The 72,089-nt window shown below is 37.0% G+C and overlaps 3 protein-coding genes and 2 non-coding genes across 7 annotated transcripts; 3 read left to right on the forward strand and 2 right to left on the reverse strand.

Moving 5' to 3' along the window:
- The first annotated feature begins 8,503 nt into the window (after positions 1 to 8,503).
- On the forward strand, positions 8,504 to 8,577 carry TRNAE-UUC. Its single transcript has one exon. It is a non-coding gene; the product is annotated as a tRNA-Glu (tRNA).
- Positions 8,578 to 19,955: 11,378 nt separating this feature from the next.
- Positions 19,956 to 20,029, forward strand: TRNAE-UUC. The gene has a single exon. It is a non-coding gene; the product is annotated as a tRNA-Glu (tRNA).
- An 11,551-nt stretch (positions 20,030 to 31,580) lies between these two features.
- Positions 31,581 to 32,452, reverse strand: LOC122040284 (pathogen-related protein-like). The gene is made up of 2 exons (XM_042599611.1): positions 32,280 to 32,452; positions 31,581 to 32,203 (listed from the first exon to the last, which is right to left on the reverse strand). Exons 1-2 carry the CDS (start codon positions 32,406 to 32,408, stop codon positions 31,646 to 31,648), a joined length of 687 nt encoding a protein of 228 aa, XP_042455545.1. The 5' UTR covers positions 32,409 to 32,452; the 3' UTR covers positions 31,581 to 31,645.
- Positions 32,453 to 44,154: 11,702 nt separating this feature from the next.
- On the forward strand, positions 44,155 to 46,680 carry LOC122043287 (reticulon-like protein B2). Its single transcript, XM_042603836.1, has 5 exons — positions 44,155 to 44,432; positions 45,542 to 45,722; positions 45,806 to 45,947; positions 46,029 to 46,098; positions 46,191 to 46,680. Exons 1-5 carry the CDS (start codon positions 44,243 to 44,245, stop codon positions 46,358 to 46,360), a joined length of 753 nt encoding a protein of 250 aa, XP_042459770.1. The 5' UTR covers positions 44,155 to 44,242; the 3' UTR covers positions 46,361 to 46,680.
- Positions 46,681 to 47,151: 471 nt separating this feature from the next.
- On the reverse strand, positions 47,152 to 56,342 carry LOC122043288. Of its 3 annotated transcripts, none has more exons than XM_042603838.1 (16): positions 55,997 to 56,342; positions 53,327 to 53,448; positions 53,134 to 53,222; positions 53,022 to 53,063; positions 52,486 to 52,582; positions 51,462 to 51,501; positions 51,282 to 51,376; positions 50,770 to 50,834; positions 50,115 to 50,611; positions 49,952 to 50,036; positions 49,748 to 49,867; positions 48,406 to 48,974; positions 48,173 to 48,308; positions 48,002 to 48,070; positions 47,704 to 47,835; positions 47,152 to 47,554 (listed from the first exon to the last, which is right to left on the reverse strand). In XM_042603838.1, exons 1-16 carry the CDS (start codon positions 56,212 to 56,214, stop codon positions 47,441 to 47,443), a joined length of 2,490 nt encoding a protein of 829 aa, XP_042459772.1. In that variant the 5' UTR covers positions 56,215 to 56,342; the 3' UTR covers positions 47,152 to 47,440. The 3 variants fall into 3 exon arrangements, with proteins under 3 accessions (XP_042459772.1, XP_042459771.1, XP_042459773.1); XM_042603837.1 differs by having other exon boundaries at positions 51,282 to 51,379; XM_042603839.1 differs by lacking the exon at positions 55,997 to 56,342 and having other exon boundaries at positions 51,282 to 51,379; positions 53,134 to 53,208; positions 53,327 to 53,445.
- Between the last annotated feature and the right edge of the window lie 15,747 nt (positions 56,343 to 72,089).

Genomic DNA, 72,089 nt, shown 5'->3' on the forward strand with positions numbered 1-72,089 from the left:
CATAAAGTAAGTTAACTTCTCTAAGTAAATAATTATTCATTCTTAAATATCTTTCTTGGTATTCCAACATTTATATAATTATCTTTTTTCCCATCTTGTACAAACAACAACTATATATACAAAATCCATCAATTGTTGCAAGTGAGGTAGCAGCAAAGTTAGAGACCGAATTTGCACTATGGTTTCAAATATATGTAAGTTACAAAATTTATAATATTTTTCTTCAATCCTATTAATAGGTGTCCTAATTTATATGTGGACTATATTTTATAGATGAAAGACCGTAGAATATCAAATGTGCAAGATGATAGGATAATGAATATTGCATCAGGCTCGCTCCATAAAATTAAGGTGTACTCTGGTTACTATGTTAATGGCCTTAAATTTCACGTGGCACAAAGAGATTCACAGAGATTAACTTATAATTCTGGTGTTTGCGTCAAAGGATCTATGGACAACAACAATACTGAGTTTGATTACTATGGTAGACTTGAGGAGATCATAGAGATTGAATATCCTGCATTACCGATAAAGAGGTGTGTGTTGTTCAAGTGTTCATGGTATGATCTGACATCAAGAATAGGTACTAGAATTCATCCAAATTATAATTAATTTAGTTGAAGTTAATGCAAACAAAAGATTCAACAAATTTGAGCCTTTCATTTTTGGGATACAAGCGGGTCAGGTTTTCTATCTTGAATACCCTACAAAGAGAAGAAGATCTAGTGAATGGTTGTTTGTTTGTCAAATCAAGTCTCGCTCAACCATAGAGATGTCGAACATGTACAGTCACTCCTCAAAATCATGATGCATTTTAGAATGATGAAGTGGAGAGACATTTAGTTAATTTACAACTCCAATCTACTTCTCAATTACTTGTAGATGTTAATGTCACTTACGAAGATATTGATGATGGAGAGATGCCCAACAGTGAGTATGAAGTTGAACTAAGCTCACTAGCGAAGAGGACATAGAAACTGTACAGAGTTGATTAGTTAGATGGTAACGGTGATTAAGTATTAAAATTAGTAATCATCAAGTAAGTTATGCTTTCATATTAATTTGTAATTTTATTATCATGTTTCCATCACCTTATTATTATGTGTTGCAATGTTGTTTTACAGATATCATTATGGCAGAGCAGCAGCTTGTAACACCACGTGGCTACAAGGTCCTTAAAGTCGTCGGGGACTCATACGTATTTTTTCTTATATTAATTCAAGTTAATTCGAATTGTTCCTGAGAAAATGTAATACAATTAGAGATGAGCATATTATAATTAATATCAAAATGGAATAAATATATTTTGCATGTTTTATAAGTGATAAACAAAAAAGGTAAGTTATAGTTGCACAAATCTAATTAGAATCCCGTGAGTCTTGAGTCTCTTGTAGAAGAAGAAATAAGATGGGCCCCGCCTCTAGGATCTTCAGATGATTTAGAAGTCTTGAAATTGATGAGCTTATTATAGTTAGTTATAAGCTGACGTTATCCTCTGGAACAATTTTAGATTCAAAAGCTATTAGATTCTTCCGATGGAAGAAGGATAAGGTAAAGATATTCTTATTGTTGAATAAGTCCTTTGCTATCACATTTGTAAAATTTGTTGCATATTCAATGTTGTACCTTTTTCTCTTCGTTCCACCTGCATCTCTTTGTAAAAATATCTTTACCTTATCCTTCTTCCATCGGAAGAATCTGATAACTTTTGAATCTAAAATTGTTCCAGACGATAGTGTCAGCTTATAACTGATTATATTGGAAACTACATATTACATAATTTCAACCTCTATTTTCATGGTACTATTGAAACTTGATAATACCTAAAGAATATTAAGATGTGCAGTTTGTTAGATAATCAATATTAACAATCAAGAAATAAAATCTCAAACATCAAAAGAATAATCTCATAAAATTAGACATATATTTATACTCACTAAATTGTAGTATCCTCACTCTTCCATCGACATCAGGCATATTTCTAGCAAAGCCACAAACCACTTGATGACAGTTAACACAGCCGTCGGCCAACACAGCTGCTGGCTAGCACAGTCGCGCGGTCACTTGCTAGCGGTCGGCACAGGCGACGGCTATCGCTTGCTTGCAGCTGGCGGGCACAGCTGGCGGCCGCTTGCTAGTAGCCTGCGTCCAGCGGCCAACGACCGACCGCTTGCTAGTGGCTGACACAGTCACTAGCATGCGGCTAGCGGCCAACAGAACCACCAGCATGCGGCTACCAGCCAGCAAAGGCTTCAGTCGTTTGCTAGTGACCGGCGGAGAGGAGAAAAACAGAGAGGAGAGGAGAGGAGAGAACTTACCTAAAGATCATCAGAGAGGAGAGATCACGCCAGAATCGTCGGAGAGGAGAGAACGCGCCGGAATCGCCGGAAAGGAGAGATCGCGTCGGAATCACAAGATAGGAGAAAACCGAGTGCGTGACAGGAGAGGAGAAGGGTCAGTGCCCTAATTTTATTTTCGGGGTCACTGACAGAATCGAATTTATGTCGGTAATTACCAACGGAATTAAATTTCCGTCGGAGATTACCGATTGAATATAATTTCCGTCGGTAATCCTGATATTTTGTATTTGGGGATTATCGACGGAATCTAATTTCAGTCGGTAATCTCTGACAGAAATTTGATTTTGTCGGTAGTTCTGATATTTTTTGTAATATAAATTTATTTCAGGATTACTATCGGAATTTAATTTCTGTCGGTAATTTTCGACGGAATATAATTTCCAATATCGGTAATCCTATTTTTTCCCGATAATAAATAGTTTCTATTATTTTATCGACGAAAATTTAATTCCGTGAGAAAATATTATTGACTGAATTAAATCTCCGTCGGTAATATTCTGATTTTACCGACGGAAATTTAATTCAATCGGTAATATTTTCTGACGGAATTAAATTTCCGTCGATAAAAATGGTTGAAACTATTAAAATAACAGGATTACTGACAGAATCTAATTTTCGTCAGAGATTATCGACGAAAATTATATTCCGTCTGAGTTTACTGACGAAATAATATTACATCGGTATATTCTGTCGATAAACTTGATTATTTTTATAATGGAAATCTTTGGCTATCAAGATAAATTAGAAATACTAATAGTAATAGAAAGTACTAATAGTTGGTGATATATCAATCCAGGTTCTTAAATTAATCATTTATTAAAATTGATTTATGCTATTTACTACTTTATACTTTATTGTCAATTAAATAAAAAGAAAAGATAGCATCGACTATAAATGAGGAGGAACAATAAAGGAATATGCAAAATTGAGAGGGAAGAGGAAGAGAAAGGGTAAGGAAAGGGATAGTATAGAGGAGGTATCAACTACAATTTAAAGTGAAAAAGGAGGAAAGGGAGATGATAAAATAAAAAAATAATAATTAATTGGGTTAGGTAATGTCGAGTCTAGTAATAATATAGTTAGGATTAGATTTTACTGAGCTAGCTCAGTGTAGCGCAGTAACCATGATTATATATTGACATCAAATCCAAGACCCTAGTAATTTTTAGGCTTCCAGCCTAGTTCGGGATAATACAGTAAGACGGTCAAACGCTTAGTGTGAATCGGCAGAAAGCAGAGGAGAGCGAAGAGCTTGTTTGATCCGAAGGGACAAGTACTACACTCAGTCATCGCAAGGAAGATTAACTGAGGCTGACAGAGCGTAGGAGTCCCGGCTTAGCGGCTACCCGGCTCGGCTAAATAGTGGAGCTATTGTTAAATCTCTCGATATCCTTTTGGGAGATAATGTCGCTGATACGAGGTATGGGCAACAGATGGATCGTACAACGGAATCTTCTACTGTCTTGTCAGGGATATGCGTGCCCTGTTAAGGTATGGTATCAGAAACACTTTCCTGACAAATCCTTTCATAAGACACATTGGAAAAACATGTTCATGCCTCGAGGAGCGTGCACGTCATCCATCAGAGCTCTATATAAAGGAGAATCTAAGTACCGACGGAGGTGTAGGACCGATGCGGCCGGGTAGAAGGGGGGGTTGAATAGCCCTGAAAAATCAAACACAACCCTTTCTCGTACGATTAAGCTAATACATAAAAAATAGATTAAACAGAAAATAAAGCATAAAAACGAGGCATCGAATTTGACTTGGTTACAACCGGGGAGGTTGTTAATCCAAGGATGAAGATCGCACTAAGAGCTCCTTTAGGCGGAGAAGCCTCGTTTACAGCAGTGTAAGCACAGAAAGACAGAAGCTAATCTAAACAGTGGAAGCACATAAGTGTTGTTTACAATTTCTGAACTAATGAAGAGCTTCTGGACAAAGGCTATATTTATAGCCTTGGTCGGGGCGCCTGGAAGGGTTCCAGGCGCCTAGAGTGGGATAAAAAGTTATCCCTGACGTAACGGTCAAAGTCCACGTCATTGTGGATAAAAACAGGGTTCCGGGCGCCCTGAACTGTTCTAGGCGCCCTGAATGAAAAAGTCAACATTTGTTGACTTTTTCTCCGGGCCTCCATCTTCAGCTCCGCTCGCTTCGGTACGAGTCTTTCGCTCTGGCTGCGCTCACTTGGGTGATCTCGGCCATCCGGAATAGGGCTCATCCGAACCCAACTTCTGGCCTTCTCAAGCAGGCTTCCGCTCCGGCTTCTCGTCCCTTGGAATCATAGCGTGCTTCCTTCTCGTTCACCAATGTACTCATCCGCAGCTCTTCGTCCCTTCCCTGAGTAATCTTCCGCTCCGGCTTTCGTACCTCGGAACCATCGCGTGCACTTCCTTCTCGTCCGCCGGTGTACTCTTCCGCAGCGCCTCGTCCCTCGGACGCACCACGTGCCGTCCTTCTCGCTAGCTGCGTCTTCCGCTCGAGTACCTGTGCTCCTAAGCTCCTGCACACTTAGACACAAGGTTAGAAAACAACAGAACCTAACTTAACTTGTTGATCACACCAAAACCAACCTTGGGGTTCCAACAATCTCCCTCTTTTTGGTGTGATCAACCCAAGTTAAGCTAGGGTTAACTAGACAAAAAATAAACTAACTAAATTTACAATTTAGTGCACAAAGATAGAAAAAAAAAATAGTTTTAGGCTACCTCCCCCTAGACTTATACTTATCCTTCTCCCCCTTTGATCACAAAAAAAATGGGGTTCCAAAAAATCTAAGGGTTAAAGACTTAGAAAATTTTGAAAAGCTACCAAAAAAAATTCTAAGTCAAAAGATTCTAAGTTAGAAAAAGAATTTTGCAATCAATAAAACTTAATTAAATATTTTGAAAAATATTTTTAAATCAATAAAAGCAGAAAAAAACTCTAAGTAAAATTTTAATCTTAGGAAAAAATAGTTTTTGAAAATTTTTCTAAACACTCTAAGTAAAAATTATTTTTGAAAATAGAATTTTAAAAAAATTAATTATTTAAAAAAAATTATGTCAAAATTTTGAAACATGTTTGAATAATTTTTTAAAGCATTAAATAATTCTAGTATTAATGCTTTATTAATTAAACATTTATTTCAATATTTGGCTTTCAGGCAGTGGCGAGGCACTAGGCCTTCTTGGTTATTGGAGCAACAACCACTTTCTAGTCAAAGCCCATAAAGAAATTTTTGTTTAATTTTCTCACTTAAAGCGCTAACTTTGATTTTAAATTTACACTAAGCAAGATTTAGGAACCCAATAAAGGTTCCAACCTACTGGATTAACTAAAAATTTCTTAGGGACATATTTTCTAGAGATATTTTTAATTTGTCCCTGGTGATATCTATAATACCAATTCAAATTATTGAACCTTCTAAAATTGGTTTTAGATGAGCAAGCAGAGTTTTTCAAGTTTTCTACTTGAATTTTTAAATTTTGAATTTCTAATTTTAATTTTTCATTTTCTAAATTTGATTTATCTAGCATTTTTAACGGACAAGATGTAACTAATATTGCTTTTAAATCTTTATTTTCATTTTCTAATTTGCAGCAATCTTTAGTTAAAATTTTAATGAATTTAAACATTTTATCATGAGGAAGAGTTCGTACCTCACTTACCTTGTCGATCTCGTTGTCGGTTTCTCCCCCTGAATTGCTTCTTCTGACGTGGCTCCCCTTCATCGATGCTTTCGATGCTCATTTCGGAAGAGCTTGACTCGCAGCGTCGCCTTGATGACTCGCCATTAACGCGAGCCCGGAGAACTCCTCGATTCGACGACATATCGTCCCACGCCGCTTTTAGGGCCTTGCGCTTTTGATAGGCTTCTTACCCTTGTCCTTCCCTTTGTTCTTCGTTTAGGCAATTGTCTTTGACGTGCCCTTCTTCATCGCAATGGTAGCAGTGGATGATTCTTTTCTTTCTTCCTGCGGATGGTTAGATTTTCTAGATTTACAAATATTTTAAATCGTCTTACCATCATTACCATTTCCTCGCCGTCGAAAGAAGATTCGACTCATCGTCTTCGAAGCTTTAAGAGCGACATTATTCTTGGGCTCCTTCGGACCTGCACATCTTGACTCATGCACTTCAAAAGTTGAAAAGAATTCGTCTAATGAAATTTTTTCTAGATCTTTTGAAATGTAAAAGGCATCTACTAGTGATGCCCATTTTGAGTTTCTAGGAAAGGAATTTAGGGCATACCTTAGCGAATCTCGGTTACTTACCTCTTCTCCGAGATTCGTAAGTCTAGTGATGAGTTCCTGAATCCTCAAGTGTAGATGTGCAATTGTTTCACCTTCTTCAAATCGGAGGTTTGTAAGCTGGTTACGAAGTAAATCCCGTCTTGCAAGTTTGGCTTCGGATGTTCCTTCGTGTAACTCAAGGAATTTCTCCCAAAGCTCCTTTGCCGAGTTGTAGGTACCGACTCGATTGACTTCTTGTGTTGGAAGTACACTTAGCAGATGAAATTCTGCTTTCTTGTTTGCCACGTGGTCAGCCTGCTCCTTCTTTGACCATTGATTTCTTGCTTTGCCCTCTGGTGCTTCATAGCCAAATTCCATTGTTAGTAATAAATCATAATCTGTTTCAAGAAATACCTCCATTCGATTTTTCCAGCTAGCGAAGTCCCCTTCGAATTTTGGTGCGTGGATGTTGGATCCGGCCATCTTGTTGCTTCGTTCGGCGGTTAGTCCTCCTCGGCTCTGATACCACTTGTTGGACCGATGCGGCCGGGTAGAAGGGGGGGTTGAATAGCCCTGAAAAATCAAAGACAACCCTTTCCCGTACGTTTAAGCTAACACGTAAAAAATAGATTAAGCATAAAATAAAGCATAAAAACGAGGCACCGAATTTGACTTGGTTACAACCGGGGAGGTTGTTAATCCAAGGATGAAGATCGCACTAAGAGCTCCTTCAAGCGGAGAAGCCTCGTTTACAAAAAGACAGAAGCTAATTTAAACAGTGGAAGCACACAAGTGTTGTTTACAATTTCTGAACTAATGAAGAGCTTCTGGACCAAGGCTATATTTATAGCCTTGGTCGGGGCGCCTGGAAGGGTTCCGGGCACCCTGGGGGGATAAAGTTTTATCCCCCAACATTCAGATCACGTAAATCGCAATCTTGGTCAAAATCAGGGTCCGGGCGCCCGGAAGCATTCCGGGCGCCCCGGACAACTCCGAGCGCCCGGATTGGTTCCGGACGCCCCGGAGCAAAAAGTCAACTACGATTGACTTTTTGTCCGGGACCACTTCTCCGTTAAGTCCCCGTCTCGGTCCGGGTCTTCTGCTCCGGATCCGCTTGATTGGGTGATCTCTGACATCCGGAATAGGGCTCACCCGAACCCATCTTCCGGTCTTCTCGAGCGTGCTTCCCTCCGGCTTCTCGTCCACCAGCGTGTCCTTCTCGTCCACCAGCGTACTCATCCACAGACTTCGTCCCTCGATCGCACCCCGTGCCGACCTTCGCGCTAGCTGCGTCTCTTGCTCCCCGAGCAATCTTCCGCTCCGGCTTTCGTACCTCGGAACCATCGCGCGCACTTCCTTCTCGTCCGCCGGTGTACTCTTCCGCAGCGCCTCGTCCCTCGAACGCACCGCGTGCCGTCCTTCTCGCTAGCTGCGTCTTCCGCTCGAGTACCTGTGCTCCTAAGCTCCTGCACACTTAGACACAAGGTTAGAAAACAACAGAACCTAACTTAACTTGTTGATCACACCAAAACCAACCTTGGGGTTCCAACAGGAGGTACGTGTTATTCACTCTTTGCACTTGCATTACTATTGCTCTGCTTTCCTCTATAGTTCCAGTAACTGACTTGCGCGTCAGAGGGTCAACGCCGGAGACCCCTCCCTAGCTCAACATTGACATTGCTTGTTTTACGAAGAGGAGCGCGGTCTATAGCTCGTCAGCGCAACAGTCACATCCTCAGCTAGCCAAGTTCATGTTTTCGGATCGGATTAATATATATAATAGGATTTATATTGTTTTATAATAATTTTACAGTAATACGAGTGACATGATGTACCTACCAAATGTAGCATAAGTAATGAAACTGGGATAAAAAGGTTAAAGAAAATAATAACATATAAATAAAAATAATTGAGAAAAAGTAATATCTTTCCATTGTCGTCTAGTCCGGTTAGGATATCTGGCTTTCACCCAGGCGACCCGGGTTCAAATCCCGGCAATGGAATAACTTTTTAGTAAGAAATTATAGGATGAGAATACCGAATGAGTTTTTTTTTAAGTTTTATCTTTGGCTTTGTGATACCTACCCTATAACATATAAAAATAAATTAATTTAACTTATTAAAAATATTATATATAGAATTTTTTAATAGTTATGATGTTATTCAATATTTTTGGTATAAAAAATACGATAAGTCAGTTTCTTTAATTATTTTCTAAAATTATAGATGCAAATTAGCATCGTATGGATGATAGTTATAATATCTATCATCCCATTAGAAGTATGAGATTTAGGTGGCGTTTGATTTAGAGGTTTGGGAATGAAGAAATGGATTTATTCCTAAACCTTGTGTTTGGTTGATAGGAATAGAATCAAGATTTTGGAATGAAATCCAAAAATTTGGGTATGGATGAAGCCCACTTCCTCACTTGGGTTTTGATGGAATGAGAATAAGAATTAAATTTTGAACGAAAATATCCTTAGTATATTTGTTCAATTTTTCTTTCATTTCACTATCTCTACTTATTCTCTCTCATCATACATTCCTCTCCTCATTCTATCATCACATTTTCTCTCTCAACATACTTTCTCTCTCCTTATTCTCTCTCATCACACATTCTCTACTATTTTCTCTCTATATTCTCTCTCAACAGACACACTCTCTCTCATTATTTTCGCTCTCTTCATTCTCTCCTCATTTTTTCATCACACTTTCTCTCTCATCATATTTTCTCTCTCCTCAATCTCTCTTATCATACTCTTTCTCCATATTTCATCTCATCAGACTCACACTCTCTCTCCTCATTCTCTCTCATTACACACTCTCTCTCATTATTTTCTCTCTATCATTCTTTCCTATTTTTTCATCATACTTTCTCTCTCATCATATTTTCTCTCTCTTCAATCTCTCTTACCATACCCTCTCTCCATATTTTCTTTCATCATACTTTCTCTCTCTTCATTATCTTCCATCATACTCTCTCTCCTCATTTTCTCTCATCACCCTTTCTCACTCTTCATTTTTTCTCATCACACTTTTTCTCTCATCATATTTTCTTATCATACTTTCTCTCCTCAATCTCTCATTTTCTCTCATCGCACTTTCTCTCTCTTCATGTTTTGCCATCCTTTTTTCTCTCTCAACACACTTTTCTCTCTCATCGTACTTTTTTCTCTTCTCAATCTCTCTTATCACGCTCTCTCTCCTCATTTTTCTCTCATAACACTTTCCCTCTTTTTATTTTTTCCCATCACACTTTCTCTCTCATCATATGTTTCTCTCACATTCAACCTTATCTTCCATTTAATGTTTTCTCTTATTTTCCTTTAAGGATAAAAAAGGAAATTTAAGTTTATTCCGATTGAAAATATTCAACTAACCAAACATTATTTTTAGGAATGATACCCAAGCTTATACTCATTCCCATTCCACAATACTATGATACACATTCCGATTCCGATTCCGATTCCTAGGAGAGAACGAAACGTCACCTTAAATATCACATATATATTATATTTGTAGGATGGGAAGTATTATGGTAAATAGTACTAGTGACTTTTTTACTTTTTCGTTAAAATCTATCGGAGTAAACGCAACAGAAATAAAGACGTAAAGGAAGAATAACAAAAACCAAGCTGACACTTTTTGTTTTACTTGGTTCGAAGTCTATGACAACTCCTACTCCAAGGACCATGATCGACAATCACTTTCGTTAGACAATTCACTAGCAATTCGATAATTACAAGTACAAAGAGATAATAACTTAAGTGTCACGCCCCGGGAAAGTCACTGTCCGAAGAAATTTCGACAGCACCTCCCTTGTACGGCGGACAATCTGAAACTTTCTACATACACAATATACATCAGCCACAGGCTGCTGGAATATACACACAACCACGCAGTTATATATTTATCATCAGCCCACTCGGCTGGAACAAAATATAAAACATAGCAGAAAAACGATAGAAATCCAAAATACATGACTGCTAGCCGGCTAGGCTTACACCACACAACAACACAATACTCTGGAAACAAAACCGGAACACAAAGTCAAATACACACATACCATATACCACGATAAAATAACAAAAAGGCGGAGATATGTCTTCTGATGTGACGTGGGGACCAGCAGACAGGATGCTCCAAGCGACACCATAAATAACTTGGTACTTGAAAAAAATAGTGTCAACGGGGGTGAGTTCAACAACTCAGCGAATACCAATGGACATGAGTAGTAAGATATATCTAACAACAATAAACATGGAATACAGCTTCCGAATAATATATAGGAAATATACAAAACTGATAAGTAACCAAGGAAGTTGTACTCACCAGGAACTCCTATCCTGATCTAAAGGGTCATCAAACCGATACGCAGTATGTCTCCTGTATGCATGTCAAACAAATGCATCCACCAAAATGCAGCATATAAGTGCAGCAAACACAAACAAATAAAGGCAATCAATGCATGTGATGACCGTGCACTCTAACATCACTGCTCCTGAACAGTGACCGAGTGGACGGAATGCTATCGGAGTACTCCTGTCCTGTGACCCCAAATCATAAATGGGGGAGCTCAATGCTCTCATCTCCCGGTACACGATGACGGGGAGGAAATATCTGCCGGCTACCACGCTGAGTCACCTGACCAACGGAGCCAAACAGAGTCCACCATCTGCCGGCTACCACGCTGCTACACTAAATGCCAGCGGAGCCAAACAGAGCGGAACTGACTGCCGGCTACCACGCTGAGTCATATGACCAACGGAGCCAAACAGCAGAACCGCCACACACCTGCCTGATATACCACTAAACCATGAGTGGGGGTGTGTGCAGTACATGTAACTGGCGATGGGCTCAACCATAATGGAGCCTACAATCGCACAGCATGCAATCATGATGCATGTCACTATGCATAGGAAAAACTTATCAACATAACCATATCCATATATACAAAATGGGTTCTGTAAAAGCGATGGTCACATACCAAAATCTAGAGTACACAGGTCAGATAGAATATCAAAACATATGTCCCGAACATAACAAGTATGGTATATCCTGATCAGCATAGAAAAATCCATATATATATAATATGGGTACCACAGTATCAGTAGATCAAATTCACGGATCCAGGACATACAGGTCCTCTCTGGTATAACAACCTAGATCCTAAACATATCCCCTTCCATAACCTATGTACCAACAATATGCACAGATCAAAGAACAAGGTCTACGTACACGAACCATATATGACAAACAAACAGAGGTACACAAGCCAGTCATGGCATAAAAACCTAAGTATCAGATAATCTAGATACACATGACTAAAACCAAAAATCCAGAACCTAGTCCTAACCTCAGTAAAACATGGTATGTCACTCTAGAAACTAAGATACTCATGGTAATAAAGTACTCATGACAATAAGATACTCATGGTAACAAATCACGAGATATAAGCACAGATACATAACAAGCGACAAACCTAACATGCTATGGATATCAAACAGTGGCATATCAAAGACAAACATGTTCATTGCTTGAAGGTATAAAGTACTATGCATATCCAAATGACGATATCATAAAAGATAAGTCAAGAGGTACCCGCCTTCAATCGATAAGACCAATCCGGTCCAACTCGGACGTCGAGATGCTCGTCTCATGTCAAAACCCTGTGTCACTAATATAAATATATTTTATTTAGCTACAATCTACATAAATAGCTAAATAAAATTCTTAAGAACTATTTAGGGCAAAAACCCTAAACCAACTTCCTCGACCTGCCTAAATTAAATCCAAATCATACCTAATTCAATCCATATCTCTAATCAAGCTATACATGATCATCTAACTACAAACATATCACATTCCTTCCCTTTACCTCAATTCACAATCATGATTGTTGATCCACAGCAGGGAGCGTTGCTGCTGGAAACCCTCCTTGCTGCCCAAACCTCAATACTGGCCGCCGGAATCCCTAGATCAACGATGGTGGTATGTGATCGACAGAGGCCTCATCTGCTAGCTTCTGTCCGGAACCAAACGCGTGCAGAGGTGGCAGTGGACCGAGGCTAGGGCACGGAAGCAAGAAATCTCCAGCAATGGTCGGCACTGCTCCGCGCGGCGACGACCACGAATCGGAATCTAGGGCACTGTTCTTTGCTACTTGAGCACAGCAAGATTGGCAATGTCAAGAGCTCCGGGAGGAAGAAGTTTGGTTGCCGAAGGGATAGGATCGGGTGGCAGTCAGAGGAGAAGAAACTACCGGGATGCTCGGGACGGCCACCGGTTGAACTTCAAGAGGCGCTTCGACCATCGGCGCTGGAGGAATCAGTGCCGGAGAGGAGAAGAGGAAGAGGGAAAAGTAGCAGTGGTTAGGGCATCGGCAACATATCAACTCGGGTGCTTGGCTCCTGTCCCCGACCCGAAGAAGCGAAGACTCGGTTGATACTCAGACGCCGACGGTATGAAGACACGAGGAAGGAAGAAGAAGGGCGTGTCGGGTTTGGGAAGAAGAAGGAACCGTCGGAGTGAAGAGGGACGGTGTCGGGAAAAAGAAAACAGGCACGGGTTCGGCGGGTGAGGAAAAATAAAAGGAAAAGGAAACAGAATTAAATAAATAAGCTTTTCCTCACTTAAATGGGGTAGCCTAAACAGGCTTTCCCGGGCCCCATTTTTATCCCCGTAAACTCGCTCATACGAGCTCTGAAAAATTTCGAAAAATTTCCCAGAAATTCCGAAAAATTCTCTTATTAATACTTGCCTATTTTCCGGTATTTTACATTAAGTCTCGACCCTCTCGACTGATTGCGCGCCCGAGGTAGCAGAGCGCGAAGACGGCTCCGCTTACCGTCTCTTGCGCCTGGTCAGCAGCACGTCGGAGGAGGCCGATCCCAAGGGTTCTTCGACAGGAATAAGAGGGTGTTGCTCCGTCCGAGGCTGGGAGCTCGGGGTGGCCCCACCGCTCGACGCATGGTTGGTCGCGCCTTCGCCCACTTCCGCGGGCGTCTCCTCGCTTGCCCCGAGTGGATCTTCGTTGGTGTCGACCCGCGGAAGACCGCGGCTCGCCTGTTCCTCGATAGCAGTCGCCTCGATCGCGCTATACAAGAGCTTCGCCTTGCCGGCCATCTGTGCACACATCATGATTTCGACTGCAGGATAAAAGAAAAATCAGTTAGCATCAAAGGAGTATACAATTAAGTATCTTACCTAAGCTGGTCGACAATCGAGTGCGGATCGGACTCAGGCCGAAGATGTAAAGAACACCCTCAAGCAGCAACTTTTGGATGTTGTACTTCTGACCGGCCATCATCGCTGCAACATCCAGGAAGTCCAATCGGCTCTTATACCACTTCAGTGGGGGTTAGGGTGCCACTTTGAGCTGCCAACGGGTCAAGAATTCCGATCACTCGGGAAGACGTAAGAAAAAGAAGTATTCCTTCCAATGTTTATTGGATGTTGTCATTTTATCAAAAAACTCTAAGCCGGCCCTAAACTGAAAACGGAAGGTCCCCAGCTCAGACAGTTTCGGGTAATAGAAATAGTGGAAGATTCGAGGGACAAGGGGGATGTCGTGCAACCGAAATAAGATGACTACGTCGCACAGAAGATGGAAGGAGTTCGACACAAGTTGAGGGAGGGAGATACGGAAATAATTGCAGACAACAATAATGAAGGGAAGAATAGGGAACCACAGACCGGCGATGAAATGATCCCTGAACAGACAAATACATCCGGTCGACGAGTTATTTGGCCGATCGGACGTGGAGGGCAAAACAATATCGTGGTCAGGCAGAATGTCGAAGGCATTCCTAAGGCCCTCTGCGTCGCTCTCGTCAAACCTGGACTCTGTGGTGGTATACCAGGGTCCAGGGATGGCGACCGACGACTGAGAGAAGCTGGCCATCACTAAAAACAGACGCAAAAGAATAACGATCCAAAAATATGTGGAAAGGTTCACCGGAAGGACGTCGGAACAGTGGACAGCAAAAGGCCCGAAGGAAAAAAGTGACGGGAGAGAGCTTATTGGAAAGGAAAGGAGGTCATCGGAGAGAGGAACCGAAGGATCGTCGGAGGAAGAGAACAAAGGATTGCTGGAGGACAACGCGCATAGGATTGTTGGAAGAGCACAAGCCGCAGGAGCACGAAGGCTGGAAACGCGGTGGCAAAAGTGTGGGGAAGGCGGCGAGGCAGAGGGTTCATATACCCCGGGCTCGATCGACCGGAGCCGTCCGATCTAGGTCGCGAAAACCTAGGACAATATCTCACCGTTGAATTCAAACCAAACATCGCCATCAGTGTCTGTCACGTCAGGCGTGCAGTGGCAGCGGGCGTGAGATGTGGCGTGCTACCACGGGTCGACAATTAAGGCTAGCATGAGAACCTGTTCTGCCTTAATGAAAAGGGATTTGCATGCTTCCGGAGAAATCGGGGTGACGTCAGGTCAGCCGGCGTTCGCCTAGGACAGGTGGAGGAAAAAGTCTGCAAGTGTAAACCTTTGCTTGTCTGATCGGATCAAAGGAGCAGGCTTATGACCGAGCGACCACCTTCAAAAGGCTGATCGGCAAGGGTCAGACCCAACCTTATCAGTCCGTACAATAAGGAAGGTCGATCGGGATGGAATTTGCTCACGCAATAGTCTAGTTAGTTGGACCACGATCTCCTTCGACTAGACTTAAAGGAGAGGCATATGATGCGGTGATAAGGAAGGGTCCACCTTGGGAAAAGTCTTCGCCACAATGGAGGTCAAAGTCAAGGCGGTCAAGACCCCCTATCACTACCGGGCGAGCGAGTGGTTCGCCCGACCGAGATATGAAAGGCTCGATCCGACATCATCACTAGCTAGGCCACCAGCTGAGCTAAGACGCTCAAGACAGGAATGAACGCCAAGTGTCTGCAGAAACAGGACGAGCGGCTACTCCGCTCGGCTTTACATCAATACTCAGATTAGCAGAGTAGAGGCACAACCGAGCAAACCACACATAAACAATGCTAAATACAGCCGAGCGGCTATCCTGCTTGGTCAAGGTGCGCGTACAGCAACTGGACAGTGGAAGTATCGGGCGAGCTGCTACCCCGCTCGGCCAAGTAGTAGATCCATCAGCCAGACAACGGAGACTCCAGCCGAGCGGCCACCCCACTCGGCCCCGCAACGGATGACACTGGGACAGGGAGCTCTCAGCCAAGCGACCATCCCGTTCAGCTGAGCAACAAACACCGCGCGATATCCTTCGACATCCTTTTGGGAGTTAATGTCGTTGACGGGTGGGATGGTCAGGCAGAAGATCGTACGACGGAAGCTTCCACTGTCGCTTCAGATATATGCTCGGCTCGTTAAGGTACTGTGTCAGGAACACTTTACTGACATGACTATCCACGGAAGGTTTGGGACAGCTTGCCCGCTTTGAGAAGCGTGTGCACACGCTACAGGAGCCCTAAATAAAGGGGATCCAAGCATCGACGGAGGTATGTTTTTCTCGCGATCTTTACAGTTGCGTTACAATCTCCTTTGCTTCTTGCTTCGGTGGAGATTGACTTGAGCGTCGAAGGGTCATTGTCGGGGACTTCTTCCCTAGCTTGGCACTGACGCTGGTTGTGTTGCAGGCGGAAGTGAAGTCTCTCGGAGGTTAGCAGGAGCGCCACATCCCAGCATCCACCTCCTCGATTTTCGGACATGATCAAAAATATTTATTAATATAGTAAAGAAATAAATAAGCTCTCAAAATCAAATTCTAACCCACTAGTTTAAAAATATAAAAATTTAAAATCATTAAATAAATTTAAAACATCTAAACAAATTAAATTCAAACAAATTCATAAAAAATAAATTAAATCAAAATTAAACAACCATTTCAACTATTTTGTTAATTCTAAATTCGACTTAATTATTTTATCAAATAAATGTTAACAATAGGGGTGGCCATTCGGTTCGGGTTCGGGTTGACAGGTTCGGGTTGGCAGGTTGACGGGTTGGCAAATGACAACCTGAACCCGACCTGATTATTATTTCGGGTCAAAATATTCAACCTGAACCTGATCTGTTTATTTGCACTTGACCCGAACCCGACCCGAACCCGACCCGTTTGACCCGTTTAACCCGCTTGACCCGTTTAACCCGTTTAACTCGTTCGACCCGTTTGACCCGTTTAACCTGTTTGACCCGTTTGACCCGAATATGACCTGAATTCATTAAATAAAATTTGTATATTTAATTAAAAATTAAAAATAACATTTATCTACACAAATTGGAAATTCATATCATAAATGATAAGCCATAGCAACATTGCAATCAATAGCATAACATATCTCTATGTTTAGGGTTTTTAACTTTTTTAAATTTGTAATTTTAGTTTAAATTTATAATTATTTATAAACGGGTTCGCGGGTTATAATCGGGTCATTTCAGGTTGACCCGAACCCGACCTGTTTATTAATTGGGTCAAATGGGTCGACCCAATTTCGACCCGAACCCGAAACTACCCAACCCTAACCTGATTTTTTCGTGTTCGGTTCGGGTCGTGTTTTCGTGTCGGGTCAAAAATTGCCACCCCTAGTTAACAACATAAAATTAAATTTGACTCAACCTTGATCTTGTTTCCAACCGTCCTTACCCTTTATTTAAATAGGGCAACAAAATATTAAAAGAAAAAACCCTAAAAAATCAAACAACCTAGCTAGTATTATTTTATCTTGAATATTCTCTTATTTTAACATTGTTGTAACATCGTGCCGGTATATCTTATAACAGCTACTACTTGTATTAAAATAAATTTGTTCAACTTATAAAAAAAATATAATGCAACACTTTTATATACATTTATATTTTTTACCAGATCAATTTAAAGTTAATTAAAATCATTTAAACATGCTCAAAAACATCTTAAAATTATTATAGCAGTTATTTACTAGTTACTATATAATTATAATGCCGGTTATGTCACTGTAGCAGCCACTAAATAACTGTTATATTGCTATAACAGCGGGTTGCTAAAGTGATTTTAACCTTTTAAAAGTGATATTTATGAAATTTAAATAATATTAGTTAAATAATTTTTTAATTTAAAAATACTCTATTATAACAATTTTGACTAAGTTAAACTAAATAGAAAAATAATCAATTTTAACACGTTAGCATCCATTCTACAACTACCACAGCAAATCTGGAATAAGAATATTTTCGATGTTAAATATACAATAGAATGTTTTTAAAAGTAAAAACGTTCTTTTTAATGATTAAGACTGCTGCTTTAATTTTTTATTTAGTTAGTATCATATATTTAATTTATGGATTAATTTTGAAAATGATATAAATTAGTTAGTATCTTATAATTTTTTTTTTATTAACTATCAACATAAATTAGAAAGTACTAAGGATGCGTTTGATTCAAATTATCATATATAATCTTTGTTATGTGATTACTAGGTAATCACATAATCAAGATTATAAGGATTAAATATAATCAAATATTATTTGGTTCAATGTTGATAATATAACAAAAATTTATTTGTTTGAAAGTTTTAATGAATAACCAAGTTTAATATTTTACTATATTACCCTCAGTTACAAAATCAACTATACTTCACTCAACATTTTTTTTTACTTTTTCTTTTTCACATTTTTCTTTATATATATATATATATATATTATTTTGTTTGTTTTTTTTTATGTTTTTTATTTTTTAAAGTTTTTTTTACTTTTTTTATTTTTTAAAATCTTTTACATTTTTTTAAAATTTTTTTTATGTTTTTTACATTTTTTAAAAAAATTTTATGTTTTTTTACAATTTTCCCTTTTTTTATAATTTTTTTATTTTTTTAAATTTTTTATTTTTTAATTTTTTTTAATGTTTTTTCTATTTTTTTAATGTTTTTCTATTTTTTAAAGTTTTTTTACAATTTTTTATTTTTTTTATTATTTTTAATTTTTTTAATTTTTAAATTTTATTTTTTAAAATTTTAAATTTTTTTATTTATGTTTTTCTTTTTTGTCACATTTTTCTCTTATCCGAAGATATTTTGGGTAAAAAAAATTTGTTAACCCCGGAATCAAGAAAAATCTCAGTTTCCTGAAGTTTTCCAATTCTTAGTTGTATATCCCTTTTGCTGACGTATCGGGCATGAAACATTACTCGAAAATCATCAATTTTCTAAATCAAATAAGATTTTTGTTGATAACTTTAAATAAATAATCAAGATTATCCAAAATAATCTTCAACTAAACACACCCTAATAGTGAGTGATATATGAATCCATGTTCTTAAATTAATCATTTATTAAAATCGATATATGCTATTTACTACTTTATACTTTATTGTCAATTAAATAAAAAGAAAAGATAGCAGCATCGACCATAAATGAGGAGGAACAATAAAGGAATATGCAAAATTGAGAGGGAAGAGGAAGAGAAAGGGTAAGGAAAGGGATAGTGATAGAGGAGGTATACAATTTAAAGTGAAAAAAAAAAGGAAAGAGGTATCATAAAATATAATAAAATAATTAATCAGTTAGATAATATCGAGTCTAGTAACGATATAATTAGGACTAGATTTCACTGGGCTAGCCCAGTGTAATATAGTAACTCATGCTTATATATTGACCTCAAATCCAAGAGTTTAGTAATTTTTAGACTTCTAGCTCAGCTCAGGATAATACGATATGATAGTTAGATATTCAGTGTGAATTGGCAAGATGCAGAGGAGACCGAAGAGCTTGTCCGATCTGGAAAGATAAACTACTACACTCAGCCATCATAAGAAAGAGCAATTGAGGTCGACAGAACAGAGGAGTCCCGGCTGAGCGGGATAATCACTCGGCCAAGTAGAAGTACCATTGTTATATCGCTTGATATCCTTTTGGGAGATAGTGTCGCAGATGCGAGGCATGGGCAACAGACGGATCATATGCCAGAAGTTTCTACTGTCTTGTCAGGGATATGCATGTCCTGTTAAGGTATGACGTCAGAGGTACTTTCCTAACAAGTCCTTTCATAGGACGCATTGGAAGAACGTATTCATGCCTCGAGGAGTGTGTGCGTCGTCCACCAACACTCTATATAAAAAGGGGTCCAAGCACCAGCGGAGATACCCGTTATTCACTCTTTGCGCTTGCATTAGTGTTGCTCTGTTTTTCTCTATCCCTAGTTCAGCACTGATGTTATTTGTTTTACGAAGCGAAGCACGATTTACAATCAATCAGCATAGCAATCACATCCCCAGCTAACTAGCTTCCTATTTTATATAATAGGATTTATATAGTTTTATAATAATTTTAAAGTAGTACGAGTGGCATGATGTACCTCCCAAATGTAGAATAAATAATGAAACTGGGTAAGGTTAAAGAAAATAATAACATATAAATAAATATAAATGAGAACACTTAGCATCATTCCATTGTCGTCTAGTCCGGTTAGGATATCTGGCTTTCACCCAGGCGACCCGGGTTCAAATCCCGGCAATGGAATAACTTTTTAGTACGAAATTATAGGATGCGAATATCAATATGTTTTTTTTTGAGTTTTATCTCTTATGGCGGCTTTGTGATACCTACCCCTATAACATATAAAAATAAATTAATTTAACTTATTTAAAAATATTATATATAGAATTTTTTAATAGTTATGATGTTATTCAGTATTTTCGGTATAAAAAATACGATGAGTCAGTTTTTTTAATTATTATCTAAAATTATATTTAAAATTATAGATGCAAACTAGCATCCTATTGAAGGTGGTTATAATATCTATTATCTCATTAGGAGTATGTGATTTATATATATATATATATATATATATATATATATATATATATATATATATATATATATATATATTATATTATATTTGTAGGATTGAAAGTGCTGTGGTAAATAGTACTTGTGACTTTTTACCTTTTCCATTAAAAATTATCAGAGTAAATGCAACGGAAATAAAGACGTAAAGGAAAAATAACATAAACCAAACTGACACTTTTTGTTTTACTTGATTCGGAGTCTATGACAACTCCTACTCCAAAGTCCATGATTGACGATCACTTTCATTAGACAATTCACTAACAATTCGATAATTACAAGTACAAAGAGATGATAACTTAATTACAATAAATGAAATTATATCGACAATTTAAATATTTGAAGATTCGTACTTTTGGTCGTCAGAGATGCGTTATAGTATCGTAAAATTATCTTTAGAGTAGCGCTTAGGAGATAAGTTGTTCCTTGAAGTTCTATCTCTTTGACTGCTCGAACAAGGGTTTTATAGGCTGTGGATGGCGCTTCCAGCGGCAAAGTTTATCCCCTTAGCTTCGCTCGCAATAATCACCGCAATCTACTATTTTTATTCTCTGAAGGGCGCCTTCTGTGCACTCTGAGGCACCTCAGCACACATCTCCAAGGCGCCTCCAACTGTATGGGAGATGCCTCCGTGCCCTTCCACGCGGGGTCTTCGACTAGGATATTCGAGGCACCTCCAGCAACATAGGAGGCTCCTCGAGCATTGTTCACCCGAAGTTTCCCTTTGTTTTTGCTCATGCAAAAACATGTTAGTGTAGGAGAAACATATTTAACCTACAAAATAGTTTTAGCACAATAAAAACATGGTATGCTGACATCTTAGGACTTGTTGGGGTTCAATCAAAATCCCACATTGGAAAGATTTGATAAAAATCATGGGGTTAAAAGGATACAAGATATCTCTATTGGCATGAGGCCTTTTGGGTAGAACCCAAGAGCAAAGTCATGAGGGCCTAGGCCCAAAGTGGATAATATCATGTCATTGTGGAGATATGTGGACAACCTTTGGGCTCAACAAATGGTATCAGAGTCATGGTCCAGACCAGATGCCATGTGGGGCTGCCTTGAACAAAGTTGAGGGTGGCCCCGGAGTAGGTCAGAGTGACCGGATGTTCGTGGGAGGCCTGGAGCAGGTCAGGGTGATCGATACTTGTGCGGAAGCAAGTAGGTCAGGGTGACCAGATGCTCGCAGGGAGGCCCAAAGCAAGTCAGGGTGACCAGATACTCGCAGGGAGGCCTGGAGCAGGTCAGGGTGACCGAGTACTTGCGGTGAGGCGAGTAGGTCAGGGTGGTCGAATGCTCGCAGGTAGACCCGAAGTAGGTCAAGGTGACCGAGCGCGGATGCTGACGAGGAGGCCCGGAGGAGGTCAAGGTGACCGAATACTTGCAGGGGGCAAGTAGGTCAGGGTGACCAGATGCTCATGGGGAGGCCCGAAGAAGGTCAGGATGACTGAGTACGTGCAGGGGGGGGGGGCCTGGAGCAGGTCAGGGTGACCGGGTACTTGCGGTGAGGTTAGTAGGTCAGGGTGGTCGGATGCTCGCAGCTAGGCTCGAAGTAGGTCAAGGTGACCGGGCGCGGATGCTTGCGGGGAGGCCCAGAGCAGGTCAGGATGACCGGATGCTCGCGGGGAGGCCCGGACTATGAGAGTAATTGTGGTTCTTCGTTTAAGGGGAGGATTGTTGGAGTTCAATCAAAGTCCCACATTGGAAAGATTTGGTAAAGATCATGGGGTTAAAAGAATGCAAGATATCTCCATTGGCATGAGGCTTTTTAGGTAGAACTCAAGAGCAAAGTCATGAAGGTCTAGGCCCAAAGTAGACAATATCATGTCATTATGGATATATGTGGACATCCTTTGGGCTCAACAGGACTGTCCAATTTTGATTTTCGGATTTTCTGAAATCCAGGTTGAACTGACGCCTACTGTTCCCTCTACAAGGAACGTGTCCTCACTTACTCCTCTCAGGAGAGTGTACTTGATGTTAAACTGGTCTTCTAGACTGTTTGAACTTTTACTCGGCATCTGTAACTTCAGGACTTTTCGTTGGACTTTCTATTCCTGACCCGTCCAGTCTTCCGCCTAGTGTTCACGACCCCAATACTTTCATTTAGTGTCCTCGACCCATAGATTTTTGTCCAATGTCATCAACTTGCCAAGACTTCACTCAGTCCCATGGACCATGACTTCTTTCCTAACCACAACTAGGACTTTCCACCTATTTAGTAACTGTTCACTAGAATTTCTTTGCCTAGCCTCAACTAAAACTTTCACCTTACCAAAGATCACTTAGAACTTTCTTGTACACTTAGTCAACTTATTATAACAACAACAAATTTTAAATTTGAACCCTTTGACATTATCAAAATATATGTTCGATTATCAAGTACTTCCTACATCAACAATATTAACATATTCATTCTCTCACATTCATTTTAACATTAACACATTATTGTAGGGTCCACATATCATATACACATTATATTAGCATATTCATTCTCTTACATTTATTTTAATATTAACACTCATTATTTGTGGATCTCGTTGTCTACTCATTCATCTTTATATATTAAATAAATATAATTTTAAATTTATTTATACAGTTTAAATGATTATTATTTAAAATAAATAATATTTTTTTCTCATTTATAAGTGTCATTATTTAAAATTAAAATATTATTATAAATTTGAGATGGAGGAGTACAGCCTATAAAAAAATCACACTTGTATACAATTAAAAAATAACATATAAATTAAATATAAAGAGAACCTACAAAATACTAATTCAAGGATTATTGTATTAGACAAAAAAATATGTTATCGGAGATTTAGAAAATTGTCTAAATTTAAATACATCAAATTAAATTCAACTTATCTGTCGAGATGTCCTGGACAAATAATCTCAGACAGCCAGTAGGGGCAGGATTTCTGTTAAGTGCTGAAGGTAGACTACACAGTGCCGAGCGGGCAGAGCGACCAAGTGAGCAAATTGGCCAAATGTCCGACCAGGCAAAGGGTCGAACGGTCGAGCGAGTAGTTGAGCGAGTGACCAGTCGAGCATACCAAGCGAGCGTGCAGACGGAAGGGCTTGCGGCCAAGCGGACAAAGAGGTCGAGCGAGCGAATGGCCGAGCGAATGAGTATTCAACCGAGCGAACTGAGCAAGCGGGCGGGTAAGTGGTCGGCCTGGTGGAATGACCGAGCAAGTGACCGGGCAAGCGAACTGAGCGAGCGGCCAAGCGAACTGAGCGAGCTGCCAAGCGAACTGAGCGAGCGGCCAAGCGAACTGAGCGAGCGGCCGAGTGAACTGAGCGGCCAGACGAGCTAGTCATAGACTAAGTGACCGAGCGACCAGACGAGCATGCAGTCGGCCGAAGAAAAAGGTCGACCGAGTTAGAGGCCAAGCGAACGCAAAGGCCAACCGAGTTAGCGGTCGAGCGAATGCAAAGGCCGACCGAGATAGCGACCGAGCGAATGTGGAATTCGAGCGAGAGGATGGACGGAGGCCTGCGAGGGTCGTAGTTTTCTTGAAATAGATTTGTCCCACCCCAGCTGTGCTTCGAGATTTCCTCAGGTCATCTGTTTCCCAGGATATAATGGTGAACTGTGATCCCCACCAAACACTGATGGTCACGGCGAACTGAGAGGTACACGACCGCTATCATGGGCACACTGCCTAGCAAGAGATGGGCGATAGAAGAGAAGGGGAACGTAGATGGAGAGCTTCAATTTTTTGAGCATGTAACCTTTTGCCTGTGGACGAAGCCTCCTTATATCAGAGCTCAAACCAATGGACAACGTTAATGATCGTTTAATGATAATATTTACCCGTTGTAAAACGCCAACGTTTCAATTGGCCGCACTAATTTTTAATTTAATGCATCCGTTACACCCTTAAATAAGCAACAAAAAGTTTATGTGGCAAAATGTTGGTTTTTTTACTTGGACAAATTTTGCCCTGACCGGTCCGACATTCGACGCGCGCAGGTCATGCTCACACACAACTCAACATGCTTTAGTGCAATCTGGGCCCTGGATTTGCACCTTCTGCGCACCCACGCGTGAGAAAGCGTCTCTCCTCATGCATTTGTTCACATCATCAATTCATTTGAATCAATATAAATCAACCAAAATGCTATAAAACTCCTAATGTAAGAATAAAGTCTCATTCACAATGAAGCTTCATGCCTCTTCCACCTCTTCTCCATTCACATATATCCAACAATCTCTCACATGAATGGAAATAGAGAATGTGATAGCATTTAGCAGTTGAGTACAGTATATGACAAGTAGGTTTTACCCTTTGAACTTTCTCTTATGAAGATTTGTTTGCTTACTAGCTAACAGTAGACACGATGTCTTTGAACTGTTCAGTCGTCTGTGTAAGCATTGACATATCTCACCCAAGACTCCCCCTAATACAACTTAGTTTTCATGAGTGTGTTCATTCTTGACCATGAACACGCCTGGTTTTGTGAGAAGTTCTAAGAACCGTGTCTCAAATTCTCTTCTAAGCGTCCCCACTTTTTTCTCACATAGGTGATCTCTTAAGAGTATTCCACATTACTCCTCTTGGATCATTAAAAGTCATGTGTTTAACCTCCTTCCTTCACTGATTCATTGGGGTGTTATCCTAAAATGAGCAACTTTGTCGATACAATTAAGCTGTCCCTTTGAACCTAGTTCTTGGAATCTTCAGTCTACATAGGTTGGGTTTCCTTTGCACCAACATTTTTCATCGGCATCAAACTCATCCCTCACGATGAACTTACAACTAACTCTCTGTTTAGCCCCTTAGTTAGCGGATATAATAGGTTATTCTTTGACTTTACACAATAACAGTGATAACTCTCGTTGTGTAACGGCCCGGCCCGGGTGGGCCCTGTTGGGGTTGCAAGGTTGCAAACATAGTCCCATATTGAAAACACATGGAAAAGATCATGGGTTTATAAGAAAAAGATATCTCCATTGGCATGAGGCCTTTTGGGTAAAGCCCAAGAGCAAAACCATGAGGACTTAGGGCCCAAAGTGGACAATATCATGTCATTGTGGAGATATCTAAATTCTTTTCGATCCTACAATTGGTATCAGAGCCCGGACTGCCAGAAGGTTTATCCGCCGACTGTGCACAAGAGCTATGGTCTGATTGAACCATGTGAGTACAATATTGACCTCGAACAAAGAAAGTGGGGGCTCCTATGTTCGGATCAAGAGGACCAGACACCAGGCAGGAAGTCCTAGTAGGTCGGGTGGACCGAGGGGTAGGAAGTCCTAGTTGCGGCTAGGCAAGGAAGTCCTAGTAGGTCGGGTAGACCGAGGGGCAGGAAGTCCTAGTAGGTCGAGTAGACCGAGGGGCAGGAAGACTTGGTGGGTCGAGGATCGGACGTGGGAAGCCCATGGTCCTTTGTTTGAGGGGGGATTGTTGGGGTTGCAAGGTTGCAAACATAGTCCCATATTGAAAACACATGGAAAAGATCATGGGTTTATAAGAAAAAGATATCTCCATTGGCATGAGGCCTTTTGGGTAAAGCTCAAGAGCAAAATCATGAGGACTTAGGGCCCAAAGTGGACAATATCATGTCATTGTGGAGATATCTAAATTCTTTTCGATCCTACAGGCCCCATTCAGACCGAAACGGGAACGCCACCAGAATTGCCCATCCGGTTGACGACTAGCTCCACAGACCACCGGAGGTTCTTTCAGCGTGCTTTATCCTCACTCGCACATACCCTGGAAATCTTCCCAGGAGGTCACTCATCCTCAGATTTCTCCAAGCCAAGCACGCTTAACTTAGGAGTTCTTAGGTTTGGGCTTCCGAAAAAGAAGGTGCACCTTCGTGATATGGATAGTGTCATCTAACCTTTTAAGCCGTACTTAACCAAAATCTCAGAATTGGGGTATTACAATCACCCCCACTTAAAGACACAACGTCCTCGTTGTGTAACCACGAATCACACCACAGACAAATCCTAGAATCTCCCTCGCTAAGTCGTGCCCTGGGTGCTCCTGCCACAGGCACACTCACGGTCGCAAAGTCGCTCTGAACTCCACATGAACTCTAGCAGTCCAGAGCTTAATAGAAGAGCATTCATCATCTCCTTTAGAGTTCGATTCTTATGCTCAATAACTCCATTTTGCTGAGGAGTATAAGGAGCTGTAATTTCATATTTGATCCCATGTTCATCACACAATTCAGCGAACGGTGATACATATTCATCGCCTCGATCACTTCGAATCACCTTAATCTTTCTAGTAAGCTAGTTTTCAACCTCATTCTTATAGAGTATAAATTTCTCTATAACTTCATCCTTACTTGTGAGAAGATACACATAATAGTATTTTATATTATTATCTACAAAAGTGATAAAATAGTTATTCCCACCAGGTGTTAGTGTACCTTTGAGGTCACATATGTCGGTGTGAATTAGCTTGAGTAGTTCATTGTTTCTTTCAATATGTTGAAAGGATAATCTTATCATTTTTTCTTCAACACAAATCTCATACTTGTGTTTCGGGTCAAGGTGGAATGTAGGTATGCTTTACATATTTATTAATCTATGCAACACATCATAGTTAATGTTGGATCGTGACACACGTGAGAGGGGGGAAGGTGAATCACGTGGTTTTTAAAAATACTTCTTTTTTATTTTTAAAACTCGAGTACGCAGCGAAAAATAAGAAAGAAAGCACCAAAAAAATACGAGCGGTTTTTACTTGGTTCGGAGCCTTCGGCGACTCCTACTCCAAGGTCCAGGTTCCGCGGACCTATCGATGGACAATCCACTAAAAACCTCTTTCGATACCCCCGAAAGAGAGAATCAAGTATAAAAAGGTTAGGTCAAGTGCAACACACTACACTTGCCCTTTTATAGTAATTAAGTACAAAGACAAAGTTACCAACACTCTTATGGATCGAAATGAGAGCTCTTCTTATGTTGATGTTTTTCTGCCGGGTGCAATCGGAACTCCTCGGATTAATCGTTAGACTCAGCAGCTTTGTAGTAGAGTCGTAGCAGCAATCAGGAGCAGTCAGAAGCTTGAATGAACGCACAGTAGCTCGTATATAGTTGTTGTAGCAAAGCCTCCTCGAAACTGTCTTATAAAGGGCTTGAAGGGCGCCTTCCAAAGGCCTTGAAGGCGCCTCCAATTGGATAAAATCTATCCTGACTTCGCTGCGCCTTATCTACGAACCGATCAAATTTTATCCGTAGAAGGCGTCTTCTATAGCCATGGAAGACACTTTCTATGAACAGTACCGAGGCGCCTTCTGTAGCCATGAAAGGCACCTTCGGGTACTGTTCACCCGAAGGCAGATTTGCTTTCTTGCTTGCTATCTTACCCTGCAAACATGTGTTAGTCCAAATACCCTACAAAAATGTGTTAATCCAAATACTCTGCAAAAATGTGTTAGTCCAAATACCATGCAAGACAAGTGTTAGCATAAATATAGACAAAATAATAAAAAAAGTAATTAGTTCATGTCCTCTCAAGACCAGAAACTAGTCAAAGTCTCAGCTTAGGGATCCCAAATGGACCTAAACTGGACCAACGTCTACTGTCCCTCAGCTGGGACGCGTACTCACAGTAACTCTCCTCCAGTGACTTACCTTTACTTACCTTTTGTCAAATATCTAGTCAGCCTGTTGACTAGTCTGGACTTTGTGTCGACTATCCGGTCGACCCGTCGACCTAGCTGAACTTCCCTGCAATACTGAGTTTGCACAATAGATAAAATGGTAAGGTAAAATAGTGTTAACAGAATTCAAGATTCGCTAGTCCGATCGACCGCGTGTGGTCGATCGGAAACTAGTCGGTCACATATAACCTAGGGTTTTCTCCCCCTAAGGTTGCCTAGCTTCACTCACTAGGACTTTCATTGCCTGACTTCAATCACCAGGACTTCCTCCACCTAGCTTCACTCACTAGGGTCCGACTTCACTCACTAGGGTCTGGCTTCACTCACCAGAACTTCCACTACCTTGCTTCACTCACTAGGACCCAACTTCACTCACCAGGACTTCCACCACCTAACTTCACTCACTAGGGCCCGACTTCACTTACCAGGACTTCCACCACATAGCTTCACTCACTAGGATCTGACTTCACTCACCAGGACTTCTAATACCTAGCTTCACTCACTAGGGCCCGACTTCACTCACTAGGACTTCTACTTTGCCTAATCTTTGGTTATGACTTACCTTTGCTAGTCATCTAGTCCCGACTAGACTTCTCTCTTCCAAACATCAAATCTTGTTTAGATCAACCCTTGGTCAAATTGACCAAACTTAGGTATATTGTCAAACATCGAGATCCTAGAGGTCGATTGTACCAATAGTTAACATGTCCTAGTCTACCATGCCATAGACATGAATTGTCAAGTATATAAGTGGAAGAGTTTTTATTTTTATTTATCTTAGGTTTAATGGCTATTATATTGAGCTTAAATAGCCCATCAGATACATAGCCTCTTCCAACAAACATTCTATTCTTAAACAATACAATTATGTCTGACTCAAAAATAATGTGAAAGTCATGCTTGATTAATAGTGATCCGAACACTAGATTCTTCCGAATCTCCGGAATATACAACACATTATTTAGCGTAAGGTCCTTGCCCGACGATATATCTTCAGCACCACTTTTCCTTGGCCCAAGATATCCGAGGTTGTTAAGTTTCCCATGAATAGTTTGTCTTCATTGACTTCTTGGAAATTGTGGAGCAACTCCTTGTTACAGCAGACATGTCTTATGGCTCCAGTATCGATCGACCAATGTCGCGGGTTTGAACATCATGTTCAGCTCTGAGACCACTGCGCATAAGTCGTCCGTTTCTAGTCTCTCATTCAGGTTGACCTCCTGCTTCTCCTGCTTTCTGCATTCCGAAGATTTATGATCAACTCGGTCATAGTTGAAACATCTTTCTCTCTGAACTCTTATTGTCTTCTTCGAAGCGAAGTCTAACAAGGTCGCGCTCGCATACGAGTCAACATGGTTCAGTGAAATTCGAGCCCTGGATTTGCGACTCCCTACACACCCACGAGTGAGAGAGAGCCTCTCCTAATATATTTGTTCACATCATCAATGCATGTGAATCAATATAAACCAATCAATATGAAACTAAAGTCTAATTCACAATAGAGCTTCATGCCTCTTCTTTATTCATATATATCCAACATATTATTGTATTGTGACTAACTGTATTCAATTAAGTCGACTCGAAATTGGTGATGCACATGCCTTCTCTAAATTTACGAGTTCAATTGGAGATTCATAGACAGTTGAGTCTTCGGAACAAAAGTTAGAGTAAATGATTCATTTTTCATCAGAAATATAAAAGACATACCGGTTGCATGTGAATTAAATGGATAATTTTATAGATACGGATTATATGGATAATTTGGTGGATATAGACCATATGGATTAGTTGGTGGATATGGATAATTTAGTGGATATGGAAAATATGTATAATTTGATGGAATTTATGAATTTTGGGAAAAAATATTTTATAAAAAAAATTTAAAAAAAATCCTCGATTATTTTCATCTATTTCGGAGAAAAATAATGTAGAGAATATTTTTAGAGGAATTTAGGTGTTTGTAGGATTAAAATAAATTTTGTACGATGAATATTTATAGATGAAATTTTATTTTTTTTTATTAAAATAGTCATTAACTAATCGATTGCATAGATTTATTAGTTGTTAACTAATTGTTGTGTGTATCAACTAGTCGTTTAATTTTTTATTTTAATCTCGTAAAAAATATACCACTAATATAATTTTATTTATTGAGTTTTAATATTAATATTTTAAATTTTTAATTCAAAAAAAATACATGGGAGGATACCCATGTGGCCATTATACTTTTTTTTTTTTGTTTTTTTAATCCACGCATGCATTAACGCTGTGTATCAAAATTAACGAGGAAGGCTGTTATGACATTCACACTTTAACGTGAATGTAGACGCTCTTAATGCTACAATAATTTACAGTGCCTCCACGCATTAACGCTGAAGTATTAACAGCGACGTATAACGCTACTTTTTTGTTTTTTTATCAGAATAATATCCTATCAAGCGTCAGTATATTTTTCTTTAGCAACTACTTTTACTTTTATAATAATTAATTACCATATCATTTAGCAGCCTATAATTTTATAATTACTATAATATAGTCATTATGATCTGGAAACTTCTATAATAATCTTAAAAGTAAGGGTAATTTAGAAAAGTAAAATGTACAGGATTGGGATGAACGCTCTTTTCAATTTTTTTTTACTATTTTATTGGATAAATGCGAAGCTATTTTGTCATTGAACTTGCACCACACTGATCAGGGCAAATGACTTAATAATTAAAAATACAATGTTGATTGTGATTGCTAAATTAATACGTGAGAATTTAATTTAGGAGAAATTATTTCTACAAATGTGTGAGAAATTTTAATTAATTTTAATATCACATTTTTAGTAATTAGTACATCGAACCATTTATATAGGGAAAAAAAATAAAGGTCGTCCTTTTGATTTTTAGGACGGTAAATGAATCAAACATTCGTGAACAAATTTGATATTCGACTTGGTAAAAATTTGTTTATATTCGTTCAATATATATAAGATTAATTAAATAAACAAATTTGAACAGCTCGTTAATCTAAACAAATAAGTTTGAACACATATATGTTCAGTTCGTTAATATTCATAAAAATTGTTCATGAACAATATTATTGAACAATGTTCACGAACTATATTTATTAATAATTTTTGTTTAATACGCTAAATAAATAATAAAATAAACAATAAATTTAAATTATCAAGATCAATAATCAATCAAATAACTAATGTTTTCAAACAATCAAATAAGTTTGAATTGAGAGCTCAATAATATTTAAACAACCCAAGCTTGAACCAAGCTCAAGCCAAATTCAAACCAAGCTCAAGCCAAGTTTGAAATTGAGAGTTCGATAATATCTAAATAAGTCAAGCTCAAGTCAAGTTTCAAATAAGCTCAAGTTCATAAAAAATAAATTAAGACAAGCTTGAGAAATCATTTCAAAAGTTTGGTTCATTTTAAACTCGGCTTGGCACGACTCGATTAATTTATTAAATAAACTTGAATATCCCAAAACTTAATTTGGCTCGACTCGACTCGACTCGTTTGTAACCGTATCGATTTTTATCCTTATATGGCTATATATTTATATTTATATTTATATTTATATAAACAAATTTATTCATCGAGAAAATTCATTAAGAAAAGCAGGAGACAGACATTAATTATTGAGAAAAGGGCACTATTGAAGCTTGGAAGCTGTGGGGTCCCCACCGTCCTTCACCTCCCCTTTCACAAGTCCGGCGAAGAGCTCGCCGGGATCATAGTAAATTTCCACTTCTTCCACCCTCAACTCCTCGTCCACCCTGAGGACGCCGACGCCGGTGAACTCCACTCTCTCGCCGGTCGGGGCGTGGCCCTTGTAGGGCCCCTCCATGTACCCCCAGTGCCGGAACTTGAAGGCGACGACTGGCGGCGGGGAGTACACGGCGAGCACCTCCCACGCGAAGCCTCGGGGCAGCGCGACACGGAAGATATCATGCGACGACTCGAACGTCTCGGCGTTGGGGTTGAAGTAGGGGCGGAGCTCGGCCGGCAGCGCCGAGCGCAGCAAAGCGTTGTAGCTCCCCGCCGCCAGCAGTTCCTCCCCGGTCAACGCGACTCCGCCGTTGACGGAGAAGCGGTACTTGGTTGGGTGGATGGACTTGAAGTCGGCGAGACACGTCTTGTGCGAGAGCTCCATCTCCCACGTCTTGACGGCGTTCTGGACCGTCTCCTCCAGCGACCCCTTCGGCCACTCCTGCAAATTAAATGATCAAAAGGACTGTGATTCGCCGCCACGAAGAACCAAAATTCAATCCATCGCAAAATTGTACGTTGGTCCTCTCGCGTTCGAAGAGGTCGTTGACGAGGTCGTAGGTGGGAGGCGCGCCGTGGCGCCACTGCGTGTGCTTCTCGCCGTCGCCGGAGAGGTGAGACCGGTACTTGTCGCCCTCCTCCGCCATCTGTTCGATGAAATGTCTAGGCGAAGACGCAGAGAGCAGAGACCTCTCTCCACCTCTTTATATGGACTAAAGGATCAAATTAATCAGTTCAGAGCCTTTAGTCCGACCAGAGGACAGTCCTGTCCCCACTTATTTTACACATGAAATCATCATTCTCCATCAATGATAAAAAATGATCTATCTTCTGATCTACATTTTACGGATTAGAAGATCCGCGCTCTAAATTTATTGCCTCACAGGGAGGGCACATTTGGTTCGCCTAAGAATGCTACTCTCAAGTAGGTATGAGTTCAATGTCTTTCTGGTTGTCATAATCTCTCTTTCTAGCAATGTAAAATCTCATAACTTACCTTCCTTCCATATTATGAAGTGAAAGAAAAAGAACACCGAATTGACTATTTCACCCTGGACCAAATTTATTAACATAATTAGAAAAATAATATAGAAAATAATAATACAAATATGGAAAAATGTAATGTAAATAAATATTAAAAAAAAGGAAGTAATTTGTTTTTAAAAAATAAATTTTAGAGATTGAAAATTATTAAAATAGTAAATATTTAAGATTGATGTATATGTAATAAATATAATATATTTGTAATAATTTATTTTTATATTTTAATAATAAAATAGAGAATAATTATAATCTATTTTAAATTAAGCTATTTTTTATTTAAAATATATTTATAGTAATTTTTCCTTACGAGTGTTTTTTTGTTTGTTTCATTCACTTTCTTCTAATTTTTTTTTTCAAGTTTTTGGATAAGGATTTGACTTTTATGCCTAATAAAATTAAAAAAAGAATTATCCTGAATTTTATGTAATTTTTTGTATTGTAAATAATATTTTATAAGATACAACTCAAGAACTAATCGACGGCATCGCATTGGATGTAGCTTTCACAAACGACCAACAAAAGAGTGGTACTTCAATTCAATTAGTCAATTAATTTCTAGATGTAATTTTTAATTTTTTAAATAAATTTATATTTACTCGGATTAGATGAAGAGACGTGTGAGTGTGGATGGAAAACTCAACACTTTGTCTTCTTTCCAATTTCAAAATAAAAATTAAAAATGACCAAAATCTCTTTAAACAAATAGGAAGATTTTCCTTAATCATTTTTAAATATATAAAATAAAATCCTAAAATAAATAAAAATATAAGACATAACGACGTCAGTGTTGATGTAGGCAGTACGTCATCGAATATGTATTTTAATTTATAACCCAGGATTTAAAGTTGGAGAGGGAGTATGTCCGGCTCAGTCGCTATGCTATACAGGGCAGATCCAGCGGGGGACGGCATCGGCAGTTACTTTTTTTTGTTAGCGATATAACTTCTAGTATTATAAGATTTTATTAGTGGAAATAGAAGATACCATCTCTTGTTCCGCGTAAAAATCATTCCTCTATACTTGAATTTCTGAATCCGCAATTGATGCTATATGTTATATGCAATGTTTACTTAAAAGTATGGACATGTTTATTTATTTTGATAGAGAAAGGTAGATATATGGGACGTAATTTTATAAATATAAAAGAGTTCTTGTGTCATTTTTTGGATACATGATGTAATTTTATGAGCTAAAAAGGGTATATACATTATTTTTTTTTATATTGTGTAATTTTGTGAATGAAAAGTGGTACATACATCATTTTTTTCCATCTGCTATTTTTTATCCAATTTTGAGATAATCAATTTTTGTTCTAAAATTATCTATTGATGGATTGCATTTCTTTTTCCTCTAAAAATTTTAATGAATTGACGATGAAATTTTTTTCTTAATTTTACTTAACACTCTCTTAAGTAAATTGACCATAAGATACATTAGCAAGTACTTATGGTGAAATACGTCGAATCATAAATGTCTGGGTGACAACTTGATATATTTTCATTGCATCATAAATAAATATTGAATATTAAAAAGATGATAAATCATATAACATCGAACTAGAGATATCGAATATTATGATGTCAAAAAAATAGAATTTGTCATCCAAACAGTTCTACACGTTTGATCTTATGATTATTTATGAAAAGATAAATCAAAAAATTATAATCAGACAATATGAAAATAATTTTTTTCTTTAATTTTATTAAGATCCGTTACCCTTAGTCCTTAGAGAGATCAGAAAGTAGGGAATGTGTAAAATAATAACACTTTCTACTGAAACACATATTCTAAATTTTAACAAAAAGATAATTATAAAAATCACGTCTTAACTTGCTATAATAAAAAATCATTAAAATAAAATTATAATTTAAAATAACTTATATAAAAAAACCTGCAAAAATATTAAAATTAATACTTTAATCATAATGATATAATTAGTAAGTTAAAAATAAACATAAAAACTATTATTTACCAATTTATTTATTATATTTAACCTTTTTAGTTTTACTAAGACCTTTTATCACAATTTTAAATTTATTAGTAATTGATCCCGTACCAGAGGTTGAGCAATTTCTTTTTTAATATAAATATAACGAACTAGTAAAAAATCTTCTTTCATCTTATTCCGCAATCACATCTTAATAATCCATTTAATCTTTTTAGATAATTAAAATGCACGTTCCGTGTAGAAATTGAAAGAGTCAAAATATATAAGTCTAATCAATCAATCAACCCTAAGAGAATAATTCTCTTTCTATAATTGACATAATTCTAAGTGTTGGCACATTTTGGAAATATTGATCACACGGAATGTATCTTAAAAAGCTCCAATTGATATTTTATATGTAACTTTTCTTAACTTTTAACTTTTAAGATTAATAGGATAAACCTTTTAAATAAGTTTATGAACGTGATTGATACTGAATGATTTGTCTCTATCTCTGGGATCAAAGTTGAGTTGAGCCTAAGTAATTCTATTATATTTTCATTAAATAGATAATACAGCTTTTATAATATTGAATCTATAGTGCTATTGAATATATCAATTCGATGATGATTTTTTATAATAATTGATACGACGCATGATAATGGGGTCAAATAGTGGACATGGTCAGAAGTTAAGCCCATGAGGTAATCAAAAGTCAAGCTCCCATGGAGGTCAAAAGTCAAGCTCACGTGACGGTCAGAAATCAAGCCTATGGTAGTCAAAAGTCTGGTCAACATAGAGGTCAAGAGTCCGACCTACGTGGAGTACAAAGGGTTAGGTTACAAGATGGGCCTAGTCAGGCACAAGTGGTGTTCCGGGGTTAGACCTACGTGTCGAGTAGGAACTCAAAAACAAAGATTACATGTCAGGACTTATAGTCTTGCGACATAGTACACATGGACCAAAGCGTACAGCTTGGAATATGCAAACCAAGGATTACAGGTCAGGAATTATAGCCTTGCGACACAGTACACATAGACCAAAGCGTACAGGTCGGGATATACAAATCAAGGATTATAGATCAGGATTTATAGCTTGACGTCACAGGGCACATGGACCAAAGTGTACATGTCGGGATATGCAAACCAAGGCTCTTAAAACAGGGTAGGCGGATCAAAGACATACAGGTCGAGATAGAAGACATATAGGTCGAGATAAGTGGACTAAGGCTTACAGGTCAGAGAACACGGATCAGGATGTATAGGTCGGGATCTACAAGACGTACAGGTCAGGATCTGCAGGACGTACAGGTCGGGATCTATAGGATAAAACTCGCAGAGCAAGATAGGGGATATACAGATCAAGGCGTACGGGTCTGGATAGGAGGATCAAGGCGTACACGTCAAGTATGAATTTGGAAGGCTTGCAGGACAGGAAACATAGGCCACGATGTATAGGTCGAGATATAAGGGCCAGAACATACAGATTAAGTAGGCGGCTCCAGGTTCGCAAGATAGGAAACACGAGTCAAGGCATACAGGGCAGGATAAGTGGAATGAAACTAAGGCTTACAGGTCAAGACTTACAAGGTAAGGCAGGTTAGGAGTCCACGGGACAGGACACGCAAGACAGGGATGGACACACAGGTCTGGATTTGTGAAGCAGCAAACGCAGGTTAGAAAATGCAAGTCTATGCCCATAGATCTAGGCTGGCAGGCATAGGGACCCAATCCAGGGTTAGCAGATCGGGCCCAGCATACACTACACGACAAGCAAGCCAGGAAATTGTAACAACCTGTCAAGGAATAATCACTATCTGTTAGAGAGTATATTAACGGTAGAGAGCTTATTGCCCGCTGATTCCTTCCCAGACCTATAAAAGGACGCCACGTGTCATTCATCGCCAGACAAACCCTGACATCCGACATTCCCTGACACCCGTAAGATTCCAGAAGCACCCACGACCGTATAAAAAGGGGAGCTTTGTCCCTTACGTAGGTACGCTCACTCGTCTTTCTGTACTCGTCTTTTAATTTTCGTCCTTTCACTGTACTTCTGGGGAAAAAGTACTTGACTTGAGCATGGGAGGACCTGACCCGGGGATTTTTTCCCTGGTTCTTAGTCTCTAACGTGAGGGCGGCTTGTCTGAATATGTGCAAAGTCATCGCCTCATCATCCTGGTCATCATCCCCCGTCATCCGCCCGTGTAAGCCCTTCCGTCAGGTGCCAGATCGACCAAGCTTCGCAACGACTTTCCGTCAACCGTGGGTACAGCGCAGCCAACCTTCATCCGACTCAGCTTCCGGACGGTATCAGTAACATTTTCTTTACTCAGTTGTCTTCTACCTAATTGACGGGAAGCTTATATGTCTAGTACATCTATCACAAAAACTCTTCATCTTGTCGAATAATTGATTTCATCCATTCTCTCTAAACTTTTGAATAAGTTCTTTTGAATTAATAACTACATCCATAATATTTATAATATCTTGAGATTTATATTGTAGAATTCGATAAAATATCATTGGTGATTTCTAACGACTCAAAAATAAAATGTAATATAAACACAAATTCAAATGATAGTATTACATCATAAGCCCCATCCGTTGTTGCTCTACCAAATAAATTATTTTGTCATTAATGATATCACTTAAAACCCATCATGTATCTTCTGAACATTGTAATGTCCAAATTTGATTTTTTTTTTCTTCTAAATTAAAATTTGTTAATAGATATCAATTCTATAATTTTAGCAATACAAAATTGATCATAACATTTGGAAGAAGAAATTTACTATAACAACAGTGTGAAAATAATGTTTAATAGACATTAATCATTCTATTCTCCTTGCATAGAATTAGCACGTAACCTCACCCTCTAATATAATATTTTGTATGAGAAGGTTATTACCACAAATTTCATTTTTCATAATAGATGATTTTATATTTTTCACATGCACAATGTCAAGGAATATTTCTGTAATAAAATCCTCTTTATCAATAAATTTTAAAATAATAATAATTTGCTCCCTTTTTTCGATTTATTTATAGATTCACCTACAATAAAATAACATTTGTCATTATCAATTTTCTTCATCATGAACCTTTGAATTCTACGTATAGAGTGATAAAATCTCATTTTGAATTTGAGAATAATAAGAAATATTTTGAGATGTATTTTTCAAAATAACATATGTCATATTATCATTATAAGAAGTTGTGTATTTTATGATTACTAAACTGTCTTTCTGCAATAGAATAACATTGTATATATGTTGTTTATGATTACTAAACCCTAAACAGTGGACTTCATCCACCCCAATATTGTTTTCATTTTTTTTATTGATCTTTTTTAAACTTTCGATTATGCCAATAAAATCTTATTATCAAGGTTTAGGTTAGTTATTGCCTTTTTTTAAAATTAAAATTATTTTTTTAAATATTGCCTTTTTTTAAAAAATATATTATCTATTGATATATTTTTTTGTTTCTTCACTGGCAATCTGCCCTTTCCAATCCTTTGCCAGGAACGGCCCTTCCCGAGCTCCTCGCGTCTCTTTCAACGTCTCTCTCATCTGTTCACCTTGCTTTCCCGTTTCTTCCAAGTACTCTCAAGCTTCCTTTCGCTCATCCTTGTCCGTATCCAGCTGCGTAGGTCGGGGTCTTCAAAATTTCTGGTGTTTTTTTGACCTTTACAGGAAGCACACGGCAGTTTGTTGTAGTTGGAGCTCTACCGAGGCTGGCTCCTACGCTCCCAGAAAAGGAATTTGGTCAATTAGGTCAGTTTTTTTCCTTAAAGTTGTTCTATGTTTTGAAAGACGTTTTTTTTCCTCTTCTGATGTTGATCTAAACTTGATTGACAGGGATGATCTGGTAAAGAATTTATGCCTATGCCAATCAATTTTCTCTTGGATTCTTTAGCATTGACCTTTAGAACTTTACTCTTTAATGGGAGGCCAAAGGGCTTACATTTTATTCTCTTAATCTAAAATGGAGATTGCCAGGACTTGCACATTAGGCATTATAGTACCTAATCATCTTGGAATGGTCAGCACTTTCTACAGCATTAACTTCCTTGCAAAATGCCATGTTTCTATGTAAGTATTTGGGCATCCTTTAAAATTGAAAAATTGATATATAGTTTATGCAGGATGCATGCCCTGATGTCCATGAATTGCATTATTATATTTGTGAATATTTGTGCATATTTCATTTATATATAAAATAGGCTTGCTATTGCCAAAAGTTGTGAATATTTGTGCATATTTGTTCATTGCTTTCTCTTATGGTATTTCAACTTTAGATTATTTGTAATATCCTGATAATGGAATTTAATGACATCGGTTCACTGAGAGAGATACATTTTTGAAATGAAGGCATCAGATTGAGTTGTATATATTTGCTCTGAATTAGAGTATGCAAACTTTGAGTTGTATATATTGCTCTGAATTGAGTAGTATATATTACATTTTTGAAATGAAGGCATCATATTAACTTTATGTAAACTTTGTAACTCTTGCAGAGGGCTCCAGAGTATGCAATGAGAGTTTACTTGATAGACAAAACAGATGTATATGGTTTTGGTGTGGTGACATTAGAAATTGTCAGTGGAATGAGCAACACTAATTATAGGCCCAAGGAGGAATTTACTTATTTTCTTGATTGGTAAGGAATTATTTCTTTTTCTTTTCATTGATGTGAGATATTTGCTGATACATCATTATTTTCTAATCATAACCAAATTTGCTCTGTACTGTGAGTTTGGCTAGAAAATTCTTCTTAGAACATTTTCATGTTTTAGAAAATAGACTTCAAAAGTTGAAAATAGTAATAAAATAAATATTTGAAATCAGTTCACACAATAATATAAAATAATTGCGAGCTAATCGTAATCAGACAGATTAGTTTGAACCAAACTATTTAGGAATAAATAAAATGATTTAGTGTTTAAAAACTATACAATTATTTTATTTCTTGCAATTTTTGGACAGGCATGCTCCTAATTAGTCTCTCATTTAATTTGCTTTGGTCAATTAGTAAGTCAATGTAGTTATATAGATCTTGTTCACTTCTTAACTTTTCCCTCCTCTGAGAAAATCATTTCTGTGTTGCGTTCTCATTATCATTTCCATTAAACTTGGGTTTCTTTTCATCTAGATTGTTTGATACATGTGTACAAATTTTAATTGGCATCTTCTCATTTCTTTTTCAAAATAAGGATTTTTTTAATAAACAATAGATTGTTCTGTTATTGAATCTTACTGGATCTCAATAATCTATTCCATTCTGCAGGCTTATGTTTTGCAAGAGCATGGAAATTTGAAGCATTTGTTGGCTTGTTACTACTACGTACAACTATTGTTGGTGTAACCTGGGAGTGGCAGGCAAGAGCTCTGTGCAAACTTGTTTCTTTGATCAAATGCACCTTATAATCATTGTTTTCGTCAATTTCTTTTTCCAGGTCATAATTTGTGGAATATTGCTTGTTTTGATGGTGATCGGTAATTTTGCAAACACACTGTCGACGCTTATGACTAAATCTAGATTCAAAGTAAAGATGAAAAGAACTTGTGATCATTCTCCGAGAAGATGTAATATTACGAAATTCAAAGCAAACAGCAAGCAGGACTTATGATCATTCTCTGAAAAGATATAATATTATTCCATCCAAAATAGATTTTTAGTTTTGTATAGACTTAACATAGATCTAAAGTTTATGAATTATGTACATATTTTCTGTATGACATATTTTTGATTCAATAGTAAGAAGATTCATTACTTTTATGATATTTTAATTGGTATTGTTTATAAGGGTTAAATTAAAAAATTTATGATGTAAATATAATAGATAATAGTTTAAATATATTTTTCTTTTATTAAAAATCATTATATTTTTAAAGTATTGTCTTTGTAAAAAAATGACAACGCTTTTTAAGTACTGCCTTTGAACGGACTTTTAACAACAATGTTTTTAATAATGTCTTTTCAGCTATATAGACAACGCAAAAAAAATATTATCTTTTAGTTTTTTTTTTTAGTGAATTGTGGATGTTATTAGAACATCATCAATGAGAGTTCCTATTAAGATCAAATCTTCTGTCCTTAAATTTTTCTGTCCCCGTGTCCCTTTATCGATCAGACGGATCAGATTACATCTCAAGGATGCCTTACACATCATGAGGAGACTGCACACATCTTAAAGATGTCATGATGTTTTAAGATATAATCTGGTCCGTCCGATCGGTAGGGGACACGGGGACAGAGAAATTTGAAGACAGAATATTTGATCTGATTCCTATTAGTGACGTGACTTGATGGAGGAACCAGCGACAGAGCGGCTCCGTAAATTTTTTAAACTCCATCGTTGTCCTTTTTTTAAATTATTTTTAATATTTATTATAAAAAATAATACACATCTAATAACCTCTAGAGTTTCTGTTTAAACGTTCAAAATTTTTTTTTTTAGTTTCTCTTTTAAAAATATTAAAATATTTAAAAAGTAAAAAACGTTGAATTTAAATAGTTGAGCCATGACTATTCAATGATTATTTTTTTATCTAAAAAAATTTATATAAATATATCTTAATATTTTATTCTTGGTATCATTTTCTAATTTTCTATTTCTTTCAACCATAAAAATATCAGAAGACTTGATAACTAAAAATCTAGATCGATCTATATTCCGTAAATTTTGGATAAATTAATTGAGGGAAGATTCGGAGGCTATAGATAAACAAAAATGCTCCAACTATATGAGCAACAATAAATAGTACGTCAAAGAGTTCAAAGTTCTTCCAACAGAATATAGAGGAGAAAATATTTAAATCGGGATCGTAAAGTAGGACATGCTCGTCTTTTTAACGACTATTTCTCTGATGAGCCAGTATATCCTGATGATATATTTTGATATCGATTCTGAATGCAAAGAGGGTTATTCCTTCGTTTAGTCGATGCTATGTAACCGAAGTGTTCATAGCTCAATATTTAAAAAGATCTAATAATGTTGATATCCACCACTTGCTTGAAATGTATGAACAGAGATATGACTTCCCTGGCATGTTGCGTAGTCTTGATTGTATGCATTGACAATGGAAAAATCATCTCGTCGCTTAGAAATGCCAGTTTACTCGAGGAGATCACGGCGTTCCAACAATTGTGCTTGAAGCAGTCACATCTACAGACTTATGGATATGACATGCCTCTTTTTAGAATTGTAGGGTCGCATAATGATATCAAAATGCTTAATGGATTACCTTTATTCAACAACATCTTGTAAGGAAATGCACTTGAGGTTAATTTTACGATTAATAATACACAATATACAAAATGATACTATCTGACCAATAGGATCTATTCAGATTGAGCTAATTTCGTCAAGAGCTTTCTATGCCCCCAAGATCCCAAAAGAAAATTATTTAAGGAATATTTGGAGTGTTCTAATCTCGATAGGCAATGATAAGAGCTAGGTCCAGTACGATTATGGTACAAGTATAATTTGAAGGATGTCATGTATACCTGTATTATTTTACACAGCATGATTATTGAGAATGAGTGAGATATAGTAATAGTAAATTGGTTGAAGGAGATCCTCCGTCATAAATATTTTAAAACTCTAACTAAAAGTTCTAAAAATATCTTTGAAAAAATTACGAGTTATGTTATAATCAATTATATCATTAATTTTGAGCCGACTTGATTGAACATATCTGGCACGGTTTGCACGGCGACAACGACATGGCCGACAGTGACAAGCAAGGTCGGCTCAAGGCATAGGCCATTAGGCCTATGCCTAGGGCCCTTATTATATTGGGGCCCATAAATTTTACATATATACCTATATAAATTAAATATGAATATTAATTTAAAAACATATGAGTTTAGATATTAAATATTTAAAATTATGGTTAAAATAAATTTTAATCTAGATTTATTTTCATCAGTAATTTTAATTTTTTACTAGTTAAATTATATTTGGTAAAAATTAGATTAAATCTGGATTTTTTTTAAATTTTTTTTATTTGTGTTAGATTTAATTGATAATTTAAATTTTTTACTATTAAAATTAGATTTGTTTGGTAAATTTTTTTATTAAAATTTAATTAGTAATTTTAAATTTTTACTGATAAAAATTTAATTTACTAATCAAAATTAAATTTTGTTAATAAATTAAAAATATTTATTAATTATACTTAATTAATATTTTTTTATAAAAATACTTTTAAAGTCAAAAAAGATGTTAATATTGTAGTATTATTTTTTTCTTAATTTTTTTTTCTCACTATTTTTTTAATAATTCACCATCGATATTTTCTAGCTAAATAAATTTTATTAATAATTTATCAAAATTAAAATTGATAAAAAGGATAATTTAGTTCACGAGCTCTTGTGAATATGAGATTTTGAGGAAGAGTTTATTATACGTAGTGACTATATATAGCACACGAATCTATTTCTTCTAGGTCACATAATAATTTTATCTTGTGTTGAGACTTTCCTTTCTCGAAGTTAAAAATGTTTGATATTTTTTTAAAAAAATTGTAATTACAATATATATGTATTACAATAATTTATTTCTTGATTCTAAATTAGTTAATATAAAACATTTTAATTTTTTAAATTTTACCAATAATAAAAAGGTGAGGTTAGATATAAGATAAAATTTAGATGACTTAATTAGTCATTGCTTCTAATTGTATAAATAATCATTGTAATATATGAAATTATCATTTTAAATTTTACTAATAAAATTAAATGTGACCCCTGGGACATGGTTGAATTAGTTAATAAAGGATAATTATTGTTATAATGGACAATATGTCGAATCTTAGCAAAGTAAAAAAAACATACTTTACCACAATGACCAACTATAACTTGATCGTAGGATCAATCATGTTTAGCTATTAGAGTAGTAAATTCCACCTCTTTTATTATAAATAATAAAATTAAATATTTCTAATAATATTTATTTAAAAATTATTAAATTTTTATTTACACATATGATGTGAAGATTTATTTAAAAAATATTAAATTCTTCCTTCGCTTGGAACCTCAAGAAGGGTTGGAGACGGCCTTGGTGACAAGTCACAACTCGATCGCCAGCCGGCGGAGAATCGAGTGCAGTTTGGTTTGAGTCCTAATACCGTAGGACTGCACGCAATTAAACGCAGACGATAAGCTATGCGGTCGTGTGAAAGGAATCTTATCTCAATCGAGCCTCCCTCGCCGACATGCCATCTGGAATATTCCACCATCCACGTGTCGCTATTCGACGTGGGGGGCGTCCCGCTGTGCCAGCAAAAGTAACGGCGACGTTAGTTAACGGAGGAGCGCCTTAGAACCTTCTCGTCGCTTGCTGGATTCGACGGTCCTGATCCCATCTCGGAGCCGCATCGTGGCAGGAATACAAGGCCACGTCCCACGGAGGCGTCCCCTTACTCGTCTTGTAGTTGTAGCGAAGCGAATCTGAAGATTGGAGAGAAGACAGGAGGAGGTTTTGGGAGGCGATCCGGCGATGGCGGAGCATGAGGAGACGCTGATCGAGCAGATAGAGGAGAAGGATCGCGGCGGCGGCTCTTCGTCCTCGTCTGACTCCGACGACGAGAAGTCGAAGGCGTCGGAGGCGGTGGAGGCCGCAAAGGCCAAGATCTACAGACTCTTCGGCCGGGAGAAGCCCGTGCACCAGATCCTGGGCGGCGGAAAGCGTAGGATCTTCATCTCTCTTTTCTTTACGGTCTCTGCCTTTTCGTTTCTTGTTCCTGATTTGATTTCTGCAGTTGTATATCGGTTCGGGTGTCGTCGTGGTTATTCTGATATGTGGTCTTGCGGATTTCGCGAACGATCTGGCTGATCTATCGCTTTTTGCATGGTTTCGGTGGGATTTTTCACCTATTTTTTCATATAAAAAAAATAAAGAAAGAACAAACCCATTGTCTTTTGTTCTTATTAGAAAAACCTCACTTAGTTTGTTAATTCAAGTGACGACCTAGTTTCTTATCATAGAATATTCCATCAGACGAGTTTTGAGTGGATTGTTAACGATGTATTGTGGGAACGAATTTGATTTTCTGAGAGAAGCAATCAGCTTCCACCATAGACAAAACATTTTAAGGATTGAATACTCTGCCATGACTTTGTTTAAGGAGACAAATAAACATAGTCCGATCTGTACGTTAGGTCTTTGTGTCTATCTCCTTTTTATTGTGTGAAGTAGTCACAAAATCTGCAAACAATTAGTTGCATGATTTTTTTTTTTTTGATGAGTGTAAGATGTAATCATGTAAATCGACTGTGTTAAATGGTATAGAGAATTTGAATGCCTAATGAACGCTACAGTAGTGGATCATGAATCTAAGTTGCAGAGCTAATAGGATTCATTTTCAACTTCCACAAAAATCTGTCTCTAGGTGCTTGGAGTGTGATCCCATGCACCATGAAGTTTCAATTTGTTCTCCGATTTGACGTGTTCCCTAATCTGTACTTCGATTTTAGTCTGATTGCAGACTTCATGGGTAGTCATTCCTGGAAGTTTTGGCAACCCAGTCTGCTTGTAAGTGTGACTAGTTCTGTTGATCAGACCTTTTAATCTAGACACTGCTGGCTTAACTGTGACGCCAGCATTCAATTTGTTAGTTCATCTTTGGTCTTAGACAGTTCAATCTTCAGTTCAACCATCTTTCCAATCAAAAACATTTCAAATATAGTTAATCATGAAAAGTCATCCTTCAGCAGAAGATATATCTTGATGTCTTTTTCAATGATTCACTGATCCAAATATTTCTTTGTTGATTTGACTTATATTAGTCGTTTGCAGCTGCTGATGTTTTTCTATGGAAGGACAAGAAAGCCTCGGCTGCTGTGCTTGGTGGGGCAACAGCAATTTGGATCCTGTTTGAGCTTATGGAATATCATTTGCTTACTCTGGTCTGCCACTCCCTCATATTGACCCTTGCTATCATTTTCCTCTGGTCCAATGCTTCTAACTTGATTAACAAGTAAGATCATTACTATTCAATTTTCTTTACTGTCTTTGAACATGGAATCCTCGTATTGATTATTTTTGTTTATTTAATGGTAGGTCTCGGCCTCACATTCCTGTGGTGAGCATTCCTGAAGATCTGACAGTGAAAATTGCCCTATCTTTGAGATACGAAATCAACAGGAGTCTTGCTGTTTTAAGGGAAATTGCATTAGGACGCGACCTGAAGAAATTCCTTGCTGTATGCTTCTAATTTTGTTCTGTTAAGAAGATTTGGATATCGATTTTCTTGTCTTTGCCCCAATTCATGTTCTGGATACAGGTTATTGCTGGTCTATGGGTTATTTCAATCGTTGGAAACTGCACGAATTTCCTGACATTGTTTTATATCGGTACAACCTTCAAATTTCTTACTTGCCTCCTATTATATATGCATATCTTTGCTCTGGCAGCTGAAACCTATTCTTTTTGTTTTTATTTGCAGTTTTCATCACCCTTCACACCGTGCCTTTCTTATATGACAAATATGAAGACCAAGTCGATGCATTCGGGGAGAAGGCAGCTGCAGAATTCAAGAAGCACTATGCAGTGGTTCACGCCAAGTATCTGAGTAAGATACCAAAAGGGCCATTGAAAGACAAAAAATCCCAGTAAGACAAAAAAAAGATGGTATCGCATGGTGTCCTGATGTTCAACAGTAGCTATCTTTTTCGTGCTTTAGTTCCTACTTTCGGTCTCTCAGTACTGAACCGAGTTACTGGTTTTTGAAACTTGTCGTGTCGTGGCTGGGACCGGTTCTTGTTTTTTTTTGTTTGTTAATGTGGGTTGGTCTCCTAAAATCGTTTGCAGTATTGCAAATATACATGTAATATTTATGCTTGCTTGGAGTGGTGTTAGAATTAGAATTGATGGGTTGGTAAATTATGCAGGGAATCTGAAACAGATGATTAAAGCTTATTGTTTACTTTTTTTTATCTGTATGCTTTGAATTTGTGTATTTGGCTGTGTGCTTGGCTATGGTTACTCGTTTTAGTGTCTTCTTTTAGTGAAGTTCGAGGATCTGCAATCGATTCTTGCCACATCTTGATTGCAATTTTCAGAGACTATAAATTCTGGCCCTTATCACATCTTGTTTGCTTGCACCAGAGATGCTCTGGAAACTTATTGCATTTTCTGGTGCTGGGCAATGGCATATCTATCTGATCGTCTATCCTGGCCTACCTCTCTATCGCCTTCATCTAGTGAAGGGTTTGTCGCAATCAAGAATCGGGCTGTGGCGATGAAGGTGAAGTTCACGAGAAAAAAGTCTTTTACTTCTAATGGAATTTTCCTCAAATTGTGGTTTTCCCTTCCTCCATATCCACCAAAGAAGATATAGGGATAATGTTTCAAGATTTTACACATCACCAAAAGCTGTGATCTAGAAGTAAATATAAAACCATAAATGATGCTCGGATGAGCAAAATCATAAGCTTCCAATAAAGTAGCTCTCTAACAACGAATGGAGCATGTCCAGGTGAGTCCATGGATAGGGGATAAAGATCGACACTAGAAACACGAACATAATATTACAAAAAGAATATAGAACATTATTACGTCCCAATAGCCAAAACAAAACACACACCTGTGCTAATTTACTTACAAATACCATATGCATGCATCTTCTCCTCTGGGTTTTTTCCTTTTCTTTCATCGACAGTGATTGTGAGATAACGTGTATGTACATTGTATACTTCAGAGGAAATACGTTAACTGCTGCCTTTTCCTCGACCCACCTTCTCCGTACAAATCATTCCATTGCTTCAGCTCGTTCATCACAGAACCCTCCGCGGCAAAACTAGCAGAAACCTACATTTGTAAAATAATATGGTTACTAATCCAGACCATCGACACAGACAATTTTATTTTTTGATGAACAACAAAGATTGATGAGCATTATAATACCCTATAAGAATCATGCATTCGGCCAGGAAGATCGATTTAAAAGATTAACTCACTTGGTTCTTTGCTTGCTTCAGATCGTCCATGTTTAATGGCCTAAGGACAACTGCTGTTTCGCCATTTTCTCCTGTATTGGCTGAATTTGCTGATGAACTGTCACCTTCACCGGTATTCTCCTTCTCCTTTTCCTGAAACAAGAACAGGAGGTGTTTATTATTCCCTTGAGAAGAAATAAGAAACATTGGCTGTAGTTTACAAGGTTTTCGGAAGCAAAAAAACAGGAATAGATTAGGAGAAAGTGACAAAATTATGTTTGTTAAACTGGCTCCTAAACGCTGACGATGTAAAACTTACCAATTCCTTAGATCTTTCTCTCTGAAGCAGCTCCTTAACAGGACGATACGCTGCTGTGACGCATAGATTCTGAAAATAAAATTATCAAATAATTCTGATGTCTTACTTTATCAATCAAATGGCCACAGGGTAACCTTCTTATTCACCGGAGAGAAAAAAAAGGTAACTAACCTTAAGATCACTACCACTATATCCCTCTGTCATCATTGCAACTTCCTTATAGTCAATTCCATCTACCTTTTCTTTTGACAGAAGTTTCTTCAAAATTAGTTCCCTGCTTTGGGGGGATGGTAGTCCAACCATAATCCTGTTCGAGAAATGACAGACATGAGGATTCCATATCTTTCAAGGGACTGAACAATCTTCCTTTCGTAAATGATCATGCAGAGATACAACAGAAATACCTGCGCTCGAATCTTCTGATGATGGCTTCATCAAGATCAAACGGTCTGTTTGTTGCTGCAAGAACAAGGATCCTTTCACCAGATTTTGTTAAAAGTCCATCCCAGCGGGTCATGAACTCATTCTTGATCTTCCTCATTGCTTCATGCTCTCCTACCCTAGTTCTTTGTCCGAGCATGGCATCAACCTCATCCACAAAAATGATAGTAGGGGAAACCTTTGCAGCAACAGAAAACAATGCTCTAACGTTCTTCTCATCTTCACCAAACCATTTGGAGGTGATGGTGGACATAGACACATTAATAAAACTAGCTCCTGCATCATTTGCTATGGCCTTGGCAAGCATTGTCTTTCCTGTACCAGGTGGTCCAAAGAGTAGTATTCCTCTGCATGGTTTCAGGAGACCGCCATTAAAGAGGTCCGGTCGTTTGAGAGGAAGCATGATCAGTTCTTGGAGGGATTCTTTAATTTCATCCAAGGCACCTATATCATCAAATGTAACTCCAATTTCATTAGCTGGAATGACCTCTGGCCTGATCCGCTTTTCAAATTCATTGTCTGGGGCAACTTCCTGCAAAAAAAATGACATATTATGCTCTGGACTTAGAATCATATAGCAGGTAGGATTGTTATTTGTTGGAAGGTTGAATATTTTGTAGAGGTAAATGGAGCAACTATTAGCTTCAGAATCATAATTAAGAACAAACACAATTAACTTGCCTTATTTTCAACTTCAAACCTGAAAAAACTCATTAGATGTGGCTTGGGACAGAATGAGTGAAAGTAAGATATAGAAAGTTGAAGCTAGATCATCCCATCTTGGTGCAAAAGAAGATATCAAGTCTACAAGTTGCTAGAAATTGAAGTTATTTATGAATTCTACTGCTAAATGAGTGCCCATAGAGCTAGGAAGGGAGTCACGTATTCTCTTAAAAGATAAATAATGTCAACTACTATGTGAATTATAGTATCGAGGACCTGCTCTCTTAACAATCCCTTGATCCCATAAAGAGTGCAGACTTAGCTACGATACCATGTCACTGTTTAATGTCGCTATTTACAAAGCAGATTATATGCATATAATTCTCATGTTTGACAATAGGCTTCTGTTACTTAGGCTTCCTATAGTCTGCCTAGCTAAAACAAAAGATAAAATTACTAGCTCATTAGTCTTTCACTGGATCCACATTATATATTTCTTGTTAAGAGAAATCCTTTCACAAAATTAAATCAAGTTTTTAGAGTAAGACTATATTGTATCTATATTCTTCTTAGTAGTCGTGACATCAGACAGTATAAAGAGGAAAATAGAAGAAATAGCGACAAAATCAAGTATACAGGTACCGTAGCCTCGCCATCCTTAACTACTGTTGCTGATTTCCCAGCCTCACTGTTTTCAGGCAATAAAGAAATGACATTGTTTTCCCCCTTTGAGGCATTTGCATTATCGCCATTTATCCCTACCTGAAGAAGTGAAATAAATAGATAAATAAAAGTGAGTATTAATATCTTAATAGACTTGAAATCGATCATAGAAGTGTCACTGACCCCTGATTCAACATTTACTTCTAGCTTTATGGTGTCTTTGCCACAGTGCCTATTTTCTTGAAAAATACTCAGGCCATGTGATAAACTGTTGCATTAAGGAAATAAAGGTCACAGAGATCAAAAACAGCAGAGAACTAGAAAGCTCTATGAGAAATTGGCTAACCTCTTTGAAGAGATAACAAGCTTCCCATTTCTATATTGAGGATCTTTGGTATTCATCAGATGGTAAGAAACTGCTGTCAAGACAATCTCTTCTATGTACGTACTAAGAGCTTTCATATCTGAGAGACAAATAGAACCTAAGTCATCACATTCTAGATCATTTGCTGCGAGAACCTCTGTGATATGATTGTTGTTATCCTGAACCTGAATAGCTTTGGTATCTTTCTCTAACTGGGAGATCCAAGTAACAAGACGGGTCTCATCTTCTGGAGGCTTAACCTCTACACTGTAAGGGAATAGAGTAGTAACTCTTGCATCAACATCTTCACATCCTTTATGAGTTCCTAACAATCTCGAACCAATTATTATCACTGGCCCTGATAGCTTTGTCAACAGCTGATCAAATAAAGAATATACTTTTTCTGATCTACTAATGAAATCCTGAACATCCCTTATGTAAAGGATTGTTGGACTAATCTGAGACACCGTAATGAGAACCTGGAGAAAGGTAGCATGTTAAACTATGTACTAATTTACCAAAAGAACCAAGTTTGACTGATTACTTTAGGAAAAGTATTAACTTTTATACCATGTTGTATACTGGATATGGATTTTCTTGAGACCATGAACTGTAAAAATGTGAAATTAGAAAATACCTTATAAAGTGACTTAATAAGAATTTTATCATCAAAAGACCAGCAGCTGGTTCGTTGCAGGGGCACTGAAGATTGAAGAAAGAAAAAAAAAAACAAGAATTAGACATCAAAAATGCATTGGCAATAATCCATCTTCAATACTTTTGCACTGTGCTTTTGGAGAAACACAACCTTACCATGATTTGTATATCATCAAGTGCACCAAGCAAGTGTTAAAGAAAAAATATTATTTAGTTATCTACTGATTTGCACAGGTTATGGTTGGTTCATCTGCGACTATTTCCCATTTGCCTTTGATATTTTTCTGATTTACTTAATACAATACCATTTATGTATTCATTTATATATAATTATAATTGTCCATACTACCACCTAGAGGTTTCTTCTAGTATAACCATAATATATCGAATGAAGAATTATTCACCAAATCATTTTATTTTACATGGTATTATAGCCAACTTCAATCCCCTAGCAGCAATGTTTAGCTAGTAAGCCTAAATACAAGTCAGTACCTGTATTTATAGAGCCGCCTTCAGATCTATGGACATCCATATCAGCTGAGAGTGAAGCAGTCTTACGATGTTGTGTGTTATTAGCACAATCAGATCTTCTGAAAATACAAGATAAAGCATAAAGAAAAGTAGAATAAATGCCATTCCTGTATGGACTTTCTTTCATTTTCCTGCCATTACCTTGGCGTCAACTCCCAACTGCTTTGCTTACAGAAGGATCCTGCAATTGGTTGTGAAAAAGAGAACGTCTGTTATAAAAGAACTTGTTATTGATTACCATTAATATATGTGATATATAGTATATGGAGATCATACAAAAGGTAAAGCATAGCCATCAATTAGGAATTGTCTAAACTCTAAAATGCACTTTGTACTTTGCGGCTTTACTCATTAGCTTTCTTTAGCTTAATCATTGTCTAGAATAGGTAAAGATTGACTATCGATGGTAGCATTCAATATCAATCTTGATAGATATACTTTTACTTACCTATGCTGAGAATCAGTGGGAACTCCAGGACAATATACAAGTCCTGTAATAAACACACTTAATACAGTTCCATTTCCTATAATTTGTTCCGGTAGAAGATCAAAGGAAACCTAAAACAATATAATTGCTTTCAATGTTACGTGATTTGACTCTCCTATAAAACAACATAAAGAGAAAACTAAAGCAATCAATTAAGATTACAGACTAGGACCTTAAACAACATCAACTAATTACACTGGAATTTGAATAAGGTAATATGTATGGTGATTCACAGGTAAGATAATAATTGTTACACAATCAATCATCTTAATTAAATCTTACTAGCCACATTAGGAATGACATACATGGCTTTTTAGACAACAGAGAAAAGTCAAATTAGACTCAAAATGATCACATAATTCCATAGTTTCCTTTGACTAAATTGAAAAGAAACCTTCAGGGGCCTCTTAGCCAGTGTTACTTTCAGCTGATTTCATCAAGACAACTGGAGCTTCCATCTAATGGCATAGATATTTAACAGGCCCAGACATACTTGTTCTTTCACAGTACATTGGAATCCTATTTGGTAAGAAACCAATACACATATGTAATGCATCGCAGTGAACGTTTTTATTAATAAATGGGGAATGTAAAAAATCCAATCATAGGAAAAAAAATGCAATGTAGCATATGCACATTCATACAACCTATGGAAGTCAAGAAGTTTAATTTATGTACCTTCAGGATCCTCCTTCTGGAGAACGGTTGAAAAAGATTCAAATAAACCAGAAATCTTCTCTAATGCTGTGACTGACATAGATCTCTTCTTAACAAACTGCAAAAAAATATAGGCAAGGATGAAAAAGCTTTAAAAGTACTTTAGATGTGAAAGTAACAGAGAAGAAACAATTACATTTAAAAGGAGAATGGCTACTGTCAGGTTTCGACTTGTATTAACATGGAAAAAACTGACATTAGCATAAATGGCATTTTGTTGACAGATTAGTTTGCTTCATTGAAGAAAGCATAGCAAATATGAGTTTATTATCAACTATGAAAAATATCTAAATAGCTGCTTCTTTTTCACTTCTGAGAATAAAAACAAGTCAACATGAAACTAATTTGAAGAACATAAAAAAAAAATTAAAATCATCCTTCCAACAGAGAAGAAAAACACGAATCCTGAAAAAACTCTACTAGGAAAAATAGATCTTTTAGTCGATGAAAGTTTCTTTATTATATGTTAGACTATAAAACTTGATAAGAAACCTTACCACATCTTTATTTCTGGAACTGTCACCATATTTGTTCTGAATCTGTGGCCAAACAAAAGGTATCACAATCAGAAGCATAGTTAGAATGAAAAATATATCTAGAATTAATTACCTTAATGGAGAAATCAGTCACATCCAGCAACAAAAACTTAGCCTTGTAGTAGTTGGCCAGAGCCTTCACAAGCATCTGCTGATAAAGCTCTTCAATTAAAGGTCATTATAATTAGTTACAGATTTCAATATATCAGGATTGAAACAAATTCTTCGAATGCCACATAACACAATATTTCTGGTTTACAAATTACCTGTAGGGCCTGAAAGCAAAATAGCACGGCTTGCAGGAGAAAGGTTCCTAGTGTACTTCAATATGTCTGTTTGTTTCAAATGTACATAGGCTGTACTTGTCAGTATAACTTTGGTCTGCTCACTGTCATCAAAATCAGCAGCAGCACAAGAAATAAGGTATTTAGACCCCAGTATTACAAAACAGAGCATACTTGATTAACAGAAAACTCAAAAACATATACTAAACAACCAAAATTTTGGGAATATTAATCTGAAAAATGCTAGATTTTAAGGAGTTTTAAGTAAGCTTTGATAAGAGCTCACTTCTGATAGTAGTCACAAAACTAGGCACTAAAGACAACCAAGATGAAGAAGTTGTTGCTAATGCATTAATAGCTATTGCAGTTTTTACCGACATATCTCTGCTAAGGTACAATCAGAAAACAAAGTGATAGCAAAAAAAATATCTTGCAAGTCAAAAATATCTGACCTGCTCAATGATAGAAGTAGCAATAAAATTAAGCCAAGCATAGTTCTGATTTCTGAAAACTGAAGAAACGAGTGTTTTAATAAATGAAGTGATGTGTGAGTCTCAGAAATCACTACCTTCACTGAATTGAAAGAGAAAAAAAAAAGTGATAGGTATCTGGTTACTGTGCAATGAATATGGACATCTTATTCGAGATGATAAAAAAGAAACTATCTACGCTATAAGACTGTCATTTGTTAACTGCTAGTGGTGTGTATATATATGGAAGCACAGAGTTATTTCCTTGTTGCTACAAGTCTACCACATTATGCTCCTGGTTCTGACAGAAGCTGCTTTAAGGTTTAGTAGTCATGGCTAGAAGTAACTGTAACCCTGCAAACAAGGTAAACGACAGTGCAAGAAATTAAAGGCATATCAAGATCAATGTAGGGGATTATCTACTGGCATAGCTTATATTTCGAACTAATATCTGATTCAATACTTTGTCCCATGGACTGATCTAGCATACTCATGATCTATTGGTTAACCGACCAGCATATTTCATTAGAAAGCTTAACCAGCATGGCCACAACAATGTTGTCTTCAGAGCAATTTTTACTGTGCCTTAGAGTCTTGCAGATACCTTAATACCAACTTCTGTCAACTAACTATAAAACCTTTAGCTTTATAGCTCTTAGTATAGACTATTGTTACTTGTAGGAATCAGGTCATACTAACAATTTCCGTAACTTAGGCAAATATGTCTACCATGATAGTAAAATTAGATGACCTTCTGATATGGCCAAAGTTTGCCCTTGGAACATGGAAACACTGTCAAATGTATGACTAAATGTTGTTCTATATTTTCCTAATTATTATTACCGAGAGAAGAAGTTCTAGTTCTGTTGCACATTTATGCTGAAGAAAACTATCAAGGATATAAATATGTAAATTTCACTTTGCTACCAAGTTGAGTTTTTGGATAAGTGGTTAGTCATCAATTTAACATTTTAATATGCTGCAAAAGGTTGGAAACCGCCAACCCAGCGGCCCCCTCAACCCGGCCCCACAAGTATGAGAGGGAGTAAATCACGGTGAATACGGGCCCAGCTATGACATGGCGGTCTCAGGTTTTTAGCACGGACAGATATTGATGTTATCGCATTTGCTGCCGCAGACCCTCGACCTCTTGACTCATGCTGCAAGAATCCATGTCATAACCGGCTGATCCCGCCCGTGGGGGCAATTTAACATTTTAATATGATATCAGAGCAGGAGTAGGAGGCCCACAATTCAAACCTTGTTTGTGAAAAAAAAAAAAAATTATATCATCAATTCATATGTTGGTTTGGATCAATTAAGCAAAGTATACCCACGATCCACCTGCAAATGACGGGAGAGTATTTATGGTATAAATATATAAATTGATTTCTTTCCTAATAGGTTGAGCTTTTTCTATAAGTGGTTATTTAATCATCTGTACAAAAACAAATTATCATCACTAGATGGACCACTATCACCTATTATTTATTCAACCCTAAAATGCAGCTGACGCCCTAACTCTGATCAACAACACTTGTGATCTTTGTCAGTTCAAATACACCAACGTAATGCCAAACTTGCACCTCAGTTATACAAACGATCCCTAAAATGTTGTTTCCTTCTTAGAACACGTTTTCAAAAATCTGCTATGTTCGTAGATCTTGAAAACATGTTTTCAAAAATCTACTATGTTCTTTCTTTCCAAACTTCATTCTTCAAAAAATAATAATAATAATAAATAACTACAAAAGGATATCCAGGAAAAGAAATCAATTGGCGGTCGATGCAGTAAATTAACACTCACCATTGTTTCCAAAAAGGTAAAAAGAGAATAACAGACTAATCATGGTCACAATCCTCCATTGATTTGAAAAGTGAAAACAATAACACTATTGAACGCTAAACACTGGGCTAAACGGGCTAAGCAAGTTCTAAAGAGGATCGATAAATTAAAAGCCTCGAACACTCTGTCACCAAAATAGAATAAACTAAATCAAATAATGGTAACAAGAGAATCCAAAGAAAGCAGCACATGATTTCCATCAGAAAACCCTCGTGATTCTGATGGACGTTCTCTTCCTAGTGGACCCAGGCCTAGAAAGCAAACCGAACCTCGATAGAAAGACGAGTTGATAATTGCTTAAGCCATTTCTTTTTCAAGGACGAAGCTGTCAGTTACCTAAGGTAATAAGGGAACTCATCAAAGGTAACTCCACTATCCTCCCAATCCACCACCTGCCGGCGCAGCTCCTGCTCGAGGGATTCCGGCGTGAGGCCACTAGTCGACGACGACCTCGGCGCCGCCGCCCATTGCCCTACCGCCTGGCCCGACGCCAACCCGATCCCCACGCCGAGCCCCACCCCGATGGCCGACATCAAAAATTTCTTCTGCTCCATCGCGGGCACCCACAACACGCTGCTGTCCGACGGATCTGGAGCTCGCCGCTCGCGCGGATTGGCATGCAAGGATTCGAGGAAGGAAATGGTAATTCCAGAAGCGACCAAGAGGCGATTTCGGAGGACGCCTCCCTCGCTATTTATAGAAGCGAACCATCTCAAGGTGCAGGAATATATTTTTCTTTGCTTTTTTATTTTTGGTTATTTATTTATCCATTTAATAATATTAATTTTATTTTTTTAGCGATATATATAGATATAAGGATTTTCCAAATTCCGAGTTGGAAAAGTGGGAGTGGGTCTGACGTGGCTCGGTTGGCTTTGAACGCGGCAGTGGCATGAGTCGTTTATTGGCGTGGGCCCCGGCGGCTCTGGCCGTCCGTTCTTTTTCTTCCACATTGCTATCCGCCTATCAAAACTTGCCACGTAAATCTTAAAATAACAACAATTAATAAACTCAAAGATTGATAGCGAAATAAAATTAAAAGGCAAAGTAGAAGAAAAAAAAAGTAGCACCTCTGCTGGCCTCGTGTTTACTTGGGAGGGAAGGAATAAAAATTGTTAGATTCTTATGACTTTTGCTTGCTTTGAACATAGTTTAGCATCAAAAGCGAGCACAAATAAGTAAACATTGTCACTTACCTAAACGCATCACTCGCAAAAACTCAAGCCTCTTTTTTTTAAAGTACAATTAAAAACGAATAAAGATTAAAAAGGATGTCTTTTACTTTTATTATCATTGAAACAATATTTCATTTTAAAAAAATAACTGAAAGGGCAACTTATATATATATTTTTATCTAAAAGTATATTTATTTGATCTCTCCACGTTTTAAAAACTAGAGTAATTTTTATCAAAACCATTATATTAATATTTGATTAGTTTTGATTTAATTAAACTAATTTTATTTAAATTGAAACAATTTTAATCAATATTTGAACGCAAATTATGTTATGGTCGTAGTTCTACTCATGACTTCAATCAATTGAAAAATCAAGTACTCATTAAGATTTTTTTCATACCGGTGGAGTATTCGGAGATAGTAAGTATGCACGAGCTCCTTCTAATGAAAAGATAAATTTACATGAAAATTTAGTTCATCCCACGAGTACTTGTCACGGACATCTTACTTTCCGTGAGTGTTTGGGAGACTACATGGCGGCTTTGTCACTGAAATGGAATTGTGATGTTTAATGTGGTGATAGGGCATATCAGATGTATAGGTTATCATGTAGAATAACTTTAGGGTTTGGGTAGTGATGGCTTTTCTGTTTTTTCTTTTCCCTATTGCTTGTTGTTGCATCAGAAGAGTGCAGGAGCTTGTGCGGTACACGCATCGTGCGAGTGCCATTTTGTGCTGCTTTTTCCAATCAACAAAAAAACTGAGCGGTCGCCACCCAAAGTTGTTTTATTAGGTAGCCAAGATTCTACCGGGCCTACTTTAACTTTATCGTTGCGCCACCGATCGAGCTCGTGCCCCGGGCAGCAGCGATACTCAAGTCGGATCTCCGAATGAGATTTAGAGGGGCCTTCGAATGGATGCCTTTCAATGGATATCGACTAAGATTCGACCCGGTTCCACTGTTGGTTTTGCCCTCTGAGTCTACACTGAGCACAAAATTGGGCAATGGGTTTTCATTCACTTTACTCTGCTGTTGCAGATGCCATTTGCTCACCTTTAATAGCACCATCCGAGTCACCTTCCAATTAGGCCGACATGGCATGTCTACGGGGTAGGACCCTCCACGATTCCGAATCCTATTGAAGAACTCGCGAAGTGGTGTATGAGCGAGCGAGAAGGGGTTTAACTTTGTCACTCGACCTTAATCTTTTTGGCCGATCAACGTAAAGATCTCTCTCACTTTCGGCCAAGCAAAACTGGTGTCAAATCCTAATTAATTCAGAGTAAATTGAATCTTCCTAAATCAAAATCAACCGAGAGCCATCAATTTGGTTATTGATTTGTGTTTACTTACTATCGAAACTTAATAAACTAATTTGTTTAAGTGATTCAACTTTCTCACAAAGAAAAGTTTGAGACTTTAATTTTCTTTTTTTTTAAAAAAAAAAAAAGGGAAAAAACTTTCAAGCATAGGCCCCTCCACGATTCCAAATCCTAATGAACCCGCGAAGTGGTGAACGAGTTAGAAGGCGTTTAACTTTGTTTGCTCTTACTCCACGACCTTAATCTTTTGGGCCAAACAAAGTAAAGATCTCTCGCTTCCGGACAAACAAAACTTGAGCCACACCCTAATTTAGGTTAAAAATTGCATTTTCGTAAATCAAAATCAAACAAGAGCCATCAAAACTTAATACTTTAACTATAATCAAGCTCTTGCTTTTTAAGCGATTCAACTTTTTCACAAAGAAAAGTTCGGGATTTTATTTTAATGCATGGGCTTAATGCAAATGCCACTTTTACGGTGTGGTGGCCGGTGGGGTTTCCTTTGTGATGTTGTAGGAAGCAAAGTAGCACAATTGCTCCAATGCTTTTTCCATTTGGGTGGGGCGATTAGTTTGATTGATGAAGATTGGTGATTAATCTCTCTTAACTAACAATTAGTTTTTAATTATCTCTAGTGAAAGTCAACCTCATTGTGGTAGCAAAGTTGCAAACTTATTTAGGACGAAATATGATGGAAATATTGTTTAATGGTAAGTGAGGAGCAAAGTGGCCCTTTGCAAACTTTTATAAAGAAAGAACTAGTTTAAAAAGAAAAGGAAACAAGGAATATTTTTAGGTTGATAAAAAAAATGAGTGGAGAGTGTGCCTCTCCTTTTTTTTTTTTTTTTTTTTTCTTTTGTTTTTTTTAGGGGTAGAGATGACAATTAGGTGGGTGGATTTAGTTTGATTTGAAATGTACTTGATCCTACTAAAAGTGTGCTATTAGTGAGTTGTCTTTGATATTGATTGAATCGTTGGACTTCAAGAAAAAACTAGGAAGAGGCAGTTGAAAGTGGAAGGAGATCTTCGATCAACAATGCCTGACTGCTAGAAGAAAGGAGGAGAGAAATAGAATGTTAGATGGATGGCCGGGATGGCTCGACTCAGCCACTTTAATGCTCAAGTCATCTTCCGCAGAGGAGAAAATTGAGAAGATGAACGGTAAAGAAGTATAGCACATGTATGTGCTAGCATACCTATGCCCACGAGGGTGAATTGATCGTCTAATTGTACCTTTTGTCCCAGATGACCTGATCGAATAGCCCAATTAAGTTGACCTTTCTAGATTGTAACCTCATCTCAACAAGATGATTGACCTTATTAGTCTATGATACGGATATCGATGAATGCCCCAGGAGAAATTAAGAGGGGAAGGAGGGGCATTTGGTCTTTTCACTGTATAGGGCTTTAAGGAGGAGGAGGCACTATTGAAAAGGCCTCTTCCTTCGTTGGCTTCGGGGCCGCCACCATGTCCAGGACTCTGTCGCCAAAGACGTCGCAGACGGCGACGGCGGTCGCACACTCCTCTCCTCCTTCTGGGTTTCTTCCGCCGCCACCGAAGGGGCACGCAGGGAGGTCTCCTTCTCCACGTCGACCATCAATGTCGGCACTAATGTCGACGTCACCGCCCCTCCTCTCCTCCTTCTGGTCTTCTCCATCGCCTCACACAGGGGCTTTAGTCCCCACCAGGAGGAGGACGCACAGGAGGGCCACCTTTGCCTCCGCCTTGCGCATGCCGACGCTACCTCACGCATCAGTGTCGTCTTCTCCTCCATCGCGCCGTGCCCTCCTCCTCATACCATCGATGTCGCTGGGAGCATACCACCGGAGCATCATCTCCGGCTTCGACTGCCTTCGAGGCTGACTGCCCCTTTCCTTCCTCTTCATGTGGCTTTCGTGGCTGATGTTGTCTCTCCCGTCACACATCATGGGCCAGCACTGCCCCCACTGCTCTCCCCCTTTCCAGCGCTCTGCCTCCAGCGGCCGACGCCGCTCACATCCAGTCAACACTGCACAACCGGGCGACACTGTCTTCAGCAGCTGATGCTATCTTCTGGACCATACTTATCGCATGCCCCTCTGATCCATCCGACAGCGCATGTTTAACGACGTTCCAGCATTTCACTTGACCTTGCAGATCAGACTCGTCTTCGGCTTCCCAGCCCTAGCAGCTATCGCCATTCCGCTCTATTGCCTTACTATATTCCAACATCGTAGTCGTATGACTTGTGTGATGTTTTTATGTTCCGGCCTTTGTACCGCTATTGTATCCCGACCTGCGCGTCGATGTCTCATCTTGGCCTACAAGCAGATATCTTATCCCGACTTGTGTGCCGATGTCTTTTCCCGGCCTACGTGCCAATGTCATATCCCGTCCTGCTTGTCGAGGTCGCATCTGGCTTTGTGCCACCGCGTTCGGCTCTATGTCGTCAGATCCAGCTCTCCAGCTTGTTCAGAGTCATCTACTCTTTCAGGTCACGATAACTCGAACAGCATCCCAACCAGCTCACCGATCCACTAGAGGACGCCCCTGGGCCAGAGTATGTTACCATACTCACTCTCCATTCATTTTATTATTCTAGTATTAGTCCGTTACTTATATATTCGTTGGATCTGCCTCGAATATCGGAGTACTAGGGATCGTGGCGACCCGGTCGCTGGCTGCAGATAGTGTTTGTTAGTGCGGTTAGCACTAACGGTCTAACTCAAGTTTTGATGAATGACAAAATATGTTAAGTTAGTTTCATTGTTATCTAATATTCTGACAGAGTGTGCAGGAGAAGCCTAGATAGGTCGACGGGCTGACCTGATATCTGACACGAAACCCAACTAGGTCGATAGGCCGGCCGGATAGTTGGCACGAAGTCTAAACGGGTCGATGGGCTGACCGGACGTTTGGCATGAAGTCCAGCTAGGTCGACGGGCTGACCGGATAGCTGGCATGAAGTGCAGATAAGTCGAAGAGCTGACCGGACGTCTGGCAGGTAAGTGGAGGTAAGTCACTGGAGGAGAGTGACTGTGAGGATGCGTTCCCGGGAAGGGAACATTAGACATCGATCCAACTTAGATCCATTTCGAAAATCTAAGTTGAGATCATGACTAGATTCCGGTCTCGAGGAGACGGAATCTAATTAATATTTTTTTGATAAACTGTGCTAACACTCTATTTTGCAGGATATATATTTGTCTCGGACTAACGTTTTCTTGCAGGAAGGAAACCGCTGGAAAACAAGGGTCCGGGTGCCCGGAGGTGAATTTTATCCCCAACGTCACTTCGCCATGTGGAGATTCCTGGTTGGCTCGGCTACGTCATATTTAGGGCGCCCGAAGGGATCCAGGCGCTTCGAACCTCCTATATAAGGAGAGTAAGGACTGGAGTTACAGAACAACTTACAATCTGCTCTCCTGCACTCCTACGACGCTGTGAAAACTCTCCGACAAAGTGCTGTTTCTTTTTTTCTATTTTTTTATTATCGGTTTTGTTTTCTATATATAATTCCTGTACTTCAATTCTGTAATTATTCTTCGAATTATTAGTGATTGTCCAACGAAAGCATTCAACGAGTGTGAGACTTGGAGTATGAGTCGACACAGGCTCCGAACTAAGTAAAAACTACTAATGTAATTCTTTCTGCTTTCAATTTTTCCGCTGTGTAATTTCGTTAAAATTTTAATCGATATTCACCCCCCTCTATCGAATTCACGATTCAACAAGTGGTATCAGAGCAGATACCATTCTGATTTGGTACAACCATCAATCAGACAAGGGGGTGAAACCTTTTTCATTTTTTTTTTTCAGTTTTTAGTCTTTTCGTTATATTCCAAACTAGTATTATTACCTTTTTGGAAATATTTTTCGTTGCAAGTTATCTGAATTGGTGTAACACTAATTCAACTTTTATATTATTTTTATTTCTTCCCGCACTACTAATCCAAGACCAAGTCTTGAGATTTTTCTTGTCTATTTCTTTACTTGTGTGCAGGTTAAAAAATATCTCAAATTGAAGGTTTCAGCACAGTATGCCCTCCCCTATTCAATGGGGATGATTTTTCGTACTGGAAGAAGCAGATGGAAGTCTACCTGAAGACAGACTTCGACCAATGGTTCAGCGTCACCAGAGGCTACAAGGTGCCGGTCGACAACTCCGGAATTCCACTGGATCCGGAACAATGGACTCTGGACATGAAGAAAAAGTCATCAACGGACTTCAAAGCCCTCAACACCCTACAATGCGGACTGACAAAGGAAGAGTTGAATCGGGTAGGACCGCATCAAAATGCGAAGGAGCTATGGAACAAATTGATCGAGCTACACGAAGGAACTAGTGACGCTAAGGTAATAAAATGCGACCTCCTCTTAAATAAGTTATTTAATATTAAAATGCAGGAAGGAGAAACGACGAGTCAACTTCACGCGAGGATTAAGGACATCCTCAACGGATTCTACGCGATAGGCCATCAAATGGAGAACCACGATCTAATAAAGTATACGTTAAATGCCTTTCCACGTAACACCTTGTGGGCATCCATTGTGGATGCCTACAAGATTTCAAAAAATTTATCTAAATTAAAATTAGACGAACTGTTTTGCGAATTAAAATTGCACGAGCAAACTAATGTCGGGACCGAGAAAGGTGTAGCTTTATTTGTAGGTTCATCCAAGGAAAGGACAAAAAAACAAGCCTGAGGTTGAGGATGAGTCTGACCAAGACTCTGAAGACGAAGAATACCTGGTGAACCTAGTAAGGAAAATGTTCACCGGGAGGAAGAAGAGCTTCAGCAAGAAGGGCCTGCAAAAGATCAACCCCCCAACCAAATCGAGGAATGTGACCTGCTTCGAATGCAACAAGAAGGGTCACTACAATAACGAGTGCCCGAGGTTGAAGAGTGACAAGACGAAGACATCTAAGAAGAAAGCTCTCAAAGTAACCTGGGACGACTCTTCATCGGAAGAATCGGAGGCCGAAGACAAGAAGCACCAGAGTCACCTCGCATTGATGGCCCTCGAAGTAGAGTCGGAGGACGAATCGGAAGACGGGTTCGAACCCGAATCGAGTCACGAGTCCGTATTCATTTCTGAAGGTCCCGACGAGGTAAATTTTAATTTGAATAGAAAGTTTTTTATAATTATTACATGTTTAAATAGTAAATTAATTACATTAGAAAAGGAAAGCAAATTGCTCCTTGAAGAGAATCAAAATCTTAAGGAGCAAATTACAAATTCAAATCCAACTCAAGACCTAACACTTGAGGAGGAAAACTTATCACTAAAAATAAAAATTAATAAATTAAAAGATCTCTTAGAAAAATTTACAACAAGATCTAAGAATTTAGATCTAATTTTAAACAATCAAAAAGTAATTTACAACAAAACTGGACTTGGCTACAAGTCAAGTTCAAATAAAACATTTAAATCCTTAATAACCCAATACAAACAATCAAGTAAAGCTTGGGTTCCGAAAGTGTACCTAACTACGTAAGTAGGACTTAACCAATACTACATACCCAAAGAAAAATATATTATGTAAAATCGAATACAACAAATCAAAAACCAAAATACAAACCTAGACCAACAAATTCAAAATCTAGATACTTTAAAACCCACCAAAACTTAGAATATCGTCAAGTTAATTATAATTATAAAAGTAACAGACATAAACCAAGAATTAAAACTCAAAAATAAAGGCCAATAATTCAGGGGAAGGCTCCAGAACAGCTGCACCTCCAAAAATAATCTACCCGATAGAGTAACCGAAACTAACCTACCCAGCAGGGTAACTAGGACTAGTTAGAAAGGGACCAAGTTTAACTTGACCAATGGTACTGGTGAAGTTTTCGATAATAGTACGTTAGGGAAACTTAGTCTATGCATGTCTAGGAAGATATGACTTCGACCTGGTGCATTTGGCTAAGTGGAACTGACCGAAGCTACTCTTTATGGATTCTAACTAGTTAGACCAAGGTTTTGCATTAAGTTTAGTGGATAAGACTATTTGGAAAACCTTGAAGGTATGGTTACTCTAATGATGTCCAAGCGACTCACCATATCCCAGAAGTTTCCCCAGAGAATGTCTATTTGTTGAGCTCAAAGCTAAACCTGAATCTAACACAAAGTTAAACCAAACCCTAAAACTGAACCTAAATTCATCTCACAAAATTATAGGATTCTCTAATTGAAAACGTAGATCGGGTGAGATAACTAAAGACTAAATTAATTAAAATTAATTAAAATTAAATCAAAATTAATTCAATTAAATAAAATTAAATCAAAATTAATTCAATTAAATAAAATTAAATCAAGATTAAATCAATTAAATAAAATTAAATTAAAATTAATTCAATTAAATAAAATTAAATTAAAATTAATTCAATTATTTTAAAAATTATTTTTAAAAAAATTAAAAAATTATTTTAAAAATTCTTTTTAAAAACTTTAAAAATTATTTTAAAAACCTTAAAAATTATTTAAAAAATCCTTTTAAAAACTTTAAAAATTATTTTTAAAACTTTAAAAATTATATTTAAAATTATTTTTAAAAAAAATTTAAAAGTTATTTTAAAAACTTTAAAAATTATTTTAAAAATTCTTTTAAAAACTTTAAAAATTATTTCAAAAAATTATTTTTAAAACTTTAAAAATTATTTTAAAAATTCTTTTAAAAACTTTAAAAATTATTTTTAAAATTCTTTTAAAAACTTAAATTTTTTTTTAAAAAAAACATTAAAAAATATTTTAATTTTTTTAAAGATTAAATCAATTAAATAAAATTAAATTAAAATTAATTCAATTAAATAAAATTAAATTAAAATTAATTCAATTATTTTAAAAATTATTTTTAAAAAAATTTAAAAATTATTTAAAAAATTCTTTTTAAAAACTTTAAAAATTATTTTAAAAACCTTAAAAATTATTTTAAAAATCCTTTTAAAAACTTTAAAAATTATTTTTAAAACTTTAAAAATTATATTTAAAATTATTTTAAAAACATTAAAAATTATTTTAAAAACTTTAAAAATTATTTAAAAAAAAACTTTAAAAATTATTTTAAAAATTCTTTTAAAAACTTTAAAAATTCTTTTAAAAATCCTTTAAAAGAAACTTTAAAAATTCTTTTAAAAACTTTAAAAATTATTTTTAAAATTCTTTTAAAAACTTTATTTTTTTTTAAAAAAAACATTAAAAATTATTTTAAAATTTTTTTAAAAACTTTAAAAGTTATTTTAATTCTTTTAAAAATTTTAAGAAATTATTTAAAAATTCTTTTAAAAACTTTAAATCATTTTAAAAATTCTTTTAAAATTACTTTAATAAACATGTAAAAAAAAGTAATAATAATTATTATTATGTTACTATTATTCTTACCTGAACAAAATTAGAATAAAAATATATGCTAACCCTCAATTCCTACCTATTATAGGAAATCAAGTGGATCTTGGACAGTGGTTGCTCCAAACATATGACTAGAGATCACACCTAATTCACTCAACTTACCTATAAAAGTTTAGGAACATTTACCTTTGAAAACAATGACAAATTCGAGGTAATTGATATAAGTAATATTAAGCTTAAAATTGACTTCATTATTACAAATATTTTACTTGTTGAAAATTTCAAGTATAATCTCCTAAGTATAAGTCAATTGTGTGACATTAGGTATAAGGTTAGGTTCTTATCTTCGGAATGCTTAATCAAACACCTAGATAATTCTACGATAAGTCTAAAAGGGTTTAGAAAAGATAACATCTATGTTATTAACTTAACCACTTCTTCAATTAAGTGTTATTTAACACAAAAAGAAGAAACTTGGTTATGACATAGAAGAATATCACACACTAATTTCAGAAATTAAATGGATTAGTTAGAGGTTTACCAAAATTATATAACTTATACTCAACAATATGTAATGCTTGTCAACAAGGTAAACAAACAAAGTCTACTCACAAACCAACTAATCAAACTCAAACCAACTCAATACTAGAACTTCTACACTTAGACTTATTTGACTCTCATGGGGTCAAATCAATAAATGACAGTTTATATTACCTAGTAATAATAGACGACTATTCTAGGTTCACTTGGGTAAAATTCTTAAAAAATAAGGATGAAACTTTTAAAATTTTTACAAACTTTTGCAAACAAGTTGAAAATGAAAAAGATCTTAAAATTAAAAGAATTAAGAGTGACAATGGGGGAGAATTTAAAAATCATAACTTTAATAAATTTTGTCTTGAAAACGGATATCATCATGAATTTTTGTGTCCTAAAATTCCCCAACAAAATGGAATAGTAGAAAGAAAAAATAGAACTTTACTTGAAGCCTCTAGAACTATGCTGAATGAATATAATCTACCCAAATACTTTTGGGCAGAAGCTGTCAGTACAACCTGCTATGTGCAAAATAGAACAACACTAAATAAAACACACAACAAAACTTTTTTCAAAATATATTAAAATAAGCAACCCAATATAAAATATTTTAAAGTATTTGGGTGTCCAACCTTTATCTTAAACGCAAGGGAACACTTGAAAAAATTCACCTCTAAAGTAGAAGATGGAATTTTTGTAAGATACTCCCTAAACAGTAGGGGGTACAAAATATATAATAAGGTTACATTAAGAATTGAAGAAACTACTAATGTAAAATTTGAGGAATCCAAACAAAACCTAGAACAAACCCAACCTCAACCAATTGAATTTATTCAAGAAAATAGTAATCAAGAAGGAACCAATGATCACGAAGAAGAAGAAAAACCTTTAGAAAATCAACTGCCTAGAACTATAAGAGTCAACCCAAATCATCCAATTGATCAAATAATTGGTGATCCAGACTTAAGGGTTCAGACTAAGTCATCTTTTAGAAACCTAAGTTAAATTTCTCTGATTTCAAAAACTGAACCCAAAATCGTAGCTGAATCATTACTTGATCCAGACTGAGTCATAGCTATGCAAGATGAACTAGGTCAATTTGAGCGTAGTGATGTTTGAGACTTAGTACCACCACCCAAAAATAAGAAAATAATAGAAATAAAATGGGTGTTTAGAAATAAATTAAGCAAAACTGGGGAAATTACCAAAAATAAAGTTAGGTTAGTCGCTAAGGGGTTTAGTCAAGTTGAAGGACTTGACTATGATGAAACTTATGCCCCAGTGGCTAGATTAGAGTCTATTAGAATGTTACTCAGTTATGCAGCAAATGGACGTCAAATCTATCTTTCTAAATGGGTTGATCAAAGAGAAAGTCTATGTAGGCCAACCACCTGGGTTTGAATGTCTAGAGCACCCTAACTATGTCTTTAAATTAAAGAAAGCCTTATACGGACTTAAGCAGCCTGGTATGAAAGGTTAACCTCTTACCTAATATCCAAAGGGTTTAACCAAGGTCAAATTGACCCAACCCTATTCGTTAAATTAATAAAAGAGGACATATTTATAGCCCAAATCTATGTAGATGATATAATTTTTGGCTCAACTAATTCAGAATTTTTAGAAAAATTCACAAACTTAATGGAATAAGAATTTGAAATTAGTTTAGTAAGAAAATTAACTTACTTTTTAGGATTGCAAATCAAACAAACAAATGAGGGAAATTATATTTATCAACAAAAATATACCAAAGAATTACTTAAAAATTCAGGATGGAAAATACTAAAGAAATAAAAACACCTATGGCAATTAATATTATTCTAGACGACGACCCAAATGGAAAACCAATCAACTTAAAATACTATAGGAGTGCCATAGGTAGCCTACTGTACTTAACTGCAAGTCAATTTGATATTTTATTTGCAGTGAGTATGTGTGCTAGATACCAAACCTGTGCTAAAAAATCTCATTTGACTCAAGTCAAAAGAATCTTTAGATACCTTAAAGGAATAACAAATGTAGGAATTTGGTATCCTAGAACCAACAATTTTGAATTAATAGGGTATTCTGACTCAGATTATACTGGGTGCAAATTAGACTGCAAAAGTACAAGTGGTGGATGTCAACTACTAGGTCCATCACTTGTCAGCTAGTTTAGTAGAAAGCAACACTGCGTTGCTTTGTCTACAACTGAGTTAGAATATATAGCCATTGGAGAATGTGTTGCCCAACTATTATGGATGATGCACACTTTAAAAGACTTTAACTTAAACCTTACAAATGTAAAAGTATTAATTGACAATATTAGCTCAATTAATTTAACAAAAAGTCCTGTGTATCATTCCAGAACCAAACACATTGAAATTAGACACCAATTTATCAAGGATCATGTCACTAAAGGAGACATTGAACTCAAGTATATTGAATCCAAATATAATTTAGCTGACATATTTACCAAACTCCTCCCTGAAAGTCAATTTAGCAATCTATATAGAAAATTAGGGATATGTTTAATAGACTAGAATACTAAAATTGTAAAAACTGTTTTCAAAAATAATATTTTCAAATTCTAGGATAAAATCTTTATTTTTTAAAAAATCTTCCATTTCTAAAATTTTAAATAAGTTTTAGCCTTAGACTAGAACAATTCCTTAGAAAACATGTTCCCCTAGGGCTAGTACTTGAGCATTTCACCAACACCTTAGGATTCCTTTGTTTGTGATTTCCGAACATAGAAAGGGGTGAGATGTATAGGCAAATTGTCTGGACTTAAGAGTTAAGATGCTTATTTCAGTGCATCGACATAAGTCTGGGCGTTAAATACCAAACAAACATTAATCAGGTTAAGTCATTCAGTTTAGTCAAACACTAACTGATCACAATTTGACTTAACCTGACTAACCAAGTGAAAGCTGCTATCATCTCATAGTTAATAAGTAGCTAATTAGTTAGACAACTTTTGTAATGTCAGGTTCAAGGGAAGGATTAATTATTTTTATACCTATTTTGAAATTAATTTTTGAAAAATATCTTCTTTTAAATCAATTTAACACTAACTAAGTATTTTAATTTTTTTTTTTGGACTTTTCAAACTCGTTTGAAAATTAGACTTACTTAATTGAAATGTTTAAACTTAGGTTTGAAAATTAGTTTTATTTTCGAACTCTAAACTTTTCAAACTTAATTTTGAAATTCATATTTTTTAAACTTAATTTTGAAAAATAAACCTTATTCTGGTTTGTAACTTAGATTTTTCATCTTGAAAATTATATTCTACTTAGTTTTCAAAATATATATATATATATTTTAAATTTATTTATAAAAACTTAAGTTTTGAAAACAGATTTTACTTAGTTAGATTTTAAAACACTAAGTCTTGAGAAATAAAATTTTATTTAATTTTGAAAACTTGATTCGAAAACTGGACTTAACACTACTAATATGTGTTCGATTTGCAAAACTTATTTCGAAAAACTAAGTTAAAATTACAAATTTCAAAGATAACTATCTTTAAGTCATCTTTCTAAAAGCACTTTTTTGAAAAAGATATAAGCTTAAAACAAAAGCTATCTTTCTATATTTTTAGCTTAAACTCCCCCAAGCTAATCTGACTTGCATTTCTAAACGTCCTTGTATTTTTTTATGTTCATTTTTGATGAATGTCAAAGGGGGAGGGTTAGGTGGTTTAAATTAGTTAAACAACAAAATTCGAAACAAAGCTAAGCTAACTTAACCACCTAATAAATGCTTGCTTTTACTTGCATATGTTTTTCACTAACTTAACCAAGTTGTCATTGGATCAAAAAGGGGGAGATTGTTGGTGTGGTTATCACTAGCGGTCTAATTCAAGTTTTGATGAATGACAAAATAGGTTAAGTTAGTTTCGTTGTTATCTAACACTCTGACCGAGTGTGCAGGAGAAGCCCAGACAGGTCGATGGGCCGACCAGATAGCTGGCATGAAGTCCAAACGGGTCGATGGGTTGACCGGACGTTTGGCACGAAGTTCAGCTAGGTCAACGGACTGACCGGATAGTTGGCACGAAGTCCAGAAGGGTCGAAGGGCTTACCGGACGTCTGGCAAGTAAGTGGAGGTAAGTCATTGGAAGAGAGTGATTCTGAGGACGCGTCAGATCCATTTCGAAAATCTAAGTTGAGATCATGACTAGATTCCGGTCTTGAGGAGACGGAATCTAATTAATATTTTTTTGATAAACTGTGCTAACACTTTATTTTGCAGGATATATATTTGTCTCGGACTAACGTTTTCTTACAGGAAGGAAATTGCTGGAAAACAAGGGTTCGGGCGCTCGGAAGGGATCCGAGCGCCCGGAGGTGAATTTTATCCCCAACGTCAATTCGCCACGTGGAGATTCCTGGTTGGCTCGGCTACGTCATATTTAGGGTGCCTGAAGGGATCCAGGTGCCCCGAACTTCCTATATAAGGAGGGTAAAGGTTGGAGTCACAGAACAACTTACAATCTGCTCTCCTGTATTCCTGCGACACTGTGAAAACTCTCCAAAATGCTATTTCTTTTTTCTATTTTTTTATTGTCGATTTTGTTTTCCATATATAATTCCTATACTTCAAGTCTGTAATTATTCTTCGAATTATTAATGATTGCCCAATGAAAGCACTCAACGAATACGGGCCTTGGAGTAGGAGTCGACACAGGCTCCGAACCAAGTAAAAACTACTTGTGTCATTCTTTCTGCTTTCGATTTTTCCGCTACGTACTTTCATTAAAATTTTAATCGATATTCACCCCCCTCTATCGAATTTACGATCCAACAGTGTTGATCAAAGGACTTCTGACGACTTAGTCAACATAAAAGTCATCTCAGTATATCCCGCTTTGGGACATCATGATTCGATTAACAATTCATCTACCTCATCTGATGATCCGTCTGACTCAATTTTTGGACATGATCAATCTACGTGAAAATTTAGTACTGTTTAGTTGTTGAACTAAACATAGCATATCGAGTTCAATAGAAATTTTATTGTTTGTTGATATTTTCTTAGTGGCTATCATGCTAAGCTAGATCATAGCTGCACTTATATATAAAAAATTATTATAATGATTATAACATCAAATTTTGAAGGGAAATTTTAGTGCAACGGATAGAGTTATTGTTATGGGTATAGATTTAAGTTGTAGAAATAATTTATAATGCCGAGGAAGACTATATATAATACATTTAACACGATTTAATCCTTTTCTAAAACTTCATATTAATAAGAGCTTTGTGCGTGACTATCATTTTTATAACATCAAAATTCTATAGATGATACTTCAGACAATAACAACACTCAGTTCGAGACAATCTTAAGACCAAGAGATTATTTCTCAATTTTTTTTCATTCTTTGATTATGCACGAAAAGATAGAAGGAATCAAGAAAATGACAGTATGATACCAGGGCAGGTTGCGGTCGGATCGAACCGAACGGCTCGGCCTAGGCCCAGCTCTTCAAGCAAGCCGAAGAAGGACAGAGCGAGGCTGATTAGGCCCGTCAATTATTAGTGTAGTAATTAGTGGCTTTAATGACGTTCTTTGAGGTTAATTAATCCGCGTCCTGCTTTTCTCAACTACTTTGACTCTTTGAGTGATTGTGCCTCTGCTCCGCTATAGCACGAATCTCAAAGAAAACGAACAGTTTGTGTCCGTTGTCGCATGAATGGTTGCCCTTCCCTCACCTGGATAAGAGAAAATTTTCACATTGGCCCCTCTGTGATCTTTTCAATGTATTTTAATCCCAACCTTTTCAGAATTTAGCCGTTTTACTCCTGAATTCAACATTGTTAAATCATATAAAACATGTAGAAAAATTCACTTTGCTCCTTTGTTAATTTCTCTATTTCACCCTTTATATGTCAAGAAATATTTATTTCAATCTTTTACACCGTTTTTAGGAAAAATAATGATAACTATAAATGAAAAGTTAACAGTTGTCATTTATCTGACATTTTAAAAATAATAATTATTCACTCATGTAGTCGGATTATGGAAGTCCTAACAATAGACATTTTAAAAATAACTAAATTATAGAGATAAAAAAATTA

The sequence above is a fragment of the Zingiber officinale genome, chromosome 2A (genome assembly GCF_018446385.1).
Source record: "Zingiber officinale cultivar Zhangliang chromosome 2A, Zo_v1.1, whole genome shotgun sequence".
Classification (NCBI taxonomy): domain Eukaryota; kingdom Viridiplantae; phylum Streptophyta; class Magnoliopsida; order Zingiberales; family Zingiberaceae; genus Zingiber; species Zingiber officinale.

What these genes read in the sequence shown, in the direction of transcription:
- LOC122043287 (XM_042603836.1), top strand. Translation starts at nt 44,243, where the DNA reads ATGGCGGAGCATGAGGAGACGCTGATCGAGCAGATAGAGGAGAAGGAT. An exon ending in ACCTGAAGAAATTCCTTGCT is followed by an intron (nt 45,948 to 46,028) that starts GTATGCTTCTAA and finishes TTCTGGATACAG; the next exon opens with GTTATTGCTGGTCTATGGGT. An exon ending in CCTGACATTGTTTTATATCG is followed by an intron (nt 46,099 to 46,190) that starts GTACAACCTTCA and finishes TTTTATTTGCAG; the next exon opens with TTTTCATCACCCTTCACACC.
- LOC122040284 (XM_042599611.1), bottom strand. Translation starts at nt 32,408, where the DNA reads ATGGCGGAGGAGGGCGACAAGTACCGGTCTCACCTCTCCGGCGACGGC. An exon ending in TCGAACGCGAGAGGACCAAC is followed by an intron (nt 32,204 to 32,279) that starts GTACAATTTTGC and finishes TTTAATTTGCAG; the next exon opens with GAGTGGCCGAAGGGGTCGCT.
- LOC122043288 (XM_042603837.1), bottom strand. Translation starts at nt 56,214, where the DNA reads ATGGAGCAGAAGAAATTTTTGATGTCGGCCATCGGGGTGGGGCTCGGC. An exon ending in AGTTGGGAGTTGACGCCAAG is followed by an intron (nt 51,380 to 51,461) that starts GTAATGGCAGGA and finishes TTGTATTTTCAG; the next exon opens with AAGATCTGATTGTGCTAATA. An exon ending in GAGAAAGATCTAAGGAATTG is followed by an intron (nt 47,836 to 48,001) that starts GTAAGTTTTACA and finishes TTCTTGTTTCAG; the next exon opens with GAAAAGGAGAAGGAGAATAC.